This window comes from Somniosus microcephalus, chromosome 5 (assembly GCF_052327205.1).
Source record: "Somniosus microcephalus isolate GS21.2 chromosome 5, FLI_Smic_1.0, whole genome shotgun sequence".
Taxonomy (NCBI): Eukaryota; Metazoa; Chordata; class Chondrichthyes; order Squaliformes; family Somniosidae; genus Somniosus; species Somniosus microcephalus.
In genome coordinates, this window is record NC_140991.1 from 21,917,747 (window position 1) to 21,989,835 (window position 72,089).

Below are 72,089 nucleotides of genomic sequence, written 5' to 3' on the forward strand. Positions count from 1 at the left end.
TCTCACCTGCAGCTGCCACCTATTGCAGCAACATCGGAGCCAATGAAACAATCAGACCTTGGTCCTCCGAATCCTTCCACGATCAGCCCCAACACCAACATCATGAAGCTCATTACCAACCTTCTCCGCCATCACCTGATGCTGCACTGGACACAGGGCATCAGCCCCTGACAACATTGCTGCCCGGGAGGCCAGCGATGGCATCACCATGGCCAGATTTTCTGTAAACTCTGGCTGCCACATGATGCGTCAGGTTGACACCATCCCACACCAGCACCGTGAAGCATCCCTTTAATGTCCAAGCCATTCCATGCACACACATCACTATAGCGGGAGGGTGGGGGTGGGGGGGTGAGTTATGACTGAACAATCACTGGAACTCAGTAAAACACTTCTCAATGTGCGCTCAGATCTGTCCAATAATGGACACTTTTGGAAAAAGAGATTTCACTGTATCACAACACATTACCAGAAACTTCACATGGACATTGGCTAAACCTTTCAAGTGCCTACCCTTGTGTGTTGTTAGTTGGTATGCTTGCAGTAAGATGAGGGTGAGTGTGAGGGGTGGCTAGTGAGATGGGGAAGTTAGGAACAGCTTCTTTCCCAGGGCTGTCATCCTACTGAACTCTGCTAATAAACTCTAAAGCCTGCACATCTGTCAATGCACTTTATTATGTTATTGTTTATGTTACAAGCCAAATGTATGTTAAATGTCTTAATCAAAATGTACACTCTCGGGAGCCGCAAGCTTACATTTCGTTGTACTGCACTTGTGCACTAACAATGACAATAAAGTTGATTATTATTATTATTATTATAAAGTAGATAGAGAGGGTTGGGTGGAGGTTCAAGGTAAGCTGGTGTCCTGGGGAGGTCTCTTCCGTCCTTGGAGGGGAAGAGAACCTCCCTGCGTACTGTGACTCCCTCCATAAGCATATGGAGGGAGTCATTGGAGAGCCTGGGTGCAAGTGTTCACCTTTGTGCAGTGATTGTCAGTGTTTGCAGCACCTCAATGCTGTCAAACACTGAAAGAACAACTTGTCAAACTCCATGTGGACGTGGTCCCTTTAAGGAAACCGGCTGATGACGCATCATCAAATGATGTCATCAGACCCACTTCCTGTTAATTGGTTAGGAAGCCCGCAGGGCGGGCTTAACAAGGCCAATCAAGGGAAAATCACGTCGACAGAGCGGAGGCAGGTGGGAGCGGGGCCGGAACCCGGAAACCAGCTCTCCCACCCCCATCCCGCCTCCTCCATTAAATTAGTTGATGACGGTAAGTTGAGTAGATGTCAGCAGGAAGTTACAAAGAGACATAGACAGATTAAGTGAGTGTGTAAAACTGTGGCAGATGGAATTCAATGTTGGAGGGGAAGTGTGAGGGCATCCACTTTAGATCCGAGAAAGACAAATTGGAATATTTTCTTAATGATGAGAGATTAGGAACCATGGAGGAGCAAAGGGATTTGGGTGTCCATCTTCACAAATTGCTAAAAGCCAGTGCACAGGTACAAAATGGAACCAAAAAGGCTAATGGAATGTTGGCCTTTATTGCAAGGGGGCTGGAATAGAAAAGTGAGGAAGTGATGCTCAGTTGTACTGAACCTTTGTCAGACCCCATCTGGAGCACTGCGTTCAGTTTTAGGCATCGCACCTCAGGAAGGATATATCGGCCTTGGAGGGATTACAGCGCAGATTCACCAGAATGATACTGGGGCTTAAAGGTTTAAATTATGAGGACAGGTTACATAAACTTGGTTTGTCTTCCCTTGAGTTTAGAAAGTTGCGGGGTGATTTAGAAGATTGAGAGGGGATCTCATCGAAACTTATAAAATTCTGTCAGGCCTGGACAGACTAGATGCAGGAAGGATGTTTATGATGGCCGGGGAGTCCAGAACCAGGGATCATAGTCTAAGGATAAGGGGTAAGCCATTTAGGACTGAAATGAGGAGGAATTTCTTCACCCAGAGAGTGGTGAACCTGTGGAATTCTCTGCCACAGAGGGCGGTGGAGGCCAATTCATTAAATATATTCAAAAAAGAGTTGGAGATATTTCTTAAGGCTAAAGGGATCAAGGGATATGGGGAGAAGGCAGGGACAGGGTACTGAATTTGGATGATCAGCCATGATCTCATTGAATGGCGGAGCAGGCTCGAAGGGCCGAATGGCCTACTCCTGCTCCTATCTTCTATGTTTCTATGTTTCTATGATTTAATCGAGGCCTTTACAACGATGAAGGAATCTGATCGGGCAGATACAGAGAAATTATTTCCTCGTGGGGAAATCTAGAACAAGGGGGCACAATCTTAAAATTGTAGCTGGGCCATTTAGGCGTGAAATCAGGAAGCACTTTTTCACACTAAAGGCTGTGGATGTTGGATCAACTGAAATTTTTAAGATCGAGAGCGATAGATTTTTAATCGGTAAGGGTATTAGGAGATATGGAGCACAGACGGGTAAATGGAGTTGAGATATACATCAGCCATGATCTAATTGAATGGCGGAACAGGCTCGAGGGGCTGAATGGCCTCCTCCCGTTCCTATGATAAAATAGCCAGGTAATCCTATTTTTTGTGCCGGGACACTGGGAGAACTCCCTATTCTAATTCAACCAGTGTCACAGGATTTTTAAAATCCATCAGCCATGTGTAATAAGCCAATATCATGATTTTTCATTGCCTTCAGCTCACCAGTGTTCATCAGCTCTCCCTCTCAGAAGTTGCAAGATTCCAGCGTCCAGTTCACTCCCAGTGCCACATTCCCTCAGGTGCTGCACTGGGAGCATTGGGTATTGACCTCTAATCTTCAATGTACAATTATTATTCACTGTCGGCTTTATTATTTCCGGTATACGGTGCCCGAGGACCTCCACATCTCAATTTATGGAAAAAAAATTGTACACGTGCGGAACATCTTCATCTGATGGGAAAGAAGAGCTTCTATTCATCACTGAAGAATGAAAACCATTTCCATGAGCCACAATTGAAAATTACGCTCGTCGCATTTACGTGATGATTGATCTTGCGTACTAACGATGACTAAAAGCCCACGTATGAACGCATACATAAGGTTACCAGGGAAGGCCATTTAAGCAGACAGGGATGGGCTCAAGAAGCAATTAGAGGTATTTATGAAGGCAGGGATTAGCAACATAGGAACAGGAGAAGGCCATTCAGCCCCTCGAGCCTACTGCGCCATTCAATTAGATCTTGGCTTTTATGTACCTCAAGTTCACTTGTAGTGGCGCTTCTTAGTTTCCAAACAGGCAGCCACTGAGCTGTGGGGTTTTTAACAACGAGTAGACGCGTGTCGAAATAAAACGTTCCCAAACGTAGCTTTGTCTTTTAAACTGTTTACTATAACACTTAACAAACGGAATTACAAAGCAAACACGTATAAACGAACATGGTCAAAAACTGTACTGCTCCAAACCTCACAGCTTCTGCCTCCTTCAACCACGTGCAGTTTAAACTGTAAAATGGCTGCACCCATGTGTGGCTTAGGGACTGTTCCATTGTGGCAAGAATGAAGGGGGTGTCTCGGACTATACTACTGGAGCAAGAACATAGGGGGTTTCTTAATACAATAAGTCGGTCAGGTAAATTAACTGTATTATGCCATTTAACCACTATTTTAAAGTATTTTCTTAAGCTTTTATGGCTCTTACATTCCGGCCCCCAATTGACTAGGCACATGAAGCATATCAATTACTCAAACATTAAGAGTCATAAACTAATGAGTTCAACATATTTACAAAATAAGTGCCCACTTTTTTCGTTCGGGAACCTTTCACGCTGCTTCTTGTAGCAGGCAGAGCTTTGTGATCGGTCTTTCCAGGGTACTGGTCTTGGTTTGCAAACAAACTCGACGAATGATGCCTCTGGAGTCTGGCATGGTCTTAATTATTTTTCCCATCAACCAAGAATTTCTAGGGGCTGAATCATCCACAATTAAGACAATGTCTCCGACAATGAAGATCCTCTTTATTTTGGACCATTTTTGACGCTCCTGTAGCAGAGGTAAGTATTCTCTTGTCCATCTGGTCCAGAAAAGGTCTGACATATACTGAACTTGCCTCCACTTCCGACGGGCATACAGATCTTCCTTTTTGAAGACTCCCGGGGGCATGGCTGGCTGTGTTTTCAACAACAACAGGTGGTTCGGAGTCAGGGCTTCGAGGTCATTGGGATCATCTGATGTCTTAGTTATCGGTCGGTCATTAATGATGGCTTCGACCTCGCACAGAACGGTTTGGAGTCCCTCGTCGTCAAGCGCTTGCTGCTTCAGTACAGAACTGAGTAGTTTTCTTACGGTGCGTATCTGTCTTTCCCAGACACCTCCGTGGTGGGATGCAGCCAGAGGATTGAAGATCCACTTAATTCCTGTTTGCATCATGGCTTCCTGCATTTTAAGCTGATTCCAACCTTCAATAGCTTCCCGTAGTTCTCTCTCCGCTCCGACGAAATTAGTGCCATTATCAGAACGCATAATGGACACCTGTCCTCTTCTACAGACAAAGCGCCGCAAGGCGTTAATATAGGAATCAGTGTCAAGCGTGTGTGCCACCTCAATATGAACAGCTCTGATGGTCAAACAAGTGAAAAGCACACCATATCTCTTGACAAGGCTCCGTCCTCGCTTTACCTCGAAAGGCCCGAAATAGTCCACCCCTACGTTTGTAAATGGGGGCTTGTCTGGTAACAAACGGTCTTCAGGCAGGTCTGCCATTTTCTGCTCCCCAGCTCTAGCATGTAACCGTCTGCAAACAATGCATTCAGAGAGTATTTTTCTTATTACGGAATTAGCTCCTGGAATCCAGTATCTTTGTCTTAGCTTCGCAAGCACGTGATTCCTCCCACTGTGTCCAATACTCTGGTGTATATGCTTAAGAATGAGGGTAGCAACCCGGAGGTCCTTAGAAAGGATAGCAGGATGCTTGGCCTCCTCTGGCATAGCAGATTTGTTTAGTCTCCCTCCCACCCTCAGTACTCCATCTTGCAGTGTAGGGTCCAGCTTGTCGATATGACTACCTTTCTTGATTGGAGTATTTCGCTGTAGAGCTTCGATTTCTTCTGGGTATCTTTGTCTTTGACTGAAGCGAACTATCTCCTTCTCAGCCTTGGCCAAATCCTCCACGGTCAATGAATTCTTGCCCAATGTGGTCTTGTGATGATGCGTATACTGCTGTAGAAGCATTCTCTGCTTATCAGGGTTACTTTCAGACTGACTGATAGTGGCTCGGTACTCTTTTCTCTTACCGCTCAGGTGTAGCAGCAACTCTTTCAACCTTAGAAACCATGCAACTGCTTTCCTCAACTGGTGCCATCCTGAGAAATGGTTAACAAGCTTGTTCACTGTGTCAAAGTTCTCTTTCGTATTTATGAGATTTACTGTGACTGATCTCTTGACTTCGACGTCGTCTTCAGCAATCTGACTTGGCACATCTGGTCTTTCTGGCCATGATCTCTCTGTTTCCAGCAGATAACTTGGGCCTTGTATCCAAGTTTCACTCCTCATGAAGTTTTCAGCCTTCAATCCTCGTGAGGCTTGATCTGCTGGGTTTAATGAGGTGTTTACGTACCTCCATTGAGATGGTTGTGTAGCTTCTCTAATGGATGAGATTCTGTTTGCTACGAAGGTCTTGAAGCGTACCTTCTCATTCTCTATATACTTCAGCACCGTCGTGCTATCCGTCCAGAAGACAGATTCTTCTAATGGGAGCTGTAACTCTTTCCGCATCACCTGGTCAACTTTAACTGCAACAACCGCTGCCGTCAATTCCAGTCTCGGGATGGTGACCTGCTTCAGCGGAGCCACCCTGGATTTCCCCATGAGGAAGGCACAATGTTTCTGGCCCTGTTGATTTGTCAGCAAGAGGTAAGTAGCCGTGCCATAGCCGTCCTCACTGGCGTCCGAGAAATGAAGTAGTTGAGCCATCTTTGTAACTCCAAAACTCGCGGGCTTGATGCATCTACTGACGTTGAAGCTAGAAAGTTGTTGCAAATCTGTCAACCATCTGTGCCATCTCTGAGCTTGACCTTCTGGGATATCTTCATCCCATCCTCTCTTGTCTCTACACAGCTCTCGTAGCATCAGCTTCACCGGCAGAATGAGTGGTGCCAGGAATCCAAGAGGGTCGTAGATGGAACTGACCACGGAGAGAATCCCTCGTCTTGTGGATGGTCTTTCGTTCACCATTATCCTGAAGTTGAACGTGTCTGACTCGATGCACCATTGTACACCAAGAGCTCTCTCGATAGGAAGGACATCGTGGCTCAGGTCCAGATCTTTGACTTCAGTGGCTCTTTTCTTTTCTGGGATAGAAGCTAGAACTGCTCTGCTGTTGCTTATCCACTTAGTCAGATGGAATCCTCCATTCGAACACAGAGTTCTAAGGTCTCTTGACAATGCGATGGCATCGTCTTCTGTTGACACGGACTTCAGACAGTCGTCGACATAAAAGTTTCTGAAGATTGTCTCCACAGCCTCTGATGGTGTTTTGCCTTTGCCATCTTCTGCAGTTTTTCTGAGAGCGTAGCTTGCACAGCTGGGAGATGATGTGGCTCCGAACAAGTGTACGGCCATTCTACATTCCACCATCGCTTGACTAACGTCGCCATCTGGCCACCAAAGGAAGCGCAGAAGATCAGCATCTTCATCAGGGATTCTAACTTGGTAGAACATTGATTCTATGTCTGCCATCATGGCAACGAGCTCTTGTCTAAACCTAGTCAAGACGCCAATGAGGGTATTAGTAAGATCAGGACCTTGAAGCAGCTGGTCATTCAGTGAAGTTCCTCTGAATGAGGCGGCGCAGTCAAACACTACACGGATCTTTTTCTTCTTTGGGTGATACACCCCGTGATGAGGAATGTACCAGACCCTTCCATCGTCTCTGTTCAACTGTTCCTCGGGCACCTTTATAGCATAGCCTTTCGCTATGATGTTTCTCATGAAGTCTTTGTAGTCTTCGTGAAAGCCGGGGTTCTTGTTCAGCTTTCTCTTTAGACTGATGGCGCGTTGCTCTGCTATGCAGCGATTGTTCGGCATCTTCGCGATCTGTCTTCTCAGTGGCAAACCAATGTGATAGTGGCCATCAATGAGCTGTGTAGGCCTTGTCATCAAACCCATGAACTGATGGTCTTCTTGTGACATCTCTGTCTTTTCCTTACAGCTGCGTTCTGAGAAGTCTGCGTTGAACTGCTGTATCAACAGCTCTTCAATGCTTGCGATAGAGATGCGATTAACTGTGACGTTTTGTCGTTCCTCCTTGTTCGACTTGTGGCCATCATCTCTCCTTACCGGTCCATTGACTACGCATCCAAGGGCTGTCCTGACGGCGTAGGGTCCGTCATCCTTGCTGTTTATCACCTGCCATGGCTCCATAGTTTTGTAGGCATTGGTTCCAATTAATAGGCCAATTTCTGCTTCAATGTATGGGAGACGCACCTTTTCTAGGTAAGGCCATCTATCCACGTCCTTCTGCAGGGCTAGGTTCCCTATTCTAACGGGAATCTCCCTCTGTGTGAAAACATTAGGCAGGTCTATGAAGTCCTTCTCTTCAAGTCCACACACTTCTAGGTCTGACAGGATATAACTTTGCATTGACTTCTCATGACCCATGGTGCGTAATAGGATTTCTGTTCTTCTGCCTCTAACGTTCAGCTGTCGCATGAGTGATTCTGTGCAGAACGTTGCTGAGCTACCTGGATCCATGAAGGCGTAAGTCTCCACAAGCTTCTCACTCCTCTTAGACTTCATCTTTACTGGTACGATGGCAAGAATACAGTCACTGTCACCGGCCCCAGTGAGTCCACAAGTCTCTGGTTCTAGCGACACCAGAGCACTTGAGACAACCTTCTCGTCGGTATTGTTTTCTTCACTCTTCTTAGAGACTTGTTCTTCTTTATGGATATGCAGCAGACTGGGATGTTTCCGAGTGCACTCTCTGCATGTTGTTCTTTGCTTACAGCTTCTACTCAGGTGCCCCTGAGAGAGACATCCAAAGCATAGGCCGTTGCACTTCAGGAATTCGATTCTGTCCTTATGTGGCTGTGCTTTGATGTCGCTGCAGAAATCCAATGTATGATTCTTCTGGCAGAATAAGCATGGCTTCTGAAGGGCATTAGCAGACGTCACTGTGCTGCTCTTTTTGGGAGATGAGTTCTGTGGCCTTTCTTCCTCGGCCTGGGTGACGATAGTTGCAAAGCTGCTTCCCCTGGAACCACCTTTCCTGAGAGTCTTTGATTCAACAGGCTTGGCTTTCACTCTTCCATCGGTGGTCGGGCTGACATCTTGGATGTTTCCAAACAATGGGTCCCTAGCAATTTTAGCCTGTTTGTCTATGAAGTTCACTAAGTCTGCAAACCTGGCTCTACCTTTCCGTCTCTCCATTATCTCAAAGGCTGTTCTTCTCCATTGTTCTCTCATCCTGTAAGGAAGCTTAGAGATGATGATTCTCATAGTCGTAGGATTGTCCATCTCTTCCATGAATTCAACATCCTCCATGGTGTTGCGACATCCTATGAGGAAAAGAACATATGCGTTCAATGCCTCTCTGTCCTCCGCTCTGATCTGTGGCCACTTGGTGGCCTTTTCGATATATGCAGTGGCTATCTTCAGCTCATTACCATAGTGCTCCTGCAGCAACTTCCTGGCTTCTATGTATCCCCGGTCCGGTCTCATGTGTTCACAGCTTCTGACCAGGTCTTGTGGCTTACCACTGGTGTACTGTCCCAGGTAGTACAACTTATCACTGCTGCTCTCTGTTTTGGAGTCAATGGCTTGTTCAAAGGATCTGATGAAGGGCTTATACTTGAGTGGGTCGCCTTGGAACACTGGTATGTCTCTTTGAGGGAGTCGAAACAGATTCTGTTGTTTTACAAGCATCTCTGTAATTTCGTTCTGACGTTGCATCACTCGGTATAGGCTTCTCCCTGTGTCTTCAGGCCTCTGGTGGTCATCAGCAGGGTCTAGTCTAGACCGTCTGACGCCTGGGGTAGCATCACGTGCTCCTGTTAGTGGAGAGGCCACTCTTCCACGCCGTAATGCCAGGGGATTGCCTTCGGGCTCTGTTGTAACTCTTGAAGGTGCCCTGGATCCAACTCTATGTGACGACGTTGACTGGCAGTGGCTCCCGCCGTCCCGTGAGCCTTCATAATCTTCGTACGCACTCAACCTGGCGTCTGAGACCTCGATAGCTGTTTTTATCTCCAGCTGTTCTTTCTTTGCCTGCACCTGGGCCCGTTGGGCCAGCAGTTGGGCCTCTTGGACCTGCAGTTGGGCCTCTTCCCGTTCAAGAGCTTGCTTCTCCGCTAAAGATGCTGCGCGTGCCATCAACGCCGCCCGTTCGGCCTCCGCTCTCATGCGTCGCGACGAGCTTGTGGTAGAAGCGACTGACCTGCGTCCAGAAACAGAGCTACCTTCTTTTCGATTTTTGCTCGGTCTGGCAGAAGTCTCTGAAATGCTATCGTCTGGTCCGACTTCATCGTCAACTTTATCTTTCTCTGCTGTATCAGCGTCTTGACGAATCTTTAACATCCACTGTTCCGTGGCCTTGATATATTCCTTAATGCTGGTTGATTTAAGATCAAACCAGTTGTGCTGATCAGCGTTTCCCTCTTCTTCAGGCAGAAGTGCTAATACATCTTCATTGAGTACATTAAATTCTTCATGCAGCTTGGAGAAATCGTAATACATCATGTCTTCAGCTTTCTTAATATTAGCATTATCTTCGATGAGACGATCGATTATCTTCATTTTTCCAGTTATCTGAGCTAATTTAGCCTTCCTTGCACCTATGCTTCTATGTAACTTCTCTTCCATTGCCTTTGGGGTGAGCTTTATTTCCCTCTTTTGGCCAGCAATCTTTCTGGCTGATGGAAGCTCCTGGCTCCGTAAGGCCTCGGCCATTTTACCCGCAGCTCTTATTTAGCTTCTCAATAGAATGAACAAAGCAAGTAGCAGTCACTGTACCTTCGCTTTCTTATATTGTCGTCTGGCTCCGTGACCATTCAGGTATACGTTCGCCGACGATTCCGTCCCTTCCTTCTTAGGGAGCAAGTTTTTGACTAATGTAGTGGCGCTTCTTAGTTTCCAAACAGGCAGCCACTGAGCTGTGGGGTTTTTAACAACGAGTAGACGCGTGTCGAAATAAAACATTCCCAAACGTAGCTTTGTCTTTTAAACTGTTTACTATAACACTTAACAAACGGAATTACAAAGCAAACACGTATAAACGAACACGGTCAAAAACTGTACTGCTCCAAACCTCACAGCTTCTGCCTCCTTCAACCACGTGCAGTTTAAACTGTAAAATGGCTGCACCCATGTGTGGCTTAGGGACTGTTCCATTGTGGCAAGAATGAAGGGGGTGTCTCGGACTATACTACTGGAGCAAGAACATAGGGGGTTTCTTAATACAATAAGTCGGTCAGGTAAATTAACTGTATTTTGCCATTTAACCACTATTTTGAAGTATTTTCTTAAGCTTTTATGGCTCTTACACCACTTATCCACCTTGGCTCCATATCCCTTGATAACCTTGCTCAAAGAAAATCTATCTATTTTAATCTTGGAAGCTCCAATTGTCCCAGCATCCACAGCCTTTTGTGGGAGATAATTTCTGATTTCTATTATTGAGGGACAGGGCGGGAAGGCAGATAGGTGTGAGATCATTTGCCTAAATATTCTAATATTCTGGTGAGCGGAGACCATTGCAATGCTCTCTCTGAGATCTGGGGAGGCAGAGGTGGGCTAGAATTTCTGCAGAATTTACCCGAATTGCTGGCAAAACTTCAGAGGAAGATCTGCGTAAATCCAGGAGAGCGTGGCGGGGGGTGGGCGGGGGGGGTGCAGTGTGGGAGGAAGCCGAGTAAGCGGCCGTTTCCACTAAAGTTATGGCGAACAATCGGGTGAACGCCAGTGGAAATTACTGATGTCCAAGCAAGATTCCAAATGGATAACTAGCTGGCAGGGCTTGTCGTAGCTGTTTTGGCCAATGTGTCGACCGCTCGCAGGTATCAACATTAGGAACAACATCAAGTGGATAACCTACTTGGAAGAAATTCCTGCGTAGAGTATTTTAAGATAAACAGGTTACTGACATCGTTAGGATTGTTCCACTGATGGTGGGTCAGTAATTAGAGGACACCCATTTAAGATAATTGGTAAAAGAACAAGATGGGAGAAGAGGAGAATTTTTTTTTTTTTACACAGCGAGTTGTTATGCTCTGGAATGCTCTGGCAGAAAGGGCGGTGGAAGCAGATTCAGTAATAACTTTCAAAAGGGAATTGGATAAATACTTGAAAAGGAAATCATTTGCAGGGCTATGGGGAACGGGACTAAATTGGATAGCTCTTTCAAAGAGCCGGCACAGGCACGATGGGCCGAATGGCCTCCTTCTGTGCAGTGTCATGCTATGAAACAATGGTAAATTTTATCCGAACGCATGATCAATCTTAAAAAATAGCGCTCAGAGTCACTTTTCCCTCGGTATGCACAGAGAAGAGAATTTTATTCTCATCTTTCTCAAGTGTTTACTGTTGTGCTAGAGACCGGAGACCAATTCCGCAAAAGAAACAGGCAGCTGTGGATCAGCAGACAACCTAACAGCTGTAGACTGAATTATTCATTACTCAGAACAAGCCTGTAAGAACTGCAGGATAATCACTGCCTCTGTCAGCAGTAAAGTTTAACTTTAATGATTGAAATGGATATTTAAAATCTATTGGAATAAGATTGGCACTATTCCGTAGAAGAGCAGGGGAAGTCCTTCCCGGTGTCCTGGGCAAACAGGTGTCCGCCGTGGCTCAGTCGGTTGCACGCTCTAGGTGGGCGGGGCTAGGAGTGAGCAGGTGCTGCTGGCTGCTTGATTACTGCAGGGAGTTGGATGAGTTTTGGTGGTGTTTTTTTTACAGGTTTTAGGGCCTTTTTGGTCCTTAAACAGCAGCCAGATGGCTGCTCAGGGGCCCGGAGCCCCTCAGAGGACACTGTTCCCAGGAGGAATTTAATCAGGGGAGAAAATGTTGGGGAATGGAGAAAGAAAGGCCCAAAGATTTGGGCCGGGGTCCACAGGAGGTTTGCAAAATAAAACATGGTGGTGGTTCAGTGCGAGGATAAGGAGATATGAGCTTGGGATATTATGCAGGCGGTACATGAGGACTGTGGCGAGAGAAGCTTGTTGTGTATGTAATATGTGTGCTACTTTGAACCTATGGACAGGACTGCACTACTTGTAGGGCGTAGTGATACGCAGTACCACTCCTGGCCATAGGGGTATAAATAGTACTGTGGGTACTGATCTCCCCTCAGTTCCCGCCTGTGGGCATGAAGTAAAGACCTACGTATAGTCCCTACCTCCAACCAGTAAAGACCTGTTTGAGTTATACGTTAAGTCTTTGTGTTAATTGTTCAATACAATACACATACTTAACACTGGCGACGAGTCAGGTTCTTACCCTGCGGCAGTTGAAGAGAGGTTTCAAACATCACCACCCCACTAGAAGCGACAGGCTTTAGGACTCTGAAGCCTCCATCAGCGACTGAGCACTGGAGTGCAGCAGCCATCCTGACAGCTTCCAGCGACTGACAGAAGTCTTTCTGCAGTTCCTTGTTCAACCTAGGTGGTGGGGTAAGCCGTGCAGCGTTGGCTGCAAAGACAGGGCTGGGGAAGTTGGAGAAGATAAGGGCGATCGCAATCCCTGATAAGAGCCGCGGTGAAACGCGCGAGCGGGTAAGCCAGAGCCCGGGAGGTAGCGAGCAAGAGCCGCTTCGGTCGGGAGCCACTTCGCGATCCAGCGATCGCATCCGCTGATAAGGGCCGCACTCGGGCGATCGCGGCGAAGATAAGGGCCGCACTCGGGGGCTGAAGGGAGACGGCGTCGGGGGACGGGTGAAGACCGCCAAGCGCGGGAAAACCGCCATTTTGTGGGCGGAGGACGACGGCAAGAGCGGGAAGCTGCCATCTTTGATAACAAGTAAAGAAAATAAAATCTGAGAAATTGCAAATCTACAATGCCTAAACACGGGAATATTAGCACCTTTGATAGTGACCTCGAAGATTGGGCCATATATGTTGAAAGAGTAAAAAATTATTGTAAGGCCAATAAAATTCGTGACCAAGATAAAGCTGTAACATTATTAAATTTAATGGGTGCGAAGACATACGGGCAATTGAAACACCTGTTATCACCAGATGAACCGGCGGATAAGATGTTCGATGAGATTGTTACTGTCCTGAAAGATCATCTAAACCCCACGCCGCTGATGCTAGCGGAATGATTTAAATTTTATGACAGAAGGCAGCTACAGCATGAAAGCAATGCTGAATATTTGCTGGAATTGCGTAAATTAGCGAAATATTGCCAGTTTGGCACGGGACTGACAGATGCACTACGAGACAAATTTGTGTGTGGTTTATTTAAACAGGATACACAAAAGCGACTGCTCGAGGAGAATGAGCTGACACTTGAGAAGGCGGTCACTATGGCAGCAGCACACGAAGCCGCAGCGAGAGGCACGGCAGTAATGCAGCTACGGTCACCGGAGCTCAGTGCACACAAATTGGGTGTGAGTTCTGGCAAATGTTATCGTTGTGGAAAGACAACGCATGATCAGAACCAGTGTTGGTTTAAAAACCAAGAATGTAGAACTTGTGGTAGGCTTGGACATATAGCTAGAGTATGCAGGTCAGGGAAGAAGACCAGCAACAAGAAGTCACCGCAAGGAAAATACGCAAAGGTACACAAGGTGACCGAACAGGAGTCCGATTCAGACGCTAGCAGTAATGAACTGGCTAGCTTAAGCTGTAATGAACTGGCTAGCTTAAGAGTACTCAACGCTGGTAAGGGTGCAGACCTCCAGACAATTTGGGTCACTCTTCAGATAGAAGGAGTCCAAGTAAAACTGGAATTGGACACTGGATCGGCATTGACGGTCATAAATAAGAAAGATTACGGAAAGTTATTCCAACATATTCCCCTACAGGATACGGGGATTATCTTGAAAACATACACGGGGCAAAGGGTGTACCCCATCGGGAAAATAGAGGTTGCAGTGGTCCACAAGGGCGAAGACAGTCAAATAATGGACTTATATGTGATATCTGAAGGAGGTTCTCCACTACTAGGACGGGAGTGGATTAGGAAATGAATATGGACTGGCATTTCCTACAAACAATAACGAGTGAGAACTCGGTGAAGATAGTCGGCCCAGACTCTGGAACGGATGATGGTAAGCCCAACTCAGGTGCAAAAGACAAAGTTTCAGCACAGAATTCCACTGAGCAACAACAACATAGTTTAACTGTGGATTCTGAGTCTGGCAAGTCTACTGATGTGCCCATTTCTGAGGGACACCGGGCTCGAACTCAACTCCATTTCAAACTACAACAGCAATTAGAACAAATGCTTCGCTGTTTTGAGCAAGAGTTGAATGCAACGAAAGAGTTCTTTGATATAGAGTTGGAGAATCTGGAAAGACAACAGAAGCAGCTGATGGAGAAAATGGAGCAGGAGCACACAAAACGCCTGATGTCAGAGGAGTTAACGGTCAGCCAACTCGTGCATATGCTGAAGGACGGGACTCTGAAATGGGAAAAACTTGAACATGAACTTCAATATTCAAACGAAAGGGGTTTGGAGCTCTCAAAGGTTATTGGAAGAGCTGAGGTGGCAACACAGACTGAGATGACTGCAACAGAGCAGCCCTTGGATGCCAAAAGTACGCTGACTCACGTCAACGTAGAACAACAGACCGCTGAAACAGCTGCTCCGGTAGAGGGATTGAATAGTCCGATCAATCAATCTCCAAAAGAAGTTGAAGTAGTAAAATCTCAAATGAGGTCATTAGTAAACGACTTGCTGGAAAGCCCAGAAAAAGCTGGATGAAGAGGTACGCATGAAGAAGTCTCTTCAGGAAAGATGTCTGGACTTGGAACAAAAGCTGGCTAACGCCCAGCTGGGTATGGAGGAAATAGAAGACCCTCTCGCTGGCCTAGATCAGGACGACACCGAATATTACTATGTCCTGTCCTGCCCAGCTTGTAACTTCGACTCCCACCATACAGAAATCATGGAGGAGCACCGAAAGTCTACGGAACATCGGGAGAAGGTGGCTCTACTACGGAAAAAGGAGGAAGAGAAGGAGGAACTGCGCATGCAGCTGGCAGCTGACAGTGGAGCCCAGAGAGTCTCCAAGAAGCAGAAAAGGAAAAGTCGAAACAGAAGATGACCCATCTGAACCATTATTACCTCTACCAGATCACACACGTGGTCCCTCCGAACGGAGCCAATTCAGTTCGGAAGTTCAAACTGTTAAATCCATGGAAGGACTATTGAATGAGTCACTCCAGCAACGTGAACCGACTACACCACAGAGATTGAATCTGTGAACTGTTTTCCGCAGAGACTGAATCTGTGATCTGTTTTGACATGAAGTTATCTATGTATCTATGGTATTCTGTTATGTAAACCTGAAGTTATATATGTATATATGTTATTACGTTATGTTAAATGGGGAGATGACTGTAAAGCTAGGAAGGGAGGAATGTTGTGTATGTAATATGTGTGCTACTTTGAACCTATGGACAGGACTGCACTACTTGTAGGGCGTAGTGATACGCAGTACCACTCCTGGCCATAGGGGTATAAATAGTACTGTGGGTACTGATCTCCCCTCAGTTCCCGCCTGTGGGCATGAAGTAAAGACCTACGTATAGTCCCTACCTCCAACCAGTAAAGACCTGTTTGAGTTATACGTTAAGTCTTTGTGTTAATTGTTCAATACAATACACATACTTAACAAAGCTGCTTTGCCTGCTGATCAAAGCCGAATGTTGGGTTTGAGGTGACGGTCAGTGGCCGAGAGGAGGTGGAAATACTTTTACTCAGTTTGAAGGTTGGAGATAAGTTCTTGGAGGTATCTCTGCTATGTTCTGAAGAGGTGGTGGTCTCATTCTTAAACCTGCCGGTTTATATTGAGGACGATGTGCTAATAAAAAAGTTGGAGTCCTGGGACATTAAAATTTGCTCGGCAATAAAGAGGAGATACTATCCAGGAACACGGGTAGCAGATGGAACCTGTTATGTAAAGGTGCGTTTCCCAGAGGGAGTGAAGTCATCGCCGTATAGCATGAAATTCGAGACAATGGAAGGAGTGCAGTACTTCAGGGTACTGCATGATAACCAGGTAAAGGTTTGTTATTATTGTCTTGGACACGACCATCTTGTTAGAAGATCTCCAGACTTGTACTGTTATAACTGCAACGAATCTGGACACATCACTCGGAGCTGCAAGACGGAGAGCTGTGGGGTGTGTCACAAAGGTCCCACCCGCTGTGAGTGTGAGGCAGAAGGAAGCTCTATGAGTGACAAGGTGATGGGAGAAGGAGCAGGAGCAGGAAGTGAGAGTGGAGAGGCTGGAGGAGCGGAGCAGGCGGAGGACACAGCTGGTGAATGGAAGGAGAAAAGAGCGCAGGAAGAGGCAGAACAGGATGGAGATGGTGGAAAACACACCAAGTACGGTGGAAAAAGACAAAGACAGCAGTGGGCAGCACGGGTCAAGGGCAGAGTCGAGACATAATACGGCTCGGCTTTCCCTAAAGAGCCTGGTGTCCACGGGGGGAGAGGAGGCAGGAGCAGGGTGCAAAGTAAGTTTAAGTACTCCAAAGAAAGACGGGGAGTCAGACAACTCGGGGAGCAGGAGGGGGCAAGACAAGGAGAGGGTGCAAGAGGCAGGAGCCTTAAAGGGGCAGCAGGACGGGAGCGGGGAGACAAAGACACCAGAAGGGAGCAAAATAGGTGCAGATGTGCCATTGTCTCAGAGAGCAAGGGTCAGTGGTGGAGATGAGGCCGAAAGGAGTGGCACTACTGCAGAAACCCTGATAGCAGGAAGACTCTCTCAGGGAGATTATAGGGAGCAGGGACGGGAGGTTACAGAAGAGCTCGAGAGTGAGGAAAAAGAAAGACTTGCATTTATATAGCGCCTTTCACGACCACCGGCCATCTCAAAGCGCTTTACAGCCAATGTACTTTTGGAGTGTAGTCACTGTTGTACTGTGGGAAACGCGGCAGCCAATTTGCGCACAGCAAGCTCCCACAAACAGCAATGTGATAATGACCAGATAAACTTTTTGTTATGTTGATTGAGGGATAAGTATTGGCCAGGTCACCAGGGATAACTCCCCTGCTCTTCTTCGAAATAGTGTCATGGGATCTTTTACATCCACCAGAGAGAGCAGACGGGGCCTCGGTTTAACGTCTCACCTGAAAGAAGAGTCAGAGGGGGACAGAGACATTGAAGTGGGGGGTGGGGTGGCATCGTGTGGAAAGGGAAAGGTTAGTGAGGGGCAGAAGGAGGGAGAAGGGGCAGCTCCTTGGCCCAAACCTAATGCACGGAAGAGGCTGAAACTGCAGGGAAGGTTCAAACAGGAGGTGAAAAAGAGCCGGAGGCTGCAGGAGAAAGCAACAGCTGCCCGAAAAATTGAGAATAAGCATGAGAGGAGGGAAGGGCCGGAGATTAAAGGATTATCAGGCACACTTCCCTTATTCAGAGCCATGATTATTGATCAATTTTTACAGTACAATAGAATAGTATATGTTATGGGAGACAAATTAAACTTCAGGTTTTGATGTTAATATGTAGTGGAGGAATGGCTGTGCAGAGCGGAGGAATGAATTTGTATGATACAATTGAATGATCACGATGTTGTAAATGTTTTTAATAAATAATTTATATATAGAAAAAAGTGGGCAGCACACTTGCCTCTGAGTCCGAAGGTTGTGGGTTCAAGTCCCACTCCAGAGACTTGAGCACAAAATCTAGGCTGACACTCCAGTGCGGTACTGAGGGAGTGCTACACTGTCGGAGGTGCCGTCTTTTGGATGAGACGTTAAACCGAGGCCCCGTCTGCTCTCTCAGGTGGATGTAGAAGATCCCGCGGCACTATTCAAAGGAGGTGGTTGAAAGTGCAAAGAAGAGCGACAGTGGTGTCTGCTGTCCTGCTATCTAAGCTATGGTACTTACTGACGGTGGAGGATATTCCTGAGTGGGTGGAAAAGTCCATCCGAGAGGTTTGTGTGAGGTTTTTATGAGAAGGGAAACCAGCCTTGGTTGCTTACAATACCATCATTGGACGGAGAAATCAGGGAGGGCTCAATTTCCCAGATATTGATTTGAGGAAAAAATCCTTTAGATTCAAATGGGTGAAGAGATTTCTTCAGAAGTCAATACCAGATTTTGGAAGAGTTCTTTTGAGCATTTTTTAAAATGAAGTGGGGTAGGAGGGCAGGGGGTATTGTATATGGAATACAATAATATGTGTTGTGTATGTCCCTTTAAGGGAATAACTGGTCTTAGACTGCAGTACCGGCAGTGACCACCCCTGTATAAAAGGCCCTAGCAGGCTTCTGTAGTTTCAGTTTCAAGCTGCCTCTTTTTCAGTAAAGTACCTGTTAAACTGTTCTCCCGAAGTCCGTGTATTATTGAGGCGCGGACTTTACAGTGGTGACGAGTAAGTTCGAACTCACCTGCAGTGTGGCATCATCTCACGAGGATCTCGCCTGAAAGGAAGGTCCTGGAAGGTCGTAGTCTGAGCAACGGGCGTCGACCGAGGGCAACCGCCCAAAGAATCCATCGGTGTTTGGAGAATTGCGGGAGAGACTGTGGTTCCAGCGAATCGTGCTGGTAGCAGGTAGCGCGCTGACCCTTCCGGACTGCGGCGGGCTCAAGCTCGATCGAGCGGCTCTACAAATCGGGCCGCGCAGCGTCGCCGGGAAAAGAAAACAAGAGAGAGAGGATGGAGCGCACAGGGCGCGGTCGGTGCTCGAGAACAGGACAGCGGAGAGAAACTAAACGGGGGGGAAGGAAAGCGAGACGCGCCGAAGCTGCGGGTCGCCGCCATTACCCCGTAGAATGCTAGGAGCAGCGTGGCAGTAAGGGGAAGAAACAAAAGCGTGGGAGGCGCCATTTTATCCCGTTGGGGAAGAAGCAAAAGTGTGGGAGGCGCCATTTTATTCCATTGGGGAAGAAGCAAAAGCGCGGGAGGCACCATTTTAAATCGGCCAAGATGCCGAAAAGTGGCAGTATCACTGCTTTCGACAACGAGGTAGAAGACTGGACCACGTATGTGGAAAGAATTGAAGTGTACTGCAAGGCAAATGAGGTGGCTGATGGAAAGAGGGCGTCGGTATTATTAAATCTGATGGGTGCGAGTACGTACGGCCTATTGCGGAATTTAATTACCCCAGCTAAACCAATGGAGAAAAGTTTTGAGGAGATTGTTCATATCTTACAGGAACATCTAAGCCCTACACCACTGCTGATAGCAGAAAGATTCAAGTTCCATAAAAGAAAGCAGCACAAAGATGAGAGCAATGCTGACTATCTTACGGAACTACGCAAGTTATCAAAGCACTGCCAGTTCGGAGCAGGACTGGCAGACACCTTACGGGATAAGTTTGTCTGCGGGCTCCAGAGTGAAGGAACCCAGAAACGACTACTTTCAAAAAAGGACCTGACGCTAGAACAGGCTTTCAGCGTGGTAGTATCCTACGAAGCAGCAGCACGGGGAGCTGCGGAAATACAACAGAAACCACAAGAATACAGCACTAACGAAATGACGTATGGAGCCGAAAAGTGCTATCGCTGCGGCAGAACAACCCATGAGCAGAAGGACTGCTGGTTTAAAGACAAAATATGCAGGCAATGCGGGAAAATGGGACATATAGCAAGTCTGCGGGTTGGGAAAGAAGACCAACACGACAAGAACTACTAAGGAACAGTACAGGAAAGTAAAGAAACTGACAGATAGTAGTTCCGAAGATCAGGAGAGTGATAAGGACTCCGGGAGCAGGCGACTAAGTTGTTTAAAGTTACACAACGTGATCGCAAAAGAAGATCACCGAACCATTTGGGCCACCCTCATGATAGCAGGGTCCCCAGTGAAGATGGAATTGGACACAGGATCAGCCCTAACTGTCATGAATCGACGAGACTATGAGCGGCTATTCTCACACATACCCTTAAAGGACACGTCCATTGTATTGAAGACATACACGGGGCAAAATGTCTACCCCAGAGGAAAAATAAGGGTGCCAGTTGAATATAACGGAAATGAAACACAGAAACTATACATGTATATACTACGAGATGGAGGACCACCATTATTGGGACGTGAATGGATCCGAAGACTACAATTGGATTGGCATTCCATTCTGGCACTAACTGTGACTGTCACAAATTCTATCTGACGCGGAAGAGGTGTTCCAACAAGGACTTGGGACTCTAAAAGGAGTAAAGGCAACCATAAAGATTGAGGATAACGCAACCCCAAAATTTTTCAAGGCCAGACCGGTGCCATACGCAATACGCCCAGCTGTGGAAGCTGAACTGGAGAGTCTGGAGCGTTCGGGGGTGCTGTCTAAGGTGGACTGGAGCAAGTGGGCCACACCCATAGTTCCTGTAATGAAGAAAGCATTGAGCAGCACGCCTGGGGAGCCAAGGAAGGTTCGCACCTGTGGGGACTTCAAGGTGACTGTGCAGGACTGGGTTCACACAGTACAGTATCCGCTTCTGCGGATAGAAGATATTTTCACCTCACAATCTGGAGTGAAACGCTTTACAAAGATTGACCTGGCTCAAGCGTATCTACAAATGGAGGTGGAAGAAGCATCTCGGAAATACCTCACGATAAACACTCACAAAGGCCTTTACCAGTACAATCGACTGGTATTTGGGGTAGCATCGGCCCCGGCTATGTGGCAGAGGGCAATGGAACAAGTCCTGCAAGGGATCCCGGGGACCCAGTGTTATTTGGACGACACCCTGGTTACGGGCGAAAATGACAATGAACACCTTGCCAACCTGGAACAGGTGCTCACGAGATTGCAGGAATATGGGCTACGAGCCAACCGCCCCAAATGCGAGTTCTTCAGGAGACAAATCTCGTATTGTGGCCACATGATTGATGAGGAAGGGTTGCATAAGTCGCCGGACAAGATTGAGGCTGTAGTCAAGGCTCCAGCACCGGAAAATGTGTCGTAACTGAGGTCGTTCCTCGGGTTGGTGAACTACTACCATAAGTTCTTGCCGAATTTATCTACAATTCTGCACCCACTGAACACCCTCCTTCAAACTGGTGTAACATGGAAATGGAGTGATGAGTGTAAGCGTGCCTTTCAGGAATGTAAATGCCAAATCACTTCAAAAGAAGTATTGGCCCACTACAACCCAACACTACCGATTCGGTTGGCATGTGATGCGTCACCTTACGGCATTGGAGCGGTGCTGTCACACAAATTCCGTGATGGTTCAGAGAGGCCAATAGCCTTTGCATTGCGCTCGCTAACCTCAGCCGAGCGTAACTACGCCCAGATTGACAGGGAGGCCCTCAGCCTGGTGTGGGGGGTGAAGAAATTCAATCACTATCTGCACGGGCAAAAATTCACCCTACTGACAGATCATCAACACCTGGTCTCAATTTTTAACCCAAAGAAGGGCGTTCCGGTGATGACGGCGCAACGGCTGCAAAGATGGTCACTTTTTCTAGAGGCACATCAGTATGACATAGAGTACAAAGGTACAAAACAACATGGAAACGCTGATGGGCTGTCGCGCCTACCGTTGCCTACGGCGGAAGAAGCACCTGCAGTGGACCTGGTGGAGATATTCCATGCGACCATAGTCGAATGTTTGCCTGTTACAAATGCAAGTATTGAGAAGGAAACCCGAAATGACCCGACACTCTCTCGGGTCTATGATTTGATGGTGAAGGGATGGCCAGCATATGGCGACTCACTGTTGCCAGCATTCTCGCCAAGGAGGGAACAGCTGTCAGTGTGCCGGGGAACCTTGATGTGTGGATCCTGAGTGGTAATTCCACCCAAGTTGAGAGATAGAGTACTCAATGAGCTTCACGAGGGTCATCTGGGAGGGGTAAAAATGAAGAGCCTAGCCAGGGCGTTTGTGTGACGGCCGGGAATCGATAAAGAAATCGAGGATATGACCAAGAGATGCACAGGATGCCAGAAGGTCCAAAACGCTCCACCACAGGCCCCGCTACATCCATGGGAGTGGCCCTCATCTCCATGGCAACGGGTACACATTGATTTCGCTGGTCCATTTATGGACTCAATGTTTCTAATTGCTGTGGACGCCCATTCAAAATGGCCAGAGGTCATTAAAATATCCTCCACCATCACGGAGAAAACTATTGCAGTCCTAAGGACCATCTTCGCCAGGAATGGGTTGCCAGAACAGATCTGTTCCGACAATGGCCCACAGTTTGTGTCTGAGGATTTCCGGAGGTTCCTGAAGAATAATGGGGTGAAACATTACACATCTGCCCCATATCATCCAGCCGCAAATGGATTGGCTGAGAGGTTTGTTCAGACCTTTAAAAAGGCCATAAAGGCAATGTATAATGACGACATACCACTGCAACACAAGGTGGATAACTTCCTGTTTGCTTACCGGAATGTGACACATGCAGTAACCAACCAAACTCCAGCCGTGCTGTTTTTCAACCGGAGACTAAGATGTCGCTTGGATTTGCTCAAACCAAACATAAGACGAGATGTTGAGGATAAGCAGTTCCAGCACATAAATGAGAAGCCAACCAGGAGCTTCAAGATAGGGCAACCAGTCTTGGCCCGCGACTACCGAACAGAAAAATGGCAGCCAGGCACGATATGCACACAGCAGGGACCACTAATGTACACAGTGGACGTTGGAGAGAGCATCGTGAGACGCCATGCTGACCAGATTCTAGAGTCACAGGAACAAGCCAAACCTGTACCACAAGCATGTGCACCTGGTAATGAGCCCGAAGTACAGATTGCGTCTACCTCAGAAGCAGGGGTATTGGAAGCTGACCAACCAACCAATGACAATGAGCCAGAATTGACTCCAACGCCAGAACAGGATACTCGAGAAAGGCGCTATCCAGTCCGGATCAGGAAGCCTCCTCAAAGACAACTTATAAATGACTATTCCAGTTGATGTATATATTACTGAGAAAATTGTAATTAGTTATTATTTAGTTGTTAAATGAATGTTATGTACTGTTTATCTAAAAGGGGAGGAATTGTTGTGTATGTCCCTTTAAGGGAATAACTGGTCTTAGACTGCAGTACCGGCAGTGACCACCCCTGTATAAAAGGCCCTAGCAGGCTTCTGTAGTTTCAGCTTCAAGCTGCCTCTTGTTCAGTAAAGTACCTGTTAAACTGTTCTCCCGAAGTCCGTGTATTATTGAGGCGCGGACTTTACAATATGTTTTTGAAATTTATAAGGGGGTTGTAGAGACTTGGGCCCAATTTTTAAAAAGTGTGGTTTATGCCCAAGGGGGCTGAGCAATTTTTAGAACAGCCCTTATTTTTGAACAGGTGGGTCAACATCGAAGGAGAGGTTTTATTTAATCAAGCTTTTATAAAAGCTGGTATTATATGTGTGAAAGATGTATTATACGAGGTAATTCCAGGTTGGTTGCCGGAAGCGATAGTGAGGGACATGGTGTGGGAGGAGGATCAGGAGGTAGAGGAAAAAGCAATAGGGATCATGTATAAGAAGATTGTAAGGGCAATGCCACAGGATTGGATGGAAGAAATAAATGCGGAAATCTCCAAAGGAAGTAAAATGCGTCCTGCTTTTCCAAGCTTTGTACTGGAGAAAGGGGGAGAGTTGGTCCAATTTGACAACTGTAATACTCGAGATTTCTATGAGGTATTTAGAGAATGGAGAGTCAAGACACCTGCTGGTCAGGAGTTTTGGCAGAGTATATACCCACAGCTGGACTTCAACAGGATTTGGAAGGGAGTGTGGGCGAATTTTAAATGTCCAGAGTGGATTGAACTGGATTTCAAATTGGCTCATAGCTGGATTTTTACCATGACGGTCTTGTGCAAGATTGCACGAGTGGAGGCGGCAACTTGCCCAGTGTGTGGGACACGGGATGAGACTCTGTCCCATTTACTGGTGTTATGTCCGCAATTAAATGATTTTAAGTACTATGTTCGACAGTTGTGTGAAGTTTTTTTGCTGGGTAGGGACCGAACAGCGAGAATGGGAATCCCGTGGGACTCAATTTTGAGATGGGGGTTGCAGGGGAGTCTGCCCGAGTCCAGCGGAGTGGCAATTAATTTAATGTTCAGTTTGGCTAGATTCGTGATTGTGCAAAGAAGGAATGCTCTGTTTTTTAAGGGGAGGCGAATCAATCTAAAAGAGTATTTTAAATATAAGCTAACAGATCATTATAAGGCTCTGTGGATGTTTTATTCAGAAAGGAATTTAAAGATAGTATTTTACAATCAATTTTTAAAATACAATTGATTAATATATGTTACAGGAGACAAATTAAACTTCAGGTTTTGATGTTAAAATGTGGTGGCGGAATGGCTGTGCACAGCGGTGGAATGGAATTGTATGATACAATGAAATGATCACGATGTTGTAAATGTTCTTAATGTTCAATAAAGTATATTAATAATAAAAAAAAGTGGGTAGCACACTTACCTACTGAGTCAGAAGGTTGCAGGTTCAAGTCCCACTCCAGGAACTTAAAACACATAAATCTAGGCTGACACTCCAGTGCAGTGCTGAGGGAGTGCTGCACTGTCGGAGGTGCCGTCTTTCAGATGAGATGTTAAACCGAGGCCCCGTCTGCTCTCTCAGGTGGCTGTAAAAGATCTCATGGCACTATTTTGAAGAAGAGCAGCGGAGTTCTCCCTGATGTCCGGGCCAATATTTATCCCTTAACCAAAACTGGTTATCTGGTCATTGCTCTTTGTGGGATCTTGCTGTGTGCAAATTGGCTGTTGCGTTTCCCACATTACAACAGTGACTCCACTTCAAAAAAGTGCTTCATTGGCTGTGAAGTGCTTTGAGACGTCCGGTGGTCGTGAAAGGTGCTATAGAAATGGAAGTCTTTCTTTATTAAGTAAGGAATCAACATGGTAAGAGGAAGGGTTAACTCTGCGACACAGCGTATGAGTTAGAAGAAAGCTATAAATTTTGGAAAATTGATGTTTGAGTGCGTTATGGAACTAAAGCAATAATAACCAAACTCAGATTTATGTTATTTTTCTTTACCTTTTTTGTTATATTGAGTCATTGATCTCACCTTAACTCAAAGAATAACGGCCTAGAAATTCAGTTTGCACAGTTTTGGGGCGCTAAAGTCGGGCGTTCGGTAAATTTAGCGCCCGCCGGAAACTGCAGGCAACCGCGCCGAAATTCAGTGGATTTGGCCAAGAGTTTTGGCGAGCGCTGAAACCGGCGTTGCAATGCTCGGTTCCGGCGCTAAACCGGCGCTGCGGCCTGATAACGCTGATGCCGGGCGCAGCGCAGGTGCGGTCATGTGTTGCTTGACAGCAGACACCCTGACGCCGGCCTGCTCTTAAAGGGGGAAGGGTCAACTTTGACTGCTGCCACGCCCTGCACACTGGAGCCCTGCTGCTAGGCCTCAACAGTGCTGGTGGGACAAAATAGCGCCAGAACAGATGGAGATGGCCCGTGAAAGAGCCCAGCGCTTCTCAGACCATGCACTGAGGGTGCTGATTGATGCTGTCCAGGAGAGAAGACCCATCTTGTGCCCGGACAATGGCAGAAAGGCTCCCAGGAGAGAGTTCAGGAAAGCCTGGAGGAGCACCGCACGCAGGGTCTCCTCAAACTCAGATGTGCCCAGGACTGCGGACCAGTGCCGCAAAAAGTTCAATGACCTCTGTCGGCTGGTGAAGGTGAGTACCCTTTCCACTGTCCTCCTCATCCTTGCATGTGAGCCTCACACTATGGGCAAAGGGACCTCAAAGGCATAATGGGCAGCCCTCCTCACGCAGCAATGCCACTGGCATGATCATCAGCAGCACTTTCTGCACTGACCACACTGGCCAGGCTATTCCACCATGGGAGGCAGTACACACAGCAACAGGGCACCACACTGTACTTAGAGTCCGTCCTTTCTCTTGCAGGCCAAGCTGGCAAGAAATGCGCGCAGCCGGCTGGAGACCGGTGGTGGACGGCCCCACTACCAGGCTCTAAGTGCTCTGGAGGAGAGCGTCGCTGGACTCCTGCGTCCCCGGGTGACTGGCCCTGTAGCCATCGGGGATGCGGACCCTGTGCTGGAAGCCACTGGTAAGGAGATGACCGCTTGCAGCTCTCTCGTTGCCCTAGTGCTTCCGATCTAAATCCTTTCCCACTGACGGACAAATGCGCATAATGCCACCGCTCAGGCGTCCCTCGCTGACGCCCTGTCCTCACTTTAAAGCTACTCTTGGGCCTTCCTGCTTTCAGCTGCTGAGGAGGAGGTGGTCCCTGAGGCGCCGGGTGCCAGGCCCTTGGAGGAGGAGGACGTCCAGGACGAGGAGGAAGCCGGGCCATCGGGCGAGCCCTCAGCCGTGCCAGGGGATGGCAATGAAGGGGGGACGTCTGGCATGCAGGAGAGCCAGGGGGAGGTGTTGCAGGGGAGGGCAGATCCTGCTTGCAGTGGGGTCCAGGCAGGCGGCAGGGGTCGGCCAGCTCGGCCGGCTTCTCCCCAGCTGCAGAGTCCTCTCTCCAGTCCGGAGAGTGGCCTCGGCCAGGAGGTGTGCCTCCTGCAAGAGATCTCGGTGGCGTCTGACCGGCGCCACCATGAGTTCATGGGGGTTGTGCAGCAGATGCCACACGCCATCGAGTCCCTGGCTCAGAGTGTGGCAGCATTCGGCCAATCACAGGCCAGGGGGGTGGAGCAACTGGCCGCAGCGCACGCCAGGGGGGTCGAGCTACTCGCGGCACTGCAGGAGGAGAGTCGCCAGAGAGGTGGTTCCTTCGACACACTGTCACAGCAGCTGGAGGCACATACCCGGGCAGTGCGGTCACTGACTTCTGCCACACTCGCTTTGACGCAGAGGCATCGCACCCGCACCCGCCGCCCTGCTGCAACACAGCGGGCTGGCCTCCAGCACATAGCTGCGCCAGCTGAACTGCCAGGCCGGATGACTGCCACTGTGTCTGCTGAGCCTCGCGCGCCTGGCAGCAGCCAGCTTGCCCCCCTTGGAGCATCCGACACTGCCAATCCCCAGCCAGGGTGCGAGGAGCTGCTGCTGCCACTGATGCTGGCCAGCCACAGCCGAAGCAGTCAGCAGCCGGCCCCTCCCGGGACGTGCGTCGTGTTGGCCGACCCCCAAGGGCATCTGTCGCGACGCATGGGGGCCCTCATGAGCCTTCCCCCAGCCTTGAGGCCGCCACAGGGCCCACGTTGAGGCGGAGCAGCAGGCCGGGCAGGGGCCGGGGAAGGCTCTCTAAGGACTCGCCCTCTCGGCACAGCCGCTAGAGTGTGGTCTCTGCGGCATTGTATATATGGGGGGGATTGTGTTTTGGGGGCTGATTTTTGTGGATGGCCGAAATTGAAGGCATTTTTTGTTTTTATGGGGGTCTTTCTGTTGGCGACGGGGGCCCTTTTTTTGTTACGGCCAATGTTGAAGGCCATGTGGATGGCCAACGTTTGTTAGTCCTCCCCAGGTTGGGGGAGTGACATATGTTTGTGACTGTTTTTTGGGTGTGTTCTGTGTTTTTGAGTTTCATGTGGGAAGGGGCCTCAGTTTGTTAAATAAAGGTTTTTATTTATTCAGCTTGTCCAGGTGTCATGTTTCAGGTGGTTGTTGCGTTAACCGGCTGACGGCTTCCGGAGCGGCTGCCTTCAGGTGCGCTCATTCCCACAGGCCATTCCCTCACAGCGGGCCTAGAAGTGTCGAGCAATAAGCCCCCGGCGTACGGCCCTTGGACCTTCTGGCCCCCTCCTGGCCTGCTCCTCCTCCTCCTCCCCCTCCTCCTCCTGATGGTCCTCCTGCTCGTCCTCCTCAGGTGGTGGTGCAATGTCAGGTGGCAGTGCCTGCGTCCGGCGGATAGCCAGGTTGTGCAGCATGCAGCACACGACGATGAACTGGGACACTCTATCCGGCGAATACTGTAGAGAGCCGCCGGAGCGATCCAGGCAGCGGAAGCGTTGCTTGAGGACGCCTATGGTTTGCTCTATGATGTTCCTTGTTGCTTGATGGCTTTCGTTGTATGAGTCCTCCGCTGGGGTCCTGGGCGCGCGGAGCGGGGTCATGAGCCATGTGCACAAAGGGTAGCCCTTGTCCCCGATAAGCCATCCCCTTGGTGGAGGCTGTGCCTGGAACATGTCAGCCACAGTAGTCTGGCGCAGGATAAAAGCATCGTGGCTGCTTCCTGGGAAGCGGGCATTTACAGCTAGGATGCGCTGCCTGTGGTCACACACCAGCTGCACATTGAGGGAATGGTAGCCCTTGCGGTTGCGGTAAACCTCGGGATTGTCTATAGGTGCCCGCATAGCCACATGCGTGCAGTCAATGGCGCCCTGCACCATGGGGAAGCCCGCGATCCTGCCAAATCCCACTGCACGCTGCTGCTGCCTCTGTTGGGTCATGGGGAAGGAGATGAACTGGTGTCTCCTCGCGAACAGTGCATCGGTGATCTGCCGGATGCAGCGATGTACGGCGAACTGGGAGATGTTCGCGATGTCCCCAGCAGTGGCTTGGAACGAGCCGCTTGCATAAAAGCTGAGAGCCACCGTGACCTTCACTTCCACCGAGAGAGACATCCTGGACATGAGCTGTGGCTGCAAATCTGCGTGAAGCAGCTGGCAGATCTCTCCAACCACCTCCCTTCTGAAGCGCAGCCTCTTTACACAAAGTGCCGCAGACATGGTGACATAGGACACCTGCTGCCGGTATTGCCTGGGTGCGTAAGGCCTACGTTGGCGACGCCTGATGGCCCTTCTGTGTCTACGCATGGCTGCCCATCTCTCACAGCGTCTGCGAGCCCTCTGCACATAATGCTGCAACTCAATGTTGGCCCCCCATGCAGCCCCCATAATCAAGGTCGCAACAGTGAAATCAGCAAGAGTCAAATGTCAAAGCACTGGCCAGAAGCCAGAAAGACCTCTCCTATCTTGTCCCAAATCTGGAATCTCTGTCCCTTGGTCTCTGTGTAGAAATCCAAAGCAGTGAAGTCATTGCAGCAAAATGGCTGGGCTTTATAGGTCAGTGGAGGTGCCCTTTAATTTGCGCTCCCCGAGGCCCACAGGGCCTCTGCAACATTCCATTTTACAATTCCTAATAGCGCCACGCCCACATTGGGCGGGCGCCACTCAATTTCCGGGTTGGGGCGCTAAAACAGCGTTGCGCGAGGATATGACGTCATAAGCTGCGCGCGCACCCGAGCGGGCGCTAACACTTTGCGCCGGCGCTAAATCTCAAATGAATTTGGGCGTCGGCGCAGATCGGTCTGCATTCCGGCGCTAAGGCTTTATCGACGGAAATATAGCCCTTTTTTGGCGTTAGCGCCTGGCGCAGCCAACTGAATTTCTAGGCCAACATCTCCAATATATACTATATTATTATAGGCCAATGCAATCCAGCTAATTTGATTTAAATTAATGAGCAATATCTTTATTTTCACTGTAAATCAAAGGCTTTATTTCCTTATATCTTTTTATTGATTTTCCTGTAAATTTTCCCTGTGTGCACACACATGCATAGATAAAAATATCGATAAAGTTTATGGCGTTTAAACTATTTACTATTTATTTTTCCTCAGTTCTATTTTTCTTGTCATAACATTTAAGGCAGAATGGGTTTGTCTGAAAGAAGAAAGAACGACTTGCATTTATCTCGCTCCTTTCACGTCCTCAGGACGTCCCAAATCGCTTCACAGCCAATTAAGGACTTTTGAAATGCAGTCACTATTATAATGTAAACCCAGCTCCAGAGACTTGGGCACATAAGCTAGGCTGACACTCCCTGTGCAGTGCTGAGGGAGTGCTGCACTGTCGGAGCTGCCGTCTTTCGGATGAAATGTTAAACCGAGGCCCCGTCTGCCCCCTCAGTTGGTCGGAGATGCCGGTTTTTGGATGAAATACGACACTCGGGTGGACATAAAAGAATTTTTTTTTAATTCGTTCATGGGATGTGGGCGTCGCTGGCAAGGCCAACATTTATTGCCCATCCCTAATTGCCCTTGAGAAGGTGGTGGTGAGCCGCCTACTTGAACCACTGCAGTCCGTGTGGTGAAGGTACTCCTTCACCAGGGAGGGAGTTCCAGGATTTTGACCCAGCGACAATGAAGGATCGGCCAATATACTTCTAAGTCAGGATGGTGTGTGACTTTGGAGGGGAACTTGGAGGTGGTGGTGTTCCCATGCGCCTACAGCCCTTGTCCTTCTAGGTCGGAAGAGGTCGCGGGTTTGGGAGGTGCTGCCGAAGAAGCCTTGGCGAGTTGTTGCGGTGCATCTTGTAGATGGCACACACTGCAGCCACAGTACGCTGGTGGTGGAGGGAGTGAATGTTTAATGTGGTAGATGGGGTGCCAATCAGGCAGGCTGCTTTTTCCTGGATGGTGTCGAGCTTCTTGAGTGTTGTTGGAGCTGCACTCATCCAGGCAAGTGGAGAGTATTCCATCACACTCCTGACTTGTGCCTTGTAGATGGTTGTAAGGCTTTGGGGAGTCAGGAGGTGAGAGACTCGCTGCAGAATACACAGCCTCTGACCTGCTCTTGGAGCCACAGTATTTATGTGGCTGGTCCAGTTAAGTTTCTGGTCAATGGTGACCCCCAGGATGTTGATGGTGGGGAATTCGGCGATGGTAATGCCATTGAATGTCAAGTGGCGGTGGTTGGACTCTCACTTGTTGGAGATAGTCATTGCCTGGCACTTGTGTGGCGCGAATGTTACCTGCCACTTATCAGCCCAAGCCTGAATGTTGTCCAAGTCTTGTCGCATGCGGGCATGGACTATTCAAAGAGCAGGGGCATTCTTCTGGTCTCAACTTTCCAGTTTGCGCACAGCAAGGTCCCACAAATAGCAATGAGATAAATGACCAGGTAACCTGCTTTAGTGACCTTGACTGAGGGACAAATATTTTCCAGTGTACCGGGGAGAACTCCTCTTCTCTTCTTCGAACACTGCCATTGGACATTTAAAAAAAAAACGGCATCAGTTAGCATCTCCATGAAGTTGTTAGATTGTCGTAAATACCCAACTAGTTCACTAACATCCTCACCTGGTCTGGACTATATGTGACTCCACTCTCACACCAATGCCGCTGACTCTTAACTTCCCTCTGAAGTGGCTGAGCAAGTCACTCAACTGTAACCCATCACCACCTTCTCAGGGCAACTAGGGGATGTGGTCTTGCTAGCATCGCCCACATCCTGACAGCAACACCAACAATGTGCTCATGTTTGGAAGGGATCTTCTTTTTAAAATTTGTTTATGGGATGTGGGCGTCGCTGGCAAGGCCAGCATTTATTGCCCATCCCTAGTTGCCCTTGAGAAGGTGGTGGTGAGCCACCTTCTTGAACCGCTGCAGTCCGTGTGGTGAAGGTACTCCCACAGTGCTGTTAGGTAGGGAGTTCCAGGATTTTGACCCAGCGACGCTGAAGGATCGGCCGATATACTTCCAAGTCAGGATGGGTGTGTGACTTGGAGGGGAACTTGGAGGTGGTGGTGTTCCCATGCGCCTGCTGCCCTTGTTCTTCTAGGTGGAAGAGGTCGCGGGTTTGGGAGGTGCTGCCGAAGAAGCCTTGGCGAGTTGCTGCAGTGCATCTTGTAGATGGTACACACTGCAGCCACGGTGCGCTGGTGGTGGAGGGAGTGAATGTTTAAGGTGGTAGATGGGGTGCCGATCAAGCGGGCTGCTTTGCCCTGGATGGTGTTGAGCTTCTTGAGTGTTGTTGGAGCTGCACTCATCCAGGCAAGTGGAGAGTATACAGAAACATTAGATTGTACCACTTGCTATACAGAGGGATAGAAATTGGACCCCGTTGTGCCCACTTTACATATGCAAACGAGGGCCAATTCCGGGGAACTTTTGTCCCAATCCATGAGGCCCTCGGCTCAATTTGAGACCGGCCTCGAGCCTCTCGTTTGAGAGTTTCCACTCCAGAGAATGGTGAAAGTGTGCTCAGGGAGTAGATAGTGTGGAAAATATAATGGAAAATTGGATAGATACTGAAGGGACTTTAGAGGTAGAAACATAGAAGATAGGAGCAGGAGTAGGCCATTCAGCCCCTTGAGCCTGCTCTTCCATTTAATGAGATCATGGCTGATCATCCAAATTGAGTACCCTGTCCCTTGTGTTAAAAGAAAGAAAGACTTGCATTTCTATAGCGCCTTTCACAACCACAAGCCGTCCCAAAGCGCTTTACAGCTGATGAAGTATTTTTGAAGTGTAGTCACTGTTGTAATGTGGGAAACGCGGCAGCCAATTTATGCACAGCAAGCTCCCACAAACAGCAATGTGATAATGACCAGATGATCTGTTTTTAGTGATGTTGATTGAGGGATAACTATTGGCCAGGACACCGGGGAGAACTCCCCTGCTCTTCTTCAAAATAGTGCCGCGGGATCCTTTACTTCCACCCTAGAGAGAGCAGACGGGGCTTCAGTTTAATTCAAAAGGCGGCACCTCCAACAGTACTGCATTGGAGCTTCAGCCTGGATTATATGCTCAAGTCTCTGGTGTGGGATTATGAACCCCCAACCTTCATGATTCAGAGTCTGAGGTGCTACCCACTGAGCCACAGCTGACACTGTGCTAGTTTTTTGGGACTGCTCAGGTACGGTTGCCAACTCTGGTTGGACATGTTCCAGGAGGTTTCATCACATGACCGCCTACCTCCAACCGCCCCGCCCCAAAGCTCCCGTCATTGGTTGCCTGACCCGTCAATCCTTGCAGTGCCCCTGCCCTTCCCACACAAGTGAGCAGACTCGTCGTAACCTGATTGGATGAATCTTGACTGTCAGTCAAACAGACTTTTTTTCCATCGCCAATATTTCTGTAACCAATAAATGAAAGTGTTCAAAGAAAATGAAAAAAGAACACAGTATTTTTTCATACTCCTGTGGTTTTTCTCCTGGGCTGTTTGCAGCAGTGTCCTAGAGTCATTGGGCTGGATTTTGTCAATGGGGAGCTTTTGGAGGCAGGACTCCCACTTGTTGGGTTGTAGTCCCGCCTCCATCGACTTGTGGCCAACCCACGCTATTTTCCCTTGATTGACCTTGTTAAGCCCACCCAGTGGGTTTAGCAGGCCAATTAAGGGAAAGCCAGTTACAGGTGACGTCAGCGAGTGTCGTTTCATCTGTCAAGAGCTTTTGACAGATGAAATGTCAGCGTTTGACAGCTCTGTGAAGCTGTCAAACACTGACAATCTGTCTTCTAAGTTGTGTCTTTACTCAAGACTCAATTAGAAAGCCTTCCTGACCAGAAAGCTGAATGCTGCAGCTTTTGACAGTTCAGCAGGCATTCTGCTTTCTGTGCCAGTGAGCTGAGGGACTCCCGAGACCTGAAGGGAGGAAGCCTGCAGGAAGAAGTAAAGGTAAGTAAAACTTATTAAAACACTTTACACACACCTCACACACTTACCTCTGCACACAGGGGGTGTTGCAATATTAATTAAGGAGTCAATTACTGCTGTAAGGAGGGATGATATATTAGCGGGTTCCTCTAATGAGGCCATATGGGTAGAACTTAAAAACAAAAAGGGGGCAAGCACTTTGCTGGGAGTGCACTATAGGCCCCCAAACAGTCAGGGGGAGATAGAGGAACAGATATGTAGGCAAATCTCAGAAAAGTGCGAAAATAATAGGGTAATAATAGTGGGGGATTTCAACTTCCCCAATATAAATTGGGATAGTCAGAGTGTGAAAGGCTTAGAGGGTGCAGAATTCTTAAAGTGCATCCAGGAGAGCTTTTTGAGCCAACATGTAGAAAGTCCTACAAGAGAGGGGGCGATACTGGACCTAATTCTGGGGAATGTAGCCGGGCAAGTGGTGGAAGTGTCAGTAGGAGAGCATTTTGGCGACAGTGACCACAATTCAGTGAGATTTAAGGTGGTCATGGAAAAAGACAAAGACGGCCCGGAAATAAGGGTTCTAAATTGGGGGAAGGCCGATTTTAATATGATAAGGCAGGATCTGGCCAAATTGGACTGGGAGCAGCTACTTATAGGAAAATCCGCATCAAAACAGTGGGAGACTTTCAGAAGGGAAATAGAGAGAGTACAACGCCAACATGTTCCTGTAAAGGTCAAGGGTGGGACCAACAAGCAAAGGGAACCTTGGATGACAAGGGATATACAAAAATGCATTAGAAATAAAAGGGGGGCTTTTGGCAGTTACAAAAGACTAAAGACGGAAGAAGCCCTAGAGGAGTATAAAAAATGCAGGGGCATACTTAAAAAAGAAATTAGGAGGGTGAGGAGGGGCCATGAAATAACACTGGCGAGCAAAATAAAGGAAAATCCTAAGATGTTTTATAAGTATATTAAGGGCAAGAGGATAACCAGGGAAAGGGTAGGGCCCATTAGGGACCAAAGTGGCAATCTGTGTGTAGAGCCAGATGAGGTAGGCGGGGTTTTAAATGAATTTTTTGCATCTGTGTTCACTATGGAGAAAGACGATGCAGACATAGAAATCGGGCAAGGGGGCTGTGACATACTTGAACATATTAGCATCGAGAGGGAGGAGGTGCTAGCGGTTTTAGCAGGCCAAAAAGTGGATAAATCCCCAGGCCCAGACGAGATGTATCCCAGGCTGCTGTGGGAGGCAAAGGAGGAGATTGCAGGGGCTCTGACACAAATTTTCAGAACCTCTCTGGCCACAGGGGATGTACCAGAGGACTGGAGAACAGCTAACGTAGTACCATTATTCAAGAAGGGTAGCAGGGATAAACCAGGGAATTACAGGCCAGTGAGCCTAACATCTGTGGTAGGGAAATTATTGGAAAACATTCTGAGGGACAAAATTAGTCTCCACTTGGAGAGGCAAGGATTAATCGGGGATAGTCAGCATGGCTTTGTCAAGGGTAAATCATGTCTGACAAATCTGATTGAATTTTTCGAGGGGGTGACTAGGGGGGTGGATGAGGGAAATGCTGTGGATGTGGTTTACATGGACTTCAGTAAAGCTTTTGACAAAGTCCCGCATAGGAGACTGGTCAAGAAGGTAAGAGCCCATGGGATCCAGGGTGCCTTGGCGCATTGGATCATAAACTGGCTGAGTGGCAGGAGGCAGAGGGTGATGGTCGAAGGTTGCTTTTGTGACTGGAAGCCTGTGTCCAGTGGGGTACCTCAGGGATCGGTGCTGGGTCCCTTGTTGTTTGTGATCTACATAAATGATTTGGATGAGAATGTAAAAGGTATGATCAGTAAGTTCGCAGATGACACGAAAATTGGTGGGGTGGTAAATTGTGAGGAGGAAAGCCTCAGGCTACAGGACGATATAAATGGGTTGGTCAGATGGGCGGAAAAGTGGCAAATGGAATTTAACCCTGAAAAGTGCGAGGTGATGCATTTTGGACGGACAAATAAGGCAAGGGAATACACAATGAGTGGTAGGACCCTAGGAAGTACAGAGGGTCAGAGGGACCTTGGTGTACATGTACATAGATCCCTGAAGGCAGCGGAACAGGTAGATAAGGTGGTTAAAAAGGCATATGGGATACTTGCCTTCATTAGCCGAGGCATAGAATATAAGAGCAGGGAGGTTATGATGGAGCTGTACAAAACGCTGGTGAGGCCACAGCTGGAGTACTGTGTGCAGTTCTGGTCGCCTCACTATAGGAAGGATGTGATTGCTTTGGAGAGGGTGCAGAGAAGATTCACCAGGATGTTACCTGGGATGGAGCGCCTCAGCTATGAAGAGAGGCTGGACAGGCTGGGGTTGTTTTCCTTGGAGCAAAGAAGGCTGAGGGGGGACCTGATTGAGGTGTACAAAATGATGAGGGGCATAGATAGGGTAGACAAAGAGGAACTTTTCCCCTTAGTAGGGGGGTCAATAACAAGGGGGCATAGATTCAGGGTAAGGGGCAGGAGATTTAGAGGGGATTTGAGGAGGAACTTTTTCACCCAGAGGGTGGTTGGAATGTGGAACTCAATGCCTGAAAGGGTGGTAGAGGCAGGAACCCTCACAACATTCAAGAAGCATTTGGATGAGCACTTGAAATGCCATTGCATACAAGGCTATGGACCAAATGCTGGAAAATGGGATTAGACTGGACAGGGATGGATGGGCGGCGCAGACACGATGGGCCGAAGGGCCTCTTTCTGTGCTGTAAAACTCTATGACTCTATGACTCTATGACATGCACCCATTACTCACCTGCACACCGGACATCTCGGCCCCTCCGACCCCCGCAGACCAACGGCCCGCCTCGCTGACCCTGGCGAGGTTCGGAGCCGTTGGGAAGCCCACACTTCAGGGCTCAAAATAGGGATTAGCCAAAAAACTTCCTGTTAACTACCTGTTAACAGGCAGTTAATTGGTATTAATCCCCTTCCCCCCTCGAGGCGGGTTGGGGGCGGTTTGGTCACCCACCCCCAAATTCTGCCATTTTCCCGGCATTCCCGCCTCCAAACCCACCTCCCCAGGGCTGGCAAAATTCAGCCCATAGAGTCATAACGGCACAGAAGGAGGCCATTCGGCCCATTGAGTCCATGCTGGCTCTCTGTAGAGCAATCCAGTCAGTCCCATTCCCCCGCTCTATCCCCGTAGCCCTGCAAGTTTATTTCCCGCAAGTGCCTATCCAGTCTCCCCTTGAAAACATTGAGTGTCTCCGCTTCCACCACTTCCGTCGGCAGCGAGTTCCAGGTCATCACCACTCGCTGCGTAAAAAAGTTTTTCCTCACATCCCCCCCGTATCTCTTGCCCAAAACCTTAAATCTGTGTCCCCTAGTCCTTGTACCATCAACTAGTGGGAACAGCCTTTCCCCGTCTAGCCTATCCAAACCCGTCATAATCTTGTACACCTCGATCAAATCACCCCCTCAACCTCCTTTGCTCCAATGAAAACAAATCCAGCTTCTCCAACCTGTCCTTGTAGCTAAGATCCCCCAATCCCCGAAACCATTCTGGTAAATCTCCTCTGCACCCTCTCAAGGGCCTTCACATCCTTCCTAAAGTGTGGTGACCAGAAGGGGACACAATACTCCAATAGAGATTAGCCTTCAATTCCTGGAGACCCCAGGACAATGCTGGATGGTTGGCGACCCTATGCGCAGGTGGGCTACAGATTCTTTTCTGGTCCTGTGTTTTTCTGCCACCACTTTCTAAGCTATATATATATTTTTTTAAATTAGCAGCATATAGGAACAAAGGAAAGGGTTCAATCCATCTGAGTGCTTCTGATAGCTGATGCTCTGTGTGACATGCTGGCTCCATTGTCAGATGTGACAGGCATTAAAATTGATGAGGCACCACTCCCCTTCGTACCCTCCTCACGTCACATTCCTTTCAAGCGGAGCTCCTCGACTGTGTCAAAGCCAATCACAAAATCATAGTCAGGCGATGGTAAGAAGTGCGCACGGCTCCTGGGATTCTTTAAACTGATGGTAAGTGGGCAGAATGCAATTACTGACTGTTATCAGTTCACAGAGGGTCACGGCCACCCCTGCTCCCCCCCACCAACTCCCGTTGTACACTGTAATTTCTAGGTCAGGCACCATCTGAAAGAGGAAGAGAAGGTTTTAAATGAAGGAGCAGTGCCTGGAACATTAACCCGTCGTTCACTCTTCGGTTGTCGACAGAGCTGCTAAGTGTTTCCAGCGTTGTAGTTTGGCCACATTGGCGAACTTTCCTTTTCCTATTCACTGCTGCCCTGGGTAGCTCGCAACTTGCATTGATATAGCACCTTTCACCACCTCAGGATGTCCCAAAGTGAGGAAAATGCAGCTGAGGTGGTGGGACTAATTGGGGAGCTCTTTCAAAGAGCTGCCACAGAATCGATGGGCCGAATGGCCTCCTTCTGTGCTGTGTTGTTCCTGTGAGTGTTGTCTACTTTAACTGGAGGGTGGACTTTCTTTTTCCACCCTCTTCAATTTTCTCTCTCCCCTTCCCCTCCTCGCCTGAATGTGCTGAGTCCTTGCTGGGGTAAGGCTCCACGGGCACCAGATCACCCTCTGATTCCTCCCGCAAGTGGCTTTCGTTCATACGTGAACCTTGACAGTGTAAGATTCGCGAAATTTTCATTAATTAATCACGCAGGAAAATAGGGTTAATAAAACAGCTTTATTGACCAAAAGAAGCTTATACAGAGAAACCTTTGATAAAAGGGCACACAAAATGGCCGCCAGACCTCGTGACCAGCATCTGGGACCATTTGAATTTCTGTTACTGCAAGCCAGACAGGCTTGTGGATTGAGGGCATTAAAAGCCCGTGAAAACCAGTTTCGGGAAGCCGAAACTCATGGAACTGAGCATACATATTGATTAGATTATAAGTACAGGACCGATTTGGGTGGCAGGATGAGACCCATCAAGAAATGGGCGGACAATTGAACGAACGCTTTAACCCATTACACTGTACAAAGAGAAGCCGTTTAACAGCCATCCAGGGCAATCTCCAGACCGATCAATATACAAACCAAGTTACGGTAACAAAGCAAAGACATTATCGGCCCAGGAAGGCCAGTTAAGCTATCACCGACTCCCGTTATGAAGACAAAACACCCCTGCAGAGAGTTCTGCCCGCCAAAATTATTACAAAGACAGGACTATGATTTGGCGGGAGATAAGAATGTTCCAAAAAAGTATAACTGTGGATTGAGTAAAGTCCATCAGTGAGTTCTCCTTCGGTTCAAAACCGCTTCGGGACAGACTCTTCGGTTAAACAGCACTTCGGGTCGGACCTTCGGAACGATTTTGGTTCGGAACGTGTTCGGTGTTCGGCCAGGCAAGGCCCGGCCACGACGAGAAGACTACGAGAAGAATTCGGCTTGGAAGCCAGCTCGGCCAGACAAGGCCCGGCCACGACGGGAAGACGACGAGGGAGGCCCGGTTACTTTTGTCGGGAGATCATCGACGACCCAGGCCGGAGAAGAGGACACTCAGGGCCCAGGTACTCCGGTTCTGCTCCACCGTTGGAGAAATCAGAAGGACAATTCTGACTGTATAAAGAGTAATTTCGGAACCAGCGTCCCGCCCCGGGGAAGACCATCGGGAGATCATCGACGACCCAGGCCGGAGAAGAAGACACTCAGGGCCCGGTACTCCAGTTCTTCAACATCACATCGGCGAGCGCTCATCGCAGGAGAACCAAGAGGAAAACAAGCTGCGCCAGAAGCTTCCAAACCCACGTGACGACGGAAAGCTGTATCGAAAGGCTGCAAAGCCTTTTTCGCAATTCTTAAAGTGGTGAGCATGATCCCGAGTCCCTCAAATCGAAACTTAGTTAGGTTTAGGGGAGGGGGTTAAGGGTAATTGTAATGTGTTACCCCTTTTACGATGTGCCGTGTGTTCCCCATTTCTATAGAGTTAAGTTTATAGATGTGTGCATGCTTGTAGTTGCTTTAATCTGTGCCTATGACATGTATTTTATAATGCTGCAAACTGTTCAATAAAGGCATCCATTTCGTGCTATTCGACCTGGTCTATTGAGTTTTTCTGCACTATAGCTCCCTGCACCGAAGTCCAAGGTCTAGAACCGTAGGGGCGAGTGGGTCAAACCACTCACGGGTAATTATTGCAAGAAGCCTGGCAGGAGACCAGAGCAAGCAAGAGAAACCCCCTACAACAGTATGTGCTGGGGGCCATTCGACTGCAGGGCAGGTCAAAGCCAAGCTCAGTCCTGTCCTTGCCCGACATCTACTTCCAAGGAATCATTGGGATACTGAATTTGGATGATCAGCCATGATCTCATTAAATGGCGGAACAGGCTCGAGGGGCCGAATGGCCTACCCCTGCTCCTATCTTCTATGTTTCTATTGGAGAACGACTGGAAGCGAGGACTCTGAAGAACTTACTCTTCCGTAAGTGAAAGGAGCTCTGACGCCAAGTCTAGCTCTCCCTACTGCTGCCGAGCTGAGATCCGCTAACTCACCACAGTCTGGGCGAGTCAAACGTGTGACCTTGACTGTCTGTATGCCTCACCTGCTCGCTCAGTAAAACTTGAGCGACAGAAGTTATTCCGATGGGGTTAGCTTGCTGTCAGTTCACCCCATGGGACCTAGTTTCAAGTCCAGCCCAGACGCTTGGACTGAAAAGCTTCCCTCTCTATCAGGTCCCACGAGGGATTAATTCTCTTCAGTCTCAAACCAGTTCCAAGAGGGCAAAGATCCATAACGCATGAAGCGTTGGTAATTTGGCTCTAACTGGAATGGTGTTGGAAATAGAAATGCCATACAGATTCAGTCGGGAATGATTTTCTGAGGTGAAGGGGTTAAGGTGCAGAGCAAGATAAACCTTTATTATGCATCCAAGCATGCCATACACAACCTGCAGGACTGGCACTGAATGCACAAAATGGAAACCGTTTTTCCTGCATTACAACAGTGCCTACACTTTCAAAAGTACTTCATTGGCTATAAAGCGCTTAGGGATCGCCCTGAGGTCGTGAAAGGCGCCATAGAAATGCAAACCCTTTCTTTCCCAAGTATTGACATTCTTCACAGTGAGGACAGAAAGCCATCAGACAATCGATTGCAAGTTGCTCGAATGAGGAAAAAGCAAGCTCGATCTTTCTTTCAGTTATGGGATGTTCTAGTTAATTGTACCTACGCAGAGTTCCGATGGGCCCAAAATAAAATGAGGTGCCCCTTGAAGGGCGATGTGAATGAAGATGTTGGACTGAGTTTAGTTAAGTAAAGTTAACCTGAATATAATTGTTGATGGTTATTATTGAGGATGAGCAATATTAAAGAAAGTATCTGCTTCACACTTTGTCAGGAGCATATCGCCCGTCTGTGGTGCGGGCGCAGTTATGGAGAAGCAGATAATTGATGATCTAAAATAACGACATTCTGGTGGTTATTGAGAGCAACTACCGGAGAATTTGTGTCAAGTAAAGAAGGAACTTGCATTTCTATAGCGTCTTTCACACCCTCAGGACATCCCAAATCACTTTACAACTGTAGGGGGTGGTGTTTGGGGTCAGCTTCACCTCTGACTTATGAGCGGTTCAAATCGCTCCCACTCCCTTGGTTCTAGACCTTGGACTTATTTGGGGGTTGTGATAAAAGTGCAGCAGACAACTGGTTTTTGGTGCAAGAACTTTGATTTTTATTTGAGAAAGAAAATACAACACAATAATAACACTCTAATAAAATGGGGAAACACTTCGACATACATGAGGGAAATTACAGTAGACAAATCTCTCACCCCTCCCAATCCCACCTTACTAGCTAAGTTAGGCTCTGAAGGACCAGGGATAATGCTCACCAAAACGACTCCTTGACAGTTGAGCTGGTTCACGATTTCGGGGTTCGCTAGATGTGTCGGTTGGGGCCTGCCATACCCCGGACGCGATAGAGGACTTCACCTGCGTATCTGGTCAGTCTTCACGAGTCCGCTGATGCGGTAGGGTGCGTATTGGATCTATCAGGTGAGTACCCAATTTTCTTTGGTTAGAAATAGGGCCTAGAGTCTTTTGGATAAAATCTTACCCAGGGGTAAGCCAGGATAGTTTGTAGAGCGGAAAAGACTTGCGAATCTTCGGTTTCTTCTGAGTTGGTTTTCCATTGGTCGCGGTGGTCCAATATTACCCGGTTGGTTGAAGGTAATATTCGATTGGTTGTTTTGTGGGGCCCTTGGTGCCGCGAGGTGTCCGATGGTGTGTTACTTCTTCGAGAGAGAGAGAGAACTGCTTCGAGATGCTTGCTCCTTGGTCTTGATGTTGCTCGACGATGGCGCTCCTTGTGGTTGAACTTGACTCCTTCGGTTCGAACTCCTTTGAACACACTTTACTTCTGGAACAGGCCTCCAATTATACCAAACGAGGCCTGCTAATCTGCACGCCAAATCAGTTCAGGTTTATTGTTAGATTTTGGCGGGCTCGTTAATATTAAGTTGTGTAAATTGTTTAAGCAGTTTTGGGATGGGTTCCTGAGTTGTTGAAGTAGTTTAAAAATGTTAGAAGTAGTTTCGGGATGGTTTTCCTGAGCTGTTGAGCTCTTATCTAATTGTAGTGAATTGTCCTCAAGCTTTGGGTTACTTGTGGGGCCTGAGATTCTTTGTAGGTTGGTGAAACGATTTGTATTATGCATGATTTTGGATGGGTTCTGTGAGGCTGTTCTTCCGTGGGTCTTATTGATAGCATGTAAACTTCTTGATAGGGGCTGAGTGACGTTTACAGTTCCCCCAGACAGTTTGACTATCTCGAATACTCAAACTGTCTACTGCAGAGCTAGATCCCATTTCTTTATTGCAGCCTTTTTCCCAAACCTACCTGAACATGTCCTTTAAAAATGCCAAGTCTGTTTCTGACCTTGAATCTCCTTGTTAGGCCCAACATGCCCTTTTATCACTCCTGAAGTTTTTAGCAAGGGTCTAAAGTCATTTTTAAATAGGGTTTTCCTTCGTTTTGGGGGCTCTGTTAATTTTGAGAATCCTACACAACCAATGAAATCAAGACTCTGACGGAATGTAGGCAACACAGCAGCCAATTTGCGCACAGCAAGCTCCCACAAACAGCAGTGAGATAAGGACCAGATAATCTGTTTTTAGTGATGTAGGGCGACGGATAAATATTGGCGCAGGACACCGGGGAGAACTCCCCCCACCCCCCCACCGCCCCCCCCGCTTTTCTTCCAAACAGTGCCACGGGATCTTTTACTTCCACCTGAGAGAGCAGACGGGGCCTCCGGTTAAAATCTCATCCGAAAGACGGCACCTCCGACAGTGCAGCACTCCCTCAGCACCGCACTGAAGTGACAGCTGAGTCTGTGTGCTCACAGCCCCTGGAGTGGGGCTTGAACCCACAACCTTCTGACTCCGAGGCGAAAATACTAACCACTCGGCACGGACTCGATGGGCCGAATGGCCTCCTTCTGTGCCGTTATGACTCTATGACTCAATGACACTTAGCCACAGACTTCTGGCTTCAGGTGAAGCAACAGTGCACGCCGTCCTGGGCCGCCTCAGCACCAACAACAGTAAAGAACTTACATTTCTGTAATAATAGCAAAATACTGCGGATGCTGGAAATCTGTAACATTCTTCAGGTAAAGAAAATATCTCAGAACGCTTAACAAGGTGGAAAAGTTGGACGTCAAGCAAAGAAATAAAAAAATGAGGAAAATTAATTTACGAAGGTATGGTCAAATCGAAGGGTTTTCAGGAGATTTTGAATGAAGAGATAAGGTGGCACAATAAAGGGGTTTTCCCTAGCGAACAGGCATGTAATGACTTAAACATCAGCCTCCAGCGATGGAACAGAAGAGCTGGGAATTGAGCGGAGCAGGGGATGCATGTGGTGCGTGAGCTTCATTCAATCCACTGTCCCCCAGGGCGAAGTCAAACTGTTCAAAGGTTCTGGCTGATCTCAAGAGGATCACGCACCAGATGGCCATCCTGGTGACGTCTCCCGATCTCTCTCTGCTGGCTCATTTGGTGTGCAGCAGGAGGTGAATGGATTCCTCCCATGCTCAGAATACTCCATCCTTGCTAGGCGCGTGCCCACTATTTAGTGGTGCTTTTTTTTTTTCACTACAAGTACAGCGTTGCAGTTTTGCATCATACCGATGCTCCAGTGCTGCCGGAACCCAGGTGTCAGGGCCCGAGCTGCAATCAGGATAAAGCGAAGTGAGATCCCATGGAGGAGAGAGTCTTCCTCCACTTCACTCCGGGCCCCAGCACTCGATTTAAACGACACGAGTTTAAGGGGCGGAGGGGACCATCAACACATTAGAGGAAGCATCTTAATGGGGGAAGAATTGTTCTGGTCACTATTTGCAGTAATGTGTCCAAAAAACACAAGTATAAACCTTGAAATTACAGTGGTTGATACCAGCAGATGTAAACTCGGTGCGTTCGAATGGCATTCCTCCATCCAGTACTTTAACGCAACTGTTAAAACAACAAGCCCAGGAATATCATACAAGCAAGCTAAGGGCTCGAATTTCCAAGCCCCGAGGAGGTGGGTTTGGAGGTGGGAGTGGTGGGAGAATTGCAGAATCGGGGGGCAGGAACCCATCCCGGCCCCCAACCCGCCTCCGTGCCAATGTCCCAGGAGGCGGGTATCCAACCTATGCTGGGAACCGCCTCCCCGAGGCAGGAAGGAGATTAGTGCAGTTTTTTGCCTAATCCCTATTTTTAGCCCTGAAGCGTGGGCTTCCCGACGGCTCTGAACCACGCCAGGTTAGCGAGGCGGACCGTCGGTCTGAAGGGGTTGGAGGGGTCAAGATGTCCGTTGTGCAGGTGAGTGATGGGTGCATGTGGGAAAAGGTAAGTGTGTGAGGTAAGTGTAAAGTGTTTTAATAAGTTTTACTCAACTTTACTTTCTCCTGCAGGCTTCCTTCCTTCAGTTCTCGGGAGTCCCTCAGTTCACCGGCACAGAAAGCAGAATGGCCGCTGAACTGTCAAAAGCTGCAGCCTCTGCTTTCTGGTCTGGAGAGATCTCTAACTGAGTCTGAGTAGAAGGACTCAAGTTAGAAGACAGATTGTCAGTGTTTGACAGCTTCACAGAGCTATCAAACGCTGATTTTTCATCTGTCAAAAGCTCTTGACAGATGAAATGCCAATCACTGACGTCACCAGCAACCAGGTGTCCCTTAATTGGCCTGCTGAGCCCGCTGGGTGGGCTTAACAAGGTCAATCAAGGGAAAATAGCGTGGGTTGGCCACAAGTCGATGGAGGCGGGACTACAACCCAAAAAGTGGGAGTCCCGCCTCCATCACGTCCCCATTGACAAAATCCAGCCCTAAGTGTTTGCCCGCAAATATCGCAAGCACCAGTTTCAAGGCCCTGGCAGCCAGATCAGCTCTTCTCCCGTTATTAGTAAGTAGCCTGTGAAAGACGTCAGCATGTACCTAAATCTCCATGGATTGACATGGACTTTAGCATCTGGCAATCCCGCATCAATAGCCTGAATGATGCACACAAGGCCAAATAGGGAAATGAACAGTAATCGTGGGCTACTCTCCTCTCTCACCCTTCACCAGGTTATGCTGAACCTTTCCAAATCACTGGTTAGGCCTCAGCTGGTGTATTGTGACCAATTCTGAGCACCACACTTTAGGAAGGATGTCAAGGCCTTGGAGAAGGCGCAGAAGAGATTTACTAGAATGGTACCAGGGATGCGGGACTTCAGTGATGTGGAGAGATTAGCAAAGTTGGGATTGTTCTCCTCAGGGCACAGACACGATGGGCCGAATGGCCTCCTTCTGTGCCGTAAATGTCTATGATTCTATGAATGGAGATTTAATAGAGGTGTTCAAAATTATGATGGGTGTTGATAAATAAGACAGGGAGAAACAGTTTCCACTGGCAGGAGGGTCAGTAACCAGAGGACACAGATTTAAGGTCATTGGCAAAAGAAATAGGGGGAGAGGAGGCAAACAATGTTTACACAGCGACGTAGCTTGATCTGGAATGCACTGTCTGAAAGGGCGGTGGAGGCAGATTCAATAGTAACTTTCAAAAGGAGAATTGGATAAATACTTGAAGGAAAGAAAATTGCAGGGCTATGGGGAAAGAGTGTAGGGAGTGGGACTAACTGGACAGTTCTCTCAAAGAGCCAGCACTGGCACAACGGGCCGAATGGTCTCCTTCTAGGCTGTATGATTCAACGGGGGCAATTTTCCCAGCCCCGAGGAGGCGGGTTTGGAGGCGAGACGGTTGGCAAAATGGCAAAAACTGAGGGCGGGTTCGAAACCCGCCCCCGCGCAATTTTGCCGGAGGCGGATTTGATGGGTGCGATTCGGTCCCTCCTCCATCAGTCGGGAGAGGTAGTTAAGACCCTTAAATAGTCATAACTGTAAAGTCTGTGGGTTGTGCAGTTAATAAATACACAGACTTCAGAAGTAACAAACAAACAGGTCTTTACTATTCGAAGGTCCGGGCGAATCTGCCCCAGCAATCCTGCCACAACACTTATATACTGGTGTGGTCACTATCGGTATTACAATATACAGAAGCCAAACAAATAGTGCCACACCTAAAGTAGTTCTCTTAAAGGTGAACGGTTACATTCAATAGTTCCCTTAAAGGTAGACGGGTACATACACTACAATCCTCCCTTTTTAGCTTATTACTTACAGAGTCCCCGTTAAACATACATATCTTCAACTTCCCATAAAACAAATTACAGATATAACTTCGGTGGAGTCAATGTCATATAAAACAATTTACAGATATAATCTCAGTGGAAACAGTTCACAGGTTCAGTCTCTGCGGGAACAGTTCATAGATGCAGTCTCTGATCTTGACTCGTTCCGAACAACATCTCTTTGGTGTAGCCGGTTCACCTGGCTAGCGTGACTCCTCCATAGCCTTTTTCTTGACGTAACAGCTTGAACTTTCGTCCTGTTGAACCAGCAGTGCGGACTTTTACAACCAACTGGCTGTCTTGACCTTTTCCTGTTTTCCAACTAATTTAGCTCCTTTCGTAGTGTCCCGCCTGAGATGGTAGAAGTGCTAATATTTTAGACAGTTATTATCTTCTGCTCCTTCTTTTTCTTTTCTGCCTTTTTGAAACTCTCGGAGCTCCTTTCTCTGCTGCCAGCTGTAGCGCCACCAACTCTCTATGTTCCTTAGACCTTAAGTGCTTCATCCGGATTTCAGCACTTTGGGAGTTTTCATCACAAACTGGGCAGACCACATCCTCGTAATATTCAGTGTCACTCAACAGGTCGTGGTAATATTCGGGTTCGTCCTGAGTTAGGCCAGCGAGAGAGCCTTCTTCTTCCTCCTCACCCATCTGGACGTTAGCTGACGGTGGTTCCTTCCCTAGATATCTTTCTTGAAAAGCCTTCTGCATGCATTCATATTCATCCCGCTCTTCCTGGGTTATCTGCCATTCCTTTACGACGGGCCTCATTTGTGAGTTCAATACCTTCCCTTCCATCGGGAATTGCGTTATCAGGCTATTTGATCCTTCTACTGAAGTAACGGGTTCCACCTTCTTCTGTTCACCTTGACGTGATTCCACGTACTTTTGGCATCCTTGTGAAATCTGTGTTGCCACCTCAGCTATCTCCGTGACTTTTGGGAGCTCCGAACACCTTCCCCCTGAAGATTGAAGCTCGTGTTCAAATTGTTCCCCTCGCAGAGTCCTGTCCTTCAGCATATGAAGAAGTTGGCTGACCGTTAACTCTTCCCTGGGAACACGGTGGATCAGAGTCTTCTCCATTTCATCCACCTTGTTCTCCAATGCTTTCGCCTTCGCTCCCTCTTGTACTTTGGCTTCCAGTGCTCGGAGAAGTTGCGCCTTGATGCTCTCTCACTCATGTTCAGGGCCCATTCTTACAGTCTCGGTGTTTCTCACAGTTTCTTTTTTTTTTACTGAAAGGATTCCCAGTTGAATCTGTTCTTCAAGTCGTTGAACCTCAGTCATTGCCGCCTCATATTTGTCTTGGGTTTCCTTCAATATTATTATGAGTCCTTGGACATCTTGTCTTTCATGTTCTGCCATGTCTTTCACCTCTACTTTCTCATCGATGAATGGAACCTCTACCGATGAGTCTGTCTTGGCCTTCAGCTCATCCAGAATTTCCTGCAGCCTTTGGACTTCCTGCTCATGTTCAACCTTTAGTTGTTCATAGGCTTCTACTGAAACTAGCTTTTCGGAGGTTGCTGAGTTAACCCCTTCCAGAATGGTAGTCTGGACCAGTTCATACTGTTCTTTCAACTTGTTACACTCTGCTTGCAACGAGTCGTAGAGATGAACTGGGATAAAATCCCGGCTCCCTGAAGATTCCTCTTCCTTTGGTTCGTTCTGTAAATATTCTAGTTTCTGAACAGCATCAGGGGAATGTGATTGGTATTTGGCCACGATGGCTCTATGGTCGCTCTCTGCTTGAGCTAGCTGTCTCTGTTGTCTTTCCAGGTTCTCCCATTCGGTGTCCCAGAACTTTTCCATATTTTTCATCTCTTGTATGAGACGGTCACTCAACTGTTCAAATTGTTGTCGTACTTTGACATAAGTTTGAGTCCGAACTCGGTGTTCTTCCGTCGTGGATGAATCCTTTGCTTGAACAGGCTCAGAATTCTCTGTCAACCTGGAGTTCTGCTCTGCAGCTTTATTCTTCTTGGTAACATAAGTCCTTCTGCATGTCTTCGTTTCCTTCCCCATCGTCGGCAAGTCCCTTTTAGCCTTGTCTTCCATATTTGCATTGGTCTTATCGTCATCCATTTCAGAATCTGAGCTGAAAGCTTGCACCGAGTCCTCCCTCATTATGGCTTGTAGGTAGTGCCATTCCATACCTATTTTCTTAATCCACTCCCGTCCTAGAAGTGGTGGTCCTCCTTCAGGTACTACGTACAAATTCATTCTTGGGTGTTCTTTACCTCTATCTCTCACCTTGACTCTTATTTTCCCCATGGGGTATACGTTCTGCCCCGTGTATGTCTGTAATATGAACTTGGTATTTCTTAAAGGTATGTGAGAGAATAGCCGGTGGTAGTCCCTTCGGTTGATGACTGATAGAGCTGATCCAGTGTCCAGCTCCATTCTTACTTGGACTCCAGCTATTTTTAGTACGACCCAGATCGTTTGTAGATCAGTCTCTTTCCCCACATTGTGGATTCTCAGACTACCCAGCTCCTGGTTGTTTGGGTCTGAGTCTGAATTCTGTTCGTCTGCACTCTTCTCAGCCACCTGATGTACCTTGTTGTACTTTTCTTGTGGTGGCTTCCGTTGATTGTTGGTCTTTTTCCCGGACCGGCATACCTTCGCGATGTGACCCAGTTTGCCACATTTCCTACACTCTTGGTTCCTAAACCAGCATTGATTCTGGTCGTGCGTTGTCTTCCCACAGCGGTAGCATTTTGTTGTGCTCACAGTAATTTGGTCCACCCCGAGTGCCGTCGCCTTTAGCTGCATTTCTGCCGTCCCTTTCGCTGCGGCTTCGTGTGATGCAGCTATGAGGACAGCCCTGTCCAGTGTGAGGTCGTTTTCTTCCAGTAGTCGCTTCTGCGTTCCTTCTTTGGACAATCCGCATACGAACTTGTCCCGCAGTGCCTCTGTCAGATTCCCTCCGAACTGGCAGCATTTCGCCAGCCTACGCAGCTCGACCAAGTATTCCGCATTGCTTTCGTCTTTCCTCTGCGTTCTTGCGTAGAATTTGAATCGTTCAGCCAGCATCAACGGTGTGGGGTTCAAGTGGTCCTTCAGCACAGCCACAATTTCTTCGAAGGTCTGATCCGCTGGTTTAGCTGGTGCTATTAGATGCTTCAAGAGCCCGTATGTTTTTGCCCCCATCGAGTTTAGCAATGTTATCGCCTTGTCGTCTTCCTCTATTTTGTTGGCTTCGCAATAGATCTCTATGCGTTCCACGTACGTGGCCCAGTCTTCTATTTCAGAATTAAAATCGTTAATATTCCCTCGCTTAGGCATCTTTCTTTCTTTGAAGCAGCACCGTATTTCTTTAAGTATTATTTATTATTTTTTTTTCTAAAATGGCGGGTTTCCTGCGAAAATGGCGGTTTCCCGCTCTTCCTTTCTCTCCCCGCCCACTTCAATGGCGGTTTCCCGCCTCTGTCGTCTTCTCCGCCTAATGGCGGCTTCCCGCGTTTCTCCCTGGTGTAAGGGGTACGCTTTCCCCACAGCGGACAGGTTCAGCCGCTGGGCTGGCTCTCGCACAGCTCCCCTTACTCGGCTCTGTCTTTTCCTCCCGCCCGCACGGCTGTACCGGCGCTGGGTACACCCCGTTAACGGAGGACAGTTCAGCCGCTGGACTGGCTCTCGCGCAGTCTCTCTCTCCCCGTGTTCGGCTCTGTCTCTCCCTCTCCCGCACGTTCGGTTCTACCGGCTCTGGGTACCCCGTAGGTGGAGAACAGTTCAGCCGCTGGACTGGCTCTCGCGCAGTCTCTCTCCCCGTTCTCGGCTCCTGTTCGCTCTCCCACTCCCGCACGTTTGGTTTTGCCAGCTCTGAGTACCCCGTTGGTGGAGAACAGCTCAGCCGCTGGATTGGCTCCTCGCAGTCTCTCTCTCCACACCCGACTCTCACCCGCACGGTTCCCGTTCACCTCCCCAGCCCTCTCACAGACCGGTGTTTCCCTCCCCGGCTGCGGCTGGGTTTCTCTTCCCGCGCCTACTCGCAGGCTCAGCGCTTCGTGGCTGCGGTCGCTGCCCGGATTTTTCCCGCCGATCACGGTCCGGCTGTCACCCGACGCCGTTGGACCCGACTTTTGGCCGGTACAGCTCCCCCTCGACCGAAGTCGAGTGCTCTGCCCTTATCCTCCGGATACTTCTACACCTTCCCCTACTCACAGTCTCTTCGGCCGCCTTGTTCCCTGCTGATTGGCTCTCTCCGTACCGTGGTAGAAGGGTAGTCAGTGCCTGTTGCAGATGAAAGCTTTTGTTGCTAAAGTCTTCCACCTTTCTCCTGCTGCAGCCTCGTGTTTTCTTCCAGCAGCCCGACGAGGGCGGTTGCCTCTCTTCGACGCTCTTCTTTCTTTGGTAATCTTGCCGCAGGGTACGATCGGACTCGTCGCCACTGTAAAGTCTGTGGGTTGTGCAGTTAATAAATACACAGACTTCAGAAGTAACAAACAAACAGGTCTTTACTATTCGAAGGTCCGGGCGAATCTGCCCCAGCAATCCTGCCACAACACTTATATACTGGTGTGGTCACTATCGGTATTACAATATACAGAAGCCAAACAAATAGTGCCACACCTAAAGTAGTTCTCTTAAAGGTGAACGGTTACATTCAATAGTTCCCTTAAAGGTAGACGGGTACATACACTACAATAACGAGCCTCTATAATCCTATTTTTGACAGGCCTTTGTTATTTTGCCACATTTTGCACGTGTTGCACGACCCTCCTAAACCACACCAGCTAATCCTGGCGGGTTGACAAGTGGGTGGCCTCCTCACAGCTGCAGCTCCACCATTAAAACGGAGCTTTCATCAGGGAGCAGTTGCAGGCAGCAGATCTTTTGTTCCAAAGGTCTTTCAGCACTTTAGCAGGCCTATCGAAGTCGGAGATGCTGCAGCTTCTATCCCTCAACTGTGGGACCTCCTAGGAAGACCCTGTCCCCGCTTGGACTGAGCGCTTCCCCAACGGAGGTATCTGCCAGCAGCATGGGAACCATTTATTTCCTTTCACCATGGAGCTCAGATTCGGATGAGGAGCAGCCAAGGCCCTTGCCTTGGAGCTGGCCATTCTTCAAGGAGATAAAAGTTTGGAGGTGGTGCACCATCGACCAAAAACCAGTGGAATGAGCCAAGGCAGCAAGCAGGCCTTAAATGAAGCTGGATAAGTGACGTCAGCAGAGGCGAGTTTCAGTCCCAAAAGACTAATTGGCCCAAATTTTTCCCACCTCACAGTGGAGGCAGGTTTGAAACCCACCCAAACCGAAACCCGCCTCCATTGGGAAAATCGCACCCTGTGATTCACCACCAACTAAATCAGTCTAACTGGTCATTCATCTCATTTGATGTCTGATCAGGTGCTATATAAACACAGATTCTTTCTTTATTTCAGACTTTATTCCAACACGTCCCATTTTTCAGCACCAATAAACAAAGCACAGGGAGAAAAACCACGCACTCACTATAATTATGTGAGCTTTGAGACCATCTATAATTACCGTGAAGACCAAGTTGCCCTTTTTGGTCTGTTTCCCGCAGTGAACTTTAACGAGTTTGAATGGTTCCTAATGTACCAGAAAAAAATAGCACTCTGGGCCGTTGAAGCTGCAAGGCTGTACAATGTACATTGATTAAAAGCCCTGTTAGACATATCTGTGATTACACAGCCAATGGTTAGTGGGTAAATTCCATGCCCAAAGTGCCACTGAGCCATACAAACTATAAATATCACTGCTGTGCAATCAGTTCGCTCATATTGTTAGGAAGGGGAGGGGGGGAAAAAATCAAGCAGGTGTCCCATGCCACCATGTTGGGTCTGCAGTTGAAGCCTCAGCTACCTGGGAATGACCGAAGAGCCTTCGGAGGCTGAGGCAGGGGCTGAGCTGTGCCATCTACTCCGGATGACCTCCTGACAACATCTACGATCCACCTGGCGTTTCTGTTGGCCGTGGCTCAGTGGGCAGCACCCTCGCCTCGGAGTCAGAAGGTTGTGGGTTCAAGTCCCACTCCAGGGACTTGAGCAGAAAATCCAGGCTGACACTCCAGTGCAGTGCTGAGGGAGTGCTGCGCTGTCGGAGGTGCCGTCTTTCAGATGAGACGGTAAACCGAGGCCCCGTCTGCTCTCTCAGGTGGATGTAAAAGATCCCACGCCACTATTTTGAAGAAGAGCAGGGGAGTTCTCCCCGGTGTCCTGGCCAATATTTATCCCTCAACCAACATCACTAAAAAACAGATGATTTGGTCATTATCACACCGCTGTTTGTGGGAAGCTTGCTGTGTGCAAATTGGCTGCTGCCTTTGCTACATTACAATAGTGACTACAGTTCAAAAGTAGTTCATTGGCTGTAAAGCGCTTTGGGACATCCTGAGGTCGTGAAAGGCGCCATAGAAATGCAAGCCTTTCTTTCATGTGGCTTCTTCCAGGCGAGCACATCTGCAATTTGCTGCCGCAGGGAGGTCACAGCAAAACTGGATTAAGAATTCTTGGTGCCCCGGGCATTGAGATCACCCTCTGCACCCCCTCACCCCACACAACTACCACCTCCCCGATCCATTCAAACACGCGCATGTAGGAAAATGCATGATGAAATAGGCCACTGGTGCAGTAATATTAAAACGCACCAATGGAATTTAACCCTGAAAAGTGTGAGGTGGTGCATTTTGGGAGGACCAACAAGGCAAGGGAATACACAATGAATGGTAGGACCCTAGGAAGGACAGAGGATCAGAGGGACCTTGGTGTGCATGTACATAGATCCCTGAAGGCAGCAGGACAGGTAGATAAGGTGGTTAAAAAGGCATATGGGATACTTGCCTTCATTAGCCGAGGCATAGAATATAAGAGCAGGGAGGTTATGATGGAGCTGTACAAAATGCTAGTTAGGCCACAGCTGGAATATTGTGTGCAGTTCTGGTCGCCACACTTAGGAAGGATGTGGTTGCATTGGAGGGGGTGCAGAGGAGATTCACCAGGATGTTACCGGGGCTGGAGCACTTCAGCTATGAAGAGAGTCTGGACAGGCTGGGGTTGTTTTCGTTAGAGCAGAGAAGGCTGAGGGGGGATCTGATTGAGGTGTACAAAATTATGAGGGGCATAGATAGGGTAGATAGAAAGCATTGGGTTTCGTAGGATGCATTGTGTCAGCCACAGGGAAAGTCATCGCAAGAATCCTCCTCAATCGCCTTCTCCCAGTGGCCGAAGAGCTCCTCCCAGAGTTGCAATGCGGATTCTGCCCACTAAGGTGCACAATGGATATGATCTTCACCGCACGTCAATTACAAGAGAAATGCAGGGAACAGCACCAACCGCTGTACATGGCCTTCTTTGATCTCACAAAGGCCATCGACACTGTCAACCGTGAGGGATTATGGCGTGTCCTCCTCAAATTCGGCTGCCCTCAAAAGTTTCTCACCATCCTCCGCCTGCTTCACGACAACATGCAAGGCGTGATCCTTACCAACGGTTCCACCACAGACCCAATTCACGTACGAACCGGGGTCAAGCAAGGCTGTGTCATCGCACCAATACTCTTCTCGATCTTCCTTGCTGCACTGCTCCATCTCACCCTCAGTAAGCTCCCCACTGGAGTGGAGCTAATTTACAGAACAAACGGGAAACTGTTCAACCTCCTTTGCCTCCAGTCCAGATCCAAGGTCATCCTATCCTCTGTCGTCGAATTACAGTACGCAGACGATGCTTGCGTCTACGCTCACTTGGAGGTCGAACTCCAAACCATCATCAACACCTTCACCGAAGCGTACAAGAGCATGGGCCTTACACTAAACATCCGTAAGACAAAGATCCTCTACCAACCTGCCCCAGTCACACAGTACTGCCCCCCGATTATCAAAATCCACAACAAGGCCTTGGACAACGTGGACCACTTTCCATACCTCAGGAGCCTACTGTCAACAAGGGCAGACATCGACGACGAAGTCCAACACCGCCTTCAGTGTGCCAGTGCAGCCTTCGGTCGCCTGAGGAAGAGAGTGTTTGAAGATACGGACCTCAAACCCAGCACTAAGCTCATGGTCTACAGAGCAGCAGTGATACCCGCCCTGCTGTATGCCTCAAAGACATGGACCATGTACAGCAGGCACCTCAAAGCACTGGAGAGGTACCACCAACGCTGCCTCTGCAAGATCCTGCATACCCATTGGTAGGATAGGCACACCAACGTCAGTGTTCTTGCTCAGGCCAACATCCCCAGCATCGAAGCTTTGACCACGCTCAATCAGCTCCGATGGATGGGTCACTTTGTCCGCATGCCCGATACGAGACTCCCAAAACAAGTGCTCTACTCGGAGCTCCGGCACGGCAAGAGAGCCCCAGGTGGGCAGAGGAAACACTTCAAGGACACCCTCAAAGCCTCCTTGAAAAAGAGTAACATCCCCACCGACACCTGGGAATCCCTGGCCCAAGACCGCACAAAGTGGAGGAGAAGCATCCGGGAAGGTGCCGAACACCTCGAGTCTCTTCGCCAGGAGCAAGCGGAAGCCAAGCGCAGGCAGCGCAAGGAGCGCACGTCAACCCAAGCACCCCACCCACCCGCCCCTTCAACCACCGTCTGCCCCACCTGTGACAGAGACTGTAGGTCCCGCATTGGACTCATCAGTCACCTGAGAACTCATTTTTAATGTGGAAGCAAGTCATCCTCGGTTCCGAGGGACTGCCTAAGAAGAAGAGATATAAAGGAACTTTTCCCCTTAGTAGAGGGGTCAATAACCAGGAGGCAGAGTTTCAAGGTAACTATGAAGGTAAGGTTTAGAGGAGATTTGAGGAAAACTTTTTCACCCAGAGGGTGGTTGGAATCTGGAACTCACTGCCTGAAAGGATGGTAGAGGCAGGAACCCTCACAACATTCAAGAAGCATTTAGATGAGCACTTGAAACGCCATAGCATACAAGGCTACGGACCAAGTACTGGAAAATGGGATTAGAATAGACAGGGCTTGATGGCTGGCGTGGACATGATGGGCCAAAGGGCCTCTTTCTGTGCTGTATAACTCTATTGGGGAAAAATTCAGTTGATTGCGCCTCCCGTTAGCGCCTTAAGAGGGCGCCAATTGGGGCGCAAAGCAACTAGCGCCCGGGTGCGGCGATGTTTGTGCCGCTCGCGAAATTAACTAGACATTTTGCGGCGGCGCTAAACACTACCGCCACGATCACCTGCGCCGACAGATTGTGACATCAGTCGAGTGCACAACGCCCCATTAGCACCCCGGAAAGGATATTGAGTGGCGCCCCCTGCCTTACCGCCTGCCGCTAGCAACGACAGGTTGAGGGGAGCGTTATGCTGTCAGAAAGGGACTGGGGGAGCGCTATTTAAAGGCGACCGCTTCTTGCCTCTTTTTGTTGGTGACATTTTTGCACCACGCATTCTGAGAGAGAGAGAGAGACTTCTGGAGAGATTCAACGCTGTGTGAAGGAGTTTTGAGTACTGAGCAGCACTTTGCAGGTTCATTTTGATTTGCCCTTCCTTGCTTCGCCAGCGCTCTGAGGTAGCGCCTCACTCCTCGGCATTTGCGCCTTAGGACAGGTGTGAAGCGCCTGATTTAGCGCTCCAATCACCTTCAGGGGCGATAAAAGCCAAGTTTGCTGTCGGAGGTGATAATTAGCGCCAGGCGCTAAACTTTGCGCACGGCCGATAACGGCGCCCCGAACGGGGCGATACTGAATTTTTCCCCCTATGACTCTATGGGAGAAAAATTCAGTTGGCTTGTGCCTCCCGTTAGCGCCTTAAGAGGGCGCTAATGGGGCGCAAAGCAACTCGCGCTCGTGGGCGACGATGTTTGTGCCACTCACGAAATTAACTAGACATTTTGCAGCGGCGCTAAACACTACCGCCACGGCCTCCTGCGCCGGCAGATCGTGACATCAGTCGAGTGCGCAACGCCCCGGTAACGCCCCGGACCGGATATTGAGTGGCGCCCCCTGCCTTACCACCTGCCGCTAGCAACGACAGGTTGAGGGGAGCGTTTTGCAGTCGGGAAGGGACTGGGGGAGCGCTATTTAAAGGCGACCGCTTCGTGCCTTTTTCTGTTGGTGACATTTTTGCACCACGGATTCTGAGAGAGAGAGAGAGACTTCTGGAGAGATTCAACGCTGTGAAAGAGTTTTGGGTACTGAGCAGCACTTTGCAGATTCATTTTGATTTGCCCTTCCTTGTATCGACTTAGAAGAGACTGTGGGGGCTGCACTCTGAGCTCTTTCCCTGGGTCTCTCCATTGTTCTTTCCAGCAGATTTCATATACAGGTCTCTCCAGGCCGAGATTCAAGGCTACAATGAGCAGGGTGTGGATGGAGAGCAAGATCAACCATTCCCTTTAAGAACTGGCCAGCGCCAGTGTGTCTGTGTTCCATTGCTGACTGACATCACATGAGCTCCGCCAGCGCTCTGAGGTAGCGCCTCGCTCCTCGGCCTTTGCGCCTTAAGACAGGTGTGAAGCGCCTGATTTAGTGCTCCAATCACCTCCAGGGGCGATAAAAGCCAAGTTTGCAGTCAGAGGCGATAATTAACGCCAGGCGCTAATCTTTGTGCCCAGCCGATAATTGCACCCCAAATGGGGCGATACTGAATTTCTCCCCCATGACTCTATCGCAATATAATAGACCAAAATGCAACCGATCCAGCTGTTATACGCAGCTTTGCTATGTCATGGTGAGGCTTACCAGGGAGCCTCATATTTGGTTGGTGCCCCTTAGGCACAAGCCCCATAGGCCCACGTGTTAATCTTCCCCCGGGTCACAGCTGCATTATTCAGCGGGGCCAAATCACCAGCAGGAGCCTGAGAGGGCAACACAATTCCACAGGCTTCGCCAGAGTCCAGGGCGGCCTTTGATTTAGGGTTTGCCGACAGTGAGTTGGACGTGTTCCTAAAGGTTCCATCACATGACCTCCTGCCCCGCCCCCACACTCCCGCCATTGGTCACCCGAGCTGTTCACCCTCGCGGCACCCCGCCGTCCATCGGCCAATCGGAAAGCGAATAGACTCTTCATTTGGATGATTTTTGGGCTGTCAGTCAAACAACCTTTCCCCCGCCCCCCGCCGAGTCCAATATTTTTATAACTCATAAACAAAAGTGTTCAAAGAAAATTTTGGATTCACAATTATTGCCTCCTGTGATTTTTCCCCTGGGTGTCGCTCGCAGAGATTAACCTTCAATTCCTGGAGACTCGCGGGCAATCCTGGACGGCTGGCATCGCGAGTTTGATTGCACCTGTGTTGTCATTTTGATCGCTGTGCGCAACGATGCGATCCAGATGGTATTTTATTCCCACCGGCCCCGATTTTAACACCTCTGCTCACACGCCGCCAGTTGCTGAATTATCAGAAAAAAAAAGGATTCATAAGCTTTTTCAAAATTAAAAACTCAATTTTCACCTTCAGCACTTGGGGAGTAAACCGGCAAAGCCAAGCACCCTGCTCATTATAGAAACCGCCCACTTCCCTTCTCCCACTGGGAGCCCTCTGTGCACATTCAACGACACCCCACCTCGGGGACTGGATGGAAGGGGAAGGCAGAAGTTCTGCCCTGCTGGATCTCCGGCCCGAGGATCAACCCAGCCAATGAGTTTTAATGTTTTTGTTTTTTTATCCCTTTTTCCAATCGTTAAGCACGCCCAATTTTTGACATCTCTTTCACCACACCAACTAGATAAAAGAACTTGGATTTATATAGCACCTTTCATGACCTGAGGATGGTCCAAAGTGTTTCACAGCCAATTAATTATTTTTGAAGTGTTGTCGCTGTTGTAATGTAGGGAAAGGTGGAAACCACAAAAGGTGCCACAAACAGCAATGAGATAAATGTCCAACTTAACAGATACTTTTCAAATTAATTCATTCTCAGGATGTGGCTATTGCAGGCAAGGCCAGCAGTTGTTGCCCAAAGAAGCTCAACACTGATGTAAGAAAACTACTAGGCACTTGGTCTAAGCGTTAAACAAAGCTTTAATCAACTGTTTTACAACATCGTGGTCTAGTCGTGTCCTTCACTAGTTCCTGTTAAGAATGTCCTGCGCAAGCTGGGCCCGTGCCCGAGTATTTATACTCTCCCTGGACAGCGCCACCCGTAGGCCGCTCAGTATTATTTCATAAGTCTTCACTCCCGCTCTGATCTCTGTCCTCGGCCTATTACATTGTTCCAATGAAGCTCAACGTAAGCTCGAGGAACAGCACCTCATCTTTCGATTGGGCACTTTACAGCCTGCCGGACTCAACATCGAGTTCAACAATTTCATATAATTATTCCTGCCCCCATTTTTCATGCTGTATGATTTTGCCATTCCCATTTGCAACATTTTATCTTTCCTGCCTCTTACAAAAGTTCAGGATGTTCTTTCAATTCCTTCCTCCCCTCCTAACCACCCCCCCCCCCGCTGTCTCTGCACCTGCTTAATATCTGTTACATCTCCAGTTTTTTTCCAGTTCTGATGAAGGGTCCCAGACCTGAAACGTTAACTCTGTTTCTCTCTCCACGAATGCTGCCTGGCCTGCTGAGTATTTCCAGCATTTTCTGTTGTTTTTTTCTTTTTCTTTCATGAATGACTGATTCATGTCAAACACCATCCAAGACAAAGCAACCCGCTTGATTGGCACCCCATCCACCATCTTAAACATTCACTCCCTCCACCACCGGTGTACCGTGGTTGCAGTGTGTACCATCTACAAGATGCACTGCAGCAACTCGCCAAGGCTTCTTCAGCAGCACCTCCCAAACCCGCAACCTCTTCCACCTAGAAGGACAAGGGCAGCAGGCGCATGGGAACACCACCACCTCCAAGTTCCCCTCCAAGTCACACACCATCCTGACTTGGATGTATATCGCCGTTCCTTCATCGTCGCTGGGTCAAAATCCTGGAACTCCCTCCATAACAGCAATGTGGGAGTACCTTCACCAGACGGACTGCAGCGGTTCAAGAAGGCGGCTCACCACCACCTTCTCAAGGTTGCCAGCGCCGCCCACATCCCAAGAATGAATAAAAAAAGCGGTGGGCCTTCTTCTTGAACCACTGCTTTGTAACTGAGTGGCTCGCTAGGCCACTTCAGAGGACAGTTAAGATTCAACCACGTTGGTGTGGGACTGGAGTCACATATAGGCCAGACCGGGTAAGGGTGGTAGATTTCCTCCTCTAAAGGACATTAGTGCACCAGTTGGGTTTTTACAAAATCCAACAGCTTCAAAGTTACTTTTACTGATACCAGCCCTAAAACGAATTCAAATTCTCATGGTGGGACTTGAACTCACATCCTCTGGGTTAACTAGTCCAGTAATTTAACCATTATACTACTGGACCATTTAATGGTGTCAAGTGAGGGATAAATGTTGTTGAAGTCACTGGGAGAACACCCCTGGCTCTGTGAATAGCCGTGGGATATTTTATGTCCACCTGAAAGGGCAGACACCCTCAGTTTAATGTCTCAGCTGAAAGAGAATTATAACTGAATGCAACTACCTGCTGAAGCTAGGGGATCAAACGGGATCAGAGAGAGTAAGGGGGAGAAATTCAATGGGCTGCGCCACCCGTTAGCGCCTTAAGAGGGCGCTAAGTGGGTCGCAAGCCACTGCCCACGCCTCCCGCTAAATTCCGCAGGACGCTAGTGGTGGCGCTAGTCGTTAGCACTGCGCCGCTGCCGATGACATCATCGGTGTGCGCAGCGCCCCACTCACGCCCCGGCCGTGATATTTGGAAGCGCCCCCTGATTTACCGCCGGACGCTATGTGCGACCGGTTCAGGGGGGCCTACCTGCGGCCGGTGAGGCGCAAATTAAAGGAGTGGTGCGGGGCGGCCATTTTTGTTGTTGGCCGCCTGCCAGCACCTGCCTGCGCTCCCGTCCCCGGCCTCCTGAAACCCCCCCCCCCGCCCCGCGGAGTGCCGGCTGTGTTCCAAGAGCCCGGCACTTCTCCTCGGTGCTGTGCTCTTTTGCTGGCACTCGCGATCCTCGGGGGCCCAGCTGGGCCCCAGATCGCACTGCACAAGGCCCCTCCCCTTTAAGAAGGGGAGGAAGGCCTGCAATACCGCGGCGTGACGTGCCACAGCGTGTGGCGCTGCGGCACATTGCGCCACGATATTCACTCGCAGCGCCCCAAGAGGGATGCGGGGCGCCTCCAGTAGCGCCGCGCTTCCCTTTGGGGCGCTACCACTGAATTTCCGGCGGGCGGCAGCGAATGCTTCTGGGGCGCTACTTTTAGCGCCCTGGCGAGGCTGGCGCCCCAAACGGGGCTATACTCAATTTCTCCCCCTAAATGTTTTGGTTGGGGTCGAGGACAAGAGCATCACAACTGAGCATCAGGGAGCAGACAATGGGTCATTCACCTGATTGCTGTATTGTGGCTCTCACTGAGCGCAAAATAGCTGCCACCAGTGAGGGCATTTCAAACTAATTCATCACTTCAGACCATTTGTGAGAGATGTGGAAAGGCCCTGTTTGAAAGTCTTTCTTTTTCCCCCTTTAACCAAAATTATTTCAAATAAATCTCTGTTTCTCCCCCCTGAACAGCAACACAGTGACGTCATTCTCTAGAATAGAGACGACTGAAGGGTGACCTAATGGAGGCCTTTAAAATTATGAATAGGATTGATAGGGTCGGCTTAGAGAAAATGTTTCCACTTGTGAGGGGTGGGAACCAAAACTAGAGGCCATAAATGTAAAATAGTCACTAATAAATCTAATAGGGAATTCAGGAGAAACTTCTGTACCCAGTGAGTGGTTAGAATGTGGAACTACAAAGGGATCACAGTCTCAGGATACGGGGTAGGACATATAGGACTGAGATGAGGAGAAATTTCTTCACTCGGAGGGCGGTGAACCTGTGGAATTCTCGACCACAGAAGGCTGTGGAGGCCAAGTCACTGAATATATTTAAGAAGGAGATAGATAGATTTCTAGACACAAAAGGCATCAAGGGGTATGGGGAGAGAGCGGGAATATGGTATTGAGATAGAGGATCAGCCATGATCATATTGAATGGCGGAGCAGGCTCGAAGGGCCGAACGGCCTACTCTTGCTCCTATTTTTCTATGTATCTATGTTTCTACATGGAGCAGTTGAGGCGAACAGCATAGAGGCATTTAATGAGAAGCTCGATAAACACATGAGAGAGAAAGGATTAGAAGGATATGTTGATGGGGTGAGATGAAGAGGGGTGGGAGGAGGCTTGTGTGGAGCATAAACACCGGCACGGACCAGTTTGACCGAATGGCCTGTTTCTGTGCTGTACATTCTCTGTAATTCTATGTAATCATTATTGACAGGCTAAGATGGAAATTAATTTACTTTAAATTCAATTCAGAAAAGTTTCCATTTGAATGTGTCAGAAAGTAAATGACTTAAAAAATGTGAGGGGGAGTGGCAGCTGCTTGCTTATGGCCAAGTTCTCTTGATTTTAATAAAATGGAAGCGTTGCCAAGCCCAGCTTCACCTTGTAACAATAGCACTCTGAAGCCTCTGCCTAGCGCGGCCGGCTGAACCGCAGAGGAAAGAAGAAGCCAGAAAATGACAAACTGCTCCTTCTCCTTATTTCCCTCGTTGAATCTGTCAGGGTCGGTCAACTCAGTCAAGCAAGCAATAAAGAGTTCAGCTCTCACGGTATGTAAAAGCAATTTATCTTACGGCCAAATTGTCCTGTCTTAATTAGCCCGGGAATCACTGTTGTAATGATTGTTTAATGTCATCGCCACAATAGCGGAGTGAGGAATTTGATACAAGCACTTTGTACGGTAACATCGATCACTGTAATTTCCTATATCTTTTTCCCTGACATATACAGGCTTAATGATACCATATGCCACAATCTTGTTAGTGCCCAATCCCAGGCGATCAATTCTGCAATCACTTTCTTGACAGAGCCTCAAAAAACAGCCAGCATACACGTCAATGCTGTATGTTTCTTTCCAGTACTGGGACTTTATTAACAGAACTCATGTTACCACAACACAAAAACAACAGAGAGAGTCAAAGTGGCACGAATTATTTTCATCTGCCACGTGTCTGTTTTTGTGCTTTGCGGTAGAATTGTCCGATCTCTGGTGACAATTCTCCTCTTTTGTACTGATCCCAGAATTGTTATTACTGGCAACAAACAGTGCTGCAGATGGAGGAATCATAGAATCATAGATTGATACAGCATAGAAGGAGGCCATTTGGCCCATCACGCCTGTTGAAAGATCGATCCAATTAGTCCCACTTACCGGCTCTGTCCGCATAGACCCTGTAGATTTTTTTCCCTTCAAGTGTTTATTCAATTCCCTTTTAAAAGTTACTGTTGACTCTGCTTCCACCGCCCTGTCAGGCAGCGCATTCCAGCTCACAACAACTCGCTGCGTAAAAAAATGTTTTCTTCATGCCGCCTCTTTTTTTTGCCAAGCTCCTTCAAGCTGTGTCCTCTGGTTACTGACCCTTCTGCCACTGCAAGTAGTCCATATACACAACGTCCACAACACTACCCTCGTCAGCCCTCTCTGTTATTTCATCAAAAATTTGAAACACAAACAGCAAATACCAGAAAGACTCAGCAGGTCAAGCAGTATCGGTGGAGGGAACAAAGTAGTTCAGTTTGGTGGGACGAGAGCAGGTTGAAACTATCTGTCTGCCAGGGCCGTCCTATTTGCGCATCTCTTGGGGATGAGGTTGAAGCAGGACTGGAGAACATAGGAACAGGAGGAGGCCATTCAGCCCCTCGAGCCCATTCCGCTATTCAGTGAGCTCATGGCTGATCTGCGACCTAACTCCATATACCCGCCTTTGGCCCATATTCCTTAATATCTTTGGTTAACAAAAAGCTATCAATCTCCAATTTAAAATTAACAATTGATCAAGCATCAATTGCTGTTTGCGGAAGAGAGTTCCAGACTTCTACCACCCTTTAGCGTGTAGAAGTGTTTCCTAATTTCACTCCTGAAAGATCAGGCTCTAATTTTTAGACTATGCCCCCTAGTCCTAGAATCCCCAACCAGCGGAAATAGTTTCTCTCCATCTACCCTATCTGTTCCCCTGGATATCTTGAAAACTTCCATCAGATCACCCCTTAACCTTGTAAATTCCAGGGAATACCACAATGAGATTGGCGGCCGTGGGGATCAGGTCTCCAGAGGAGATGAGGTCAGGAACAATTCAGGAAATGAGGGCTCTGCGTTCAGAACTGGGGTAGTGGTGCCTGAAGAGGAGATTAGAGGTACTGGCAGAGAGCCTCAGCAGGATAGCGGTCCTTGCACCATACAATGGCCCCTTTGTCAGTGGGTTCGAAAATGATGTCTGCATTGGACCTGAGAGAGTCGAGTCCTGCAAATTCAGAAGGAGATAGATTAGAGTGAGTGAGGGGATTGGAGACACTGACATGGCCAAGATTATGGTGGCAATTCTTGATAAAGATCAAGGGAGGGAAGGGGTCCAGTTTGCTGGTCCCCACAAACATTTATGACGAGGTTGAATGGAATATATAACGACATGAAATTGAATCTGCTTTGCGCCCCCGGTGCTCACTTCTTCATAGCCAAAAGATTACTAGGTTGTTACAGCAGGCCTAAGCAGGTATTTTATTTTCACTCTAGATACTTTTAGAGATCTTCGGCCTAGAAATTGAGTTTGCGCTGCGCCGGGGCTTAACGCCGGAAATTTAGCGCCGGTGCTAAGTCGCGCTGTGCGCGCCAAAAATTCAGTAGCGCCGCGCCCAAACGGCTGCCGGCGCTACTGAAGGCTGTTTGCGCCTGAAAACTGGCGCCACGCGCCGCATTGCGGCGCTATTCCGGCGCTGCGGCGCCCGATGCGGTGCGGCAGGCTCGGGAAGTGCAGGCCTCCTCCTTCAGTTAAGGAGGAGCTGCCTGCACCCGCCCGCTGGCCGGTTAAATCGCCACAAAAATGAGCCCGGCACCTCAGGGAAGTGCCGGGCTCGCAGCCGAGAAGCATCTGTTCCGCGGGGGGGGGGGGGTGGGGGAGTCCGAGGAGGGAGGTGCGGGCAGGCGGCCGGCGGGAAAGCGGCCGGCCGCCGCTCCACCTTTATGCGCCGGCGCAAAGTCGTGCAAGACTCTGTTGCCAGAGTCTTAGTTGCGGCTGCCACGGGCGAGGCGGCCGCAACTGAATTTCGGCGCTGGGGCCCGTCACCACGGCAACCGGGACGCTGCGCACACCGATGACGTCATCGGTGCCGGCGCAGCGCTACCGGTGTAACGCCGATGTTGGGCCCTAGTCAATTTCAAAACCGGCTGTAAGTCCAGCGCAATGCCCTCTAGCGCCGCAAAATGGGCGCTAAGCCCACTCAATTTCTAGGCCGAAATCAATGGAGCTTTAACCAAACTAATTGGATTTGATATATAATCATTTGCTTTCTGGGCAGGATTTTTATTTGTTCGTTCAGTCCGTCATGGGATGAAAGATGACGTAAAAATTCCTTGCCGATTCAGAGCTGGTGAAAGCGACTGTCACCCTTTTGATGGCTTCCATCAGCTGAGGTGTAAAATCAGCCCCTGCCTTCAATAATTCTGTAAGCTAAAGTGATTCTTGTTGGAGCCGTTGGAAGCTGAGGAACTGCAAATCCATCTCCGTCTTTCTATGAGGTGCAACAATATGAAGGAGATATCAATCCCCAAATTTAATTGCTGAGAAATTGCACAAACGTACCATCTTTAGTGTCCATGGGGTTCATTTCGGAAGCCAGCCATTCTCCTCTATCCAAGGATTTGCATTGTACAGAACCAGTCTATTCATTCCTTATACCTTCCCCATCAAAACATGCCCTTAGTCACAGGTTTTAGATTGCACTCAGTCTCAGGGTTGGGACTTATCTGCCAATTCCCCTTTTCAACTTCTCGAAATTGGCTTTTTCCAGTCAAATGCCTTCACTTGTGACTGCTGCCTCTCCCTTTCAATTTTTCTATCAAACTTAATGATGTTATGGTTGCTGTATCCTAGATATTCCACTTCCCTTACATTACTTCCTTGCTTCATTCAATTCCATGGTGTGATGTACTGCTTGCAGGCAAACTGTTCTTTTGATACCATTGCCACTCATTAATTTGAATGGTTTACAATAAGTTCGAGTGCAGAAAATAAATTACAAGAATTATAAACCGGCAAGGTGCCTCAGGGAGCAGTGCTGAGGTCACGGCTGTTTATGTTGTGCGTAAGTGACTTGGAAGTGGAGAGACAAACAAATCTTTCCAAGAGTTCTAGAGGGTATCAAACTGGGAGGAACTGCAAACAACGGGGAACAGGCTAATCAAATAGAGACGGGACTAGACAATGAATGAAATAACTCTCGTTTATATAACGCATTTCATGGCCTCAGGACGTCCCAAAGCACTTTCACACCATTGAAGTACTTTTAAAGAGTAGTCACTGTTGCTATGTAGAGAATCGCAGCAGTCAATCTGCGCACAGCAAGATCCCACAAACAGCGATGTGATAAATGACCAGATAATCTGTTTTGTTTTAGTGATGTTGGTCGAGGGGTAAATATTGGCCAGGACACTGGGGAGAACTCCCCCTGCTCGTCTTCGAATATTGGCATGGAATCTTTGATGTCCACCTGGGAGGGCAGACAAGGCCTCGGTTTAACGTCTCATCCGAAAGACGGCACCTCCGATAGTGCAGCACTCCCTTCAGTACTGCACTGGGAGTGTTGGTCCAGATTATGTGCTCCAGTTTCTGGAGTGGGGCTTGAAACCACAACCTTCTGACTCAGAGGCGAGAGCGTTAACAACTGAACCACAGCTGACACTCAAACAAACCCTGGACATCATTTTTAATTTTTTTAAATTCATGCACGGCATGTGAATGTGGGCGTCGCTGGCAATGCCTGCATTTATTGCCTATCCCTAATTGCCCTTGAGAAGGTGGTGGTGAGCCGCCTTCTTGAACCGCTGCAGTCCGTGTGGTGAAGGTACTCCCACAGTGCTGTTAGGGAGGGAGTTCCAGGATTTTGATCCAGCGACGATGAAGGAACGGCGATATATTTCCAAGTCAGGATGGTGTGTGACTTGGAGGGGAACTTGGAGGTGGTGGTGTTCCCATGCGCCTGCTGCCCTTGTCCTTCTAGGTGGGCATTCCTTCTTGTTCACTTGCCTAGATGGGTGTGGCTCCAACAATTAAAGGTGACTGCGTACTTTGATAAAAAGAGATTGTTGTTGCCATATTCAGCATTCGTAACTGTTTAAACTTGCTTATTTGGAAACCTTAACTAAGAGGGAAGTGGGGCGCTAAAATCAAGCTCTCCACTTGTCTCTTGGAGTGCGAGAGACGGGGAATGTCCTGATCCGGGGCAATGTGCTCAGCGTGGCACTGTCGCATTGCAGGGGCTCGTCCCTCAATTAAAGGGAAGGTCACCCTGCTGCAAGCTCTGCTTTTTTTTTGGCATCTGTTGGAGCACCGAGGTGCGGGAGTGCCGCACGATCAGCCCGCGTCCGATGCTCAGAAATGTTTTTTTTTTAAATCGCCGATTTTTTTTGTGTTGGCCGGCCACCTTTACATGGCGCCCCGCGAGCGGCCGTCCTCACTGTTGGTGACCCCCCCGCAGCAGTCGGTAACATCGCCCGGCGCTGCTGCGGGGGGCACACAGGGGAATTTTTCTCCCGTGGCGCTACCGGGGCGCTGCGCCCGCCGATGACCTCATGATCTCCGGGCGCAAAAGATCGGGGCGATACCCGATAGCGCCGCCGCTAACCTCCCGCGGAATTGTGCGGGAGGCGCGCCTTGGGGGGGCAAAAAGGCATTTGCGCTGCGTTTACACCTCCCACCGGAGACACTAACGATGGGAATTTCACCCCCATAATCTTTTGTTTGCTTTCAACATTTTGAGATATTTACTGGGAGTTTTCTTGGCAGCAATCCAGTCTTCAGCACTGCGCTACCTTGTGTGGTTTCTAAGGAAATATGCAGTGAGTAGTGTTGTGATCCTTTAAAAAAAAGATTATTATCCTGTTGAAAATGATGCTGATATTGCAGGTCTCGAGTGAGATTCAAAAGCACTAGGAACCGTGCTTTTACCTCTTAAAAAGGGGTAAAACAGCATCATTAGAAATTACAGCACAGAAGAAGGCCATTCAGGCCATTGTGCCGATGCTATCTTTAATTCAAGCTAAAAACCCAGTTTACCGCGTCAGCAGCAACTCAGTGGGTAGCACTCTTGCCTCTGAGTCAGAAGGGCACGGCTTCAAGTCTTATTGACACTCTGGTGCAGCATTGAGGAGGTGCTGTCCTTCCGATGAGATGTTAAACCGAGGCCCTGCCTGCTCTCGCAGGTGAATGTAAAGGATTGGAGAGGGTGCAGAGGAGATTCACCAGGGTGTTACCTGGGCTGCAGCGCTTCAGCTATGAAGAGAGACTGGACAGGCTGGGGTTGTTTTCCTTAGAGCGGAGAAGGCTGAGGGGGGACCTGATTGAGGTGTACAAAATTATGAGAGGTACACATAGGGTAGATAGAAACTTTTCCCCTTAGTAGAGGGGTCAATAACCAGGGGGCATAGTTTCAAGGTAAGGGGCAGGAGGTTTAGAGGAGATTTGAGGAAAAACTTTTTCACCCAGAGGGTGGTTGGAATCTGGAACTCACTGCCTGAAAGGGTGGTAGAGGCAGGAACCCTCACAACATTCAAGAATCATTTAGATGAGCACTTGAAACACCATAGCATGCAAGGCTACGGACCAAGTGCTGGAAAATACGATTAGAATAGATAGGGCTTGATGGCCAGCGCGGACACGATGGGCCGAAGGGCCTTTTTCTGTGCTGTATAACTCTATGGCCTAGAAATTGGGTATAGCCCCGCTTGGGGCGTTAGAATTGGCGGAGCGCAAATTTTATAGCCAGACGCAACTTATCGACACCTCGTGCGATATTGGGTTGCAGCGCCCCAAAGGTGATTGAGGCGCGAGTTCAGGCGTTACACGGGGCACCTAAGGCGCTAACATGCCGGCGCAACCCAATATTGGGGTGTCCAGCCGCAGCGCAGGTGCTCTCAATTACCCATGACCACGAGACTTCCAGGCGCCGGCCAGCTCTTAAAGGGGTGGGTCAGGCAGCTCCAGCATCCACAGTCTGCGCCTTGTAGGCCTGCAAATCGGCGCAGGCCCTTCTCTGGCACAAAAAACTTGGAGCATATGGAGAGGGTGAGGCAGAGAGCAGAGCGCTTCACCAATGAGGCTCTGGAGGAATTGGTGTCCGCAGTGGAGCACCGGCGAGATGTCCTCTACCCCGACAATGGCAGAAGGCCTAATCATAAGGACTACCGACGAGCTTGGAGGGATGTTTCTCAGAGGGTCAACTCCAGCAGCATGGCAACCAGGAGCCCTGTGCAGTGCAGGAAGAAATTCAACGACCTCACCCGGGTCGTGAGGGTGAGTGGAGTTAATGGAAATTTATGCATCCCTCCATTAGCACCTGACTTTATGGCTACAGGGTGCGCTATGCCCCACTGGCCATCTGTCAGCAAGCACCCATGGCCCTTTCTGGTCACACACATGCACATTTGACTCAGGGCATCATGTAAGGGCTGTTCCACCATGGGGGACATGAGATGATAACCCAGGGCATCATGTAAGGGCTGTTCCACCATGGGGGGCATGAGATGATAACCCAGGGCATCATGTAAGGGCTGTTCCACCATGGGGGGCATGAGATCATAACTCAGGGCATCACGTAACATCACTTCCCGTCCTTTCCCCTGCAGGCCAAGCTGGCGAGAAACCGCAAGGAGCAGCTTCGCACCGGAGGAGGCCGTCCTCAACTGGAGCCTCTGACGGATCTCGAGGAGAGAGTCCACCAGATTCTGGGAGGACGCCTGAGTGGTCCTGTCACCACTGCAGCTGCCGACCCCATTGTCCACAGCGATGGTAAGGTTCTCTACTATTACAGCTGTCACCTTCCAGTTGTTTCCCCCGCCAGCATGCTTTCTCAATGTGGAGCCATGTCATAGCATTGCCGCACTCTTGCATCCCTTGCTGCCAAACTGTCCTTTTGCTAAAGCCACTCAAACTCCCTGCTTTCAGATGCTGCATCACCAGCTCGGGAGCCGGCCCCTCAAGCTGCCAGTGCCAGTGCCTCCGGAGGCGACGACCAGGAGGAAGCCGGACCATCCGTGCCAGCCTCAGGGGCGCCACCGCATCTGGAGACTGGGGATAGTAGTTCCCTGGAGGGGAGGGGGGGGGGGTGCTCTGATGAGGAGCCAGTTGCAGGAACCAGCGGCCTGCAGCAACGCGCGGGGGGTAGGGACGCTCGGGGACCGTCTCCCCGGAGGACGAGGCAGGCCACCATGACTGCTGCACAGAGTGCAGAGGAGGTGCGTAGCCTTGCCGAGATGAGTGCCCAGGCCAGGCTCAGGCACACTGAGCTGATGGCTGCAGTGGGGAGGATGCCTGAGTCGATCGACACAGTGGGAAAGACTGTGCTGGACTTTGGGGCAGCAATGGAAAGGACTGTCCAGGGCTTCGGCCCAGCAATGGAAAGGTCTGTCCAGGGCTTCGGCCCAGCAATGGAAAGGTCTGTCCAGGGCTTGTCCGAGGCAGTGGAAAGGTCTGTCCAGGGCTTGTCCGAGGCAGTGGAAAGGTCTGTCCAGGCCTTGTCCGAAGCAGTGGAAAGGACTGTCCATGTTTTCCCAAGCACTGGCACCTGCCACGCAGGTCCTCACTGCTGCCACGCAGTCACTTGCTGGCCTCGTCCACACGCAAATTGAGGCCACGCGAACACTGTCTGCTGCCACCCTAGCTGCATCAGGCAGGATCACACCGGGCCCTTGCAGCACCACAGCAGGCCATGAATCTGCGGAGCAGTCGATTGTGGCGGATGATCCGGTGCGGCCCCGTCAGAGTGCTAGTGTGTCAGCCGACCACGGTGCAGGTGTCCTCTCTCTGCATGTGAGCAGTCCTGATGCCACCGCTGGCACGTCAGCAGAGCAGCTGCCACCACCTGCGCGGCAGACTGCTAGCAGACACGCCCAGTTGGAGCAGCCTGCTTGCGGGACCTCCAAGCCCAGAGGTCGTCCAGGCCATCCCTCAGGGGTTTCAGCGCTTCCAGATACTCAGCAGGCGTCCCCCAGCCTTGACGCAGCCACTGGGGTCCAATTACGGAGGAGCTGCAGGGAGGGAAGGGGCCGACCTTGTGAGAGGAGTCGGTCTCCATCAAGGGGTCACCAGTAAAGGGAGGTGCTAAGACGTCTCTTTTTCCGGATTTAAGGCCGTCCACACCTGCTGTGTTTGTTTGTTATGTTTTGGTTAGTTTCGCCGGGTTGCCAGACAGTTATCTGTTAGTTTGTTAGTTATGATTTCTGTTACCATTACGTTGTCATGCTGGAAGGAAGCACTTATTTGAAAATAAAGAAAACTTTTTATTTACAATCGAGCTGTACACTATTTACAATCATCGAGGCCTTCATAGGCTTACAGCGAACCGGAGGGCGCTGTTCGAATCACAGCCACCATTCCGTCCGAGGGGCCTAGAACCGAGTCCTTACGAGCCTCTGACGAACGGCCCTTCCAGTTTCTGGAGCCCTCCCATCTTTCTCCTCCTCCTCCTCCTCTTGATCCTCCTCGCCCGCATGCTCCTCCTCCTCCTACTCCTCGTCCGCCTGTTCTGCTGGACCTTGAGGGTTGGCTGGCATTGGCTGGGTGCGTCGAATGGCCAGGTTGTGGAGCATGCAGCAGACAACAACGATGCGCGCCACATGCTCCGGCGAGTACTGTAGGGTGCCCCCCGAATGGTCCAGACAACGGAAATGCTGCTTCAGCACACCAATTGTGTGCTCCACAATGTTCCTGGTGGCCTGGTGGCTGTTGTTGTAATGCTCTTCTGCCGGGGTGCTGGGCAAACGGAGCGGGGTCATGAGCCATGGGCAGAGAGGATAGCCCTTGTCGCCCAGAAGCCAGCCTTGTGGGTGAGCCGGGGCCTCCAAAGGCCAGCCACTGAGGTCTGCCGCAGGATGAACGCGTCATGGCTGCTGCCAGGGAATTGTGCGTTCACCGCCATGATCATCTGCCGGTGATCACAGACCAGCTGCACATTAAGGGAGTGGAACCCCTTTCGGTTACGGAACTCCTACGGATTCTGTAATGGCGCCCGCAAAGCCACGTGTGTGCAATCAATGGCCCCCTGCACCATGGGGAAGTCCGCAATAGCCGCGAAGCCCTGTGCGCGCTCCCCCTGCTTCTCCAGGGTCACAGGGAAGGTGATGAATTCGCGCCTCCTTTTGTAGAGGGCAGCTGTCACTTGCCGGATGCAGCAATGCACTGCAAATTGAGAGATATTTGATAAGTCCCCAGCTGCTGCCTGAAACGATCCGCTGGCGTAAAAGTTGAGCGCAACAGTGACTTTCACGGCCACCGACAGAGAGGTCCTGCACCGTATCCACGGCTGCAGATCCCCAGCAAGCAGGTGGCACAGCTCAGTGACAACATCCTTACCAAATCTGAGCCTTCGCAGACACAGCTCCTCCGACATGGTAAGGTAGGAGACCTGCTGCCTGAAAACCCTGGCAGCGTATGGTCGGATTCGGCGACATCCATTGGCCCTCCTCCTTCTGGCCAATCCCGGCCCTCTCTCCCTCCGTCTCTATGCCCTTGCCAGTTGTTCAGCCAGGATGACGTTCCCCTCCAAAGCAGCTCCCATTATTCTGGCCGACGAGTAAGACGCAGTCAGCTTTCTGGATCCAACTGATCTGGACAGGGCTGAAGGTCCCAAGGCTCCTCTGGCTCAATAAGAACAAGTCTGTGTAATTGAAGGTCTGCAACTCTCCCCAGCAGCGAGCAGTATGGCCAGGCGAAAAGGCTGCCGGTTTTATACCAGTGCTGTCTGTATTGATTTGTATGTGGGTTCAATGGCGACACATTCATGAAAGAGAATGTGGCAGGAGGCAGAGGGTGATGGTTGAAGGTTGCTTTTGTGACTGGAAGCCTGTGTCCAGTGGGGTACCTCAGGGATCGGTGCTGGGTCCCTTGTTGTTCGTGATCTACATAAATGATTTGGATGAGAATGTAAAAGGTATGATCAGTAAGTTCGCAGATGACACAAAAATTGGTGGGGTGGTAAATTGCGAGGAGGAAAGCCTCCGGCTACAGGACGATATAAACGGGTTGGTCAGATGGGCGG